This window comes from Phocoena phocoena, chromosome 1 (genome assembly GCF_963924675.1).
Source record: "Phocoena phocoena chromosome 1, mPhoPho1.1, whole genome shotgun sequence".
NCBI classification, from domain to species: Eukaryota; Metazoa; Chordata; class Mammalia; order Artiodactyla; family Phocoenidae; genus Phocoena; species Phocoena phocoena.
This window is the reverse complement of record NC_089219.1, coordinates 47,764,815-47,825,762: the sequence shown is the minus strand read 5'-3', so window position 1 is coordinate 47,825,762 and position 60,948 is coordinate 47,764,815. Positions and strand designations below refer to the sequence as shown.

General features: G+C 37.0%; 1 protein-coding gene across 3 annotated transcripts; it reads right to left on the bottom strand.

Annotated features, from left to right (window-relative positions):
* Nucleotides 1–342: 342 nt before the first annotated feature.
* PRKAA2 (protein kinase AMP-activated catalytic subunit alpha 2) lies at nucleotides 343–57,650 on the bottom strand. Of its 3 annotated transcripts, none has more exons than XR_010656789.1 (9): nucleotides 57,471–57,648; nucleotides 25,280–25,421; nucleotides 15,696–15,789; nucleotides 14,971–15,115; nucleotides 13,647–13,734; nucleotides 12,005–12,229; nucleotides 4,092–4,596; nucleotides 2,166–2,379; nucleotides 343–1,033 (listed from the first exon to the last, which is right to left on the bottom strand). XR_010656789.1 is itself a non-coding variant. In XM_065897646.1 (9 exons), the coding sequence occupies exons 1-9, from the start codon at nucleotides 57,562–57,564 to the stop codon at nucleotides 795–797; spliced, it is 1,659 nt and encodes a 552-aa protein (XP_065753718.1). In that variant the 5' UTR covers nucleotides 57,565–57,650; the 3' UTR covers nucleotides 343–794. The 3 variants fall into 3 exon arrangements, 2 of the variants coding, with proteins under 2 accessions (XP_065753718.1, XP_065753726.1); XM_065897646.1 differs by having other exon boundaries at nucleotides 2,253–2,379; nucleotides 57,471–57,650; XM_065897654.1 differs by having other exon boundaries at nucleotides 2,253–2,379; nucleotides 13,647–13,713; nucleotides 57,471–57,625.
* Nucleotides 57,651–60,948: the final 3,298 nt, after the last annotated feature.

Here is a 60,948-nt window from a genome sequence, read left to right as displayed (position 1 = left end):
AAGAATCTGAGAAACGTAGATGTTGAAGGCATGTTGTAAAATGATATATAAGTTTATGAAAAAGACAAAGGTGGATGTAATTCCATATGTTCCAGTACTGAGTAGAACCTTGAAGGCTCTTAAATATGTTATTCAGGAAAATCTCAAGATAAAACCTCTAGTTGGTTATAGCTGTTTTTAAGGAACCTGGAAATGACCGTTACCTGTTTCAGGCCCACAGCCCTTCTGTTGAACGCTGGGCAATATCTGCAAAAATTGCTAGCAGAACTTGGTTTCTGAAATTTGGGGGGCTGGCTCTTAGGATTTCAACATTTAATTACTATCTTACTAATGTCTGGGCTATTTTTTTAATCTTCTTGTGCATAAACACAGCTTAAAGCCTGCTGAAATTTAGGAAGCAAACTGGATTTACCTACACTAAACAGTAAAGCAAGAAGATGTTGCCCAACCACCCTTTGACTGAGATGGTTTCCCAGTAAAGGGGTATTAATCATCTGTAGTGAATCCACAATTTTAGATTAACAATAACCTTCATCGATGTTCACGTATTAAAGATACTACCTATGTAAATTTATCAGAGGCAAAACAGAATTACAGATATCTACAGTAAATGAAATGTCAGACTTTTACGCTTTCAGTCATTTCAGTGGTGTTGAGCGTCCCCTGGAGATAGTCACAGCTCTCAACCAGTACTGCAGAGTATGTGATATCCATAAGTAAAACAATAATTTAAAGAATATATCTGATTTTCACAGTGCAAAAACAGAAAGATGATAGAAACTCAGGAAAGATCATCAACGGGCTAAAGTAGTGATCAGACTGGCACACATTTCAAAAAAATCCATGGTGTGACTGCCCAGGCGAGGTGGAACTGAAGACGATGTGCTTCCGATCAGGGAGCCAGTGAGGGAACCAGAGAGCAAATGGCTCTCCGCAGTTACAGAATCCAAACTGGATCGCGGTCTGTGTAAGCCAGCAGCAGAGCAGGACCGCTGGGGCGTTGAGGAGCCAGACCTCTGCTCCACCACCTCATCTGAAATGGACCAAAGAAGAGCAATTTATATGAAAGGTATATTTGCCCAAGCCCTTCCTATGAAGATACCTTATTCAGAGTATTAAGTAAACACATCTGAGCAAGGGCAACCTGACAGCAAATGTCACGTTTCAGTGTTTTAGGAGCAGGGGTGGCAAAAGCTCTTCCCTCCCACAATCGTAACAGACATCACTCACCAATCTCAACACTCCCGTACGGTCAAAATGTGACTCCTAAATCCTTCTCAACATGGTATTCGACAGTAACCTTGAAATCAAACTGATATCCCTTTCATTTGAAGAAAGCACACCTTTGGAGGATTATTTTCTTGCGTTGTATCAATAGAAAAAAATCATTAAGATAAAAACAAAAGTTACCATTGCACTGATCCTTCAGCGTACATTGCAACTGCCTAGGGGAAGGGGCAAGGGAAATCTTGTTTAAAAGGCAGATTCCCAGTTTCCCAGGACCCATCTCAAGAGATTCTGATTTGCTAGGTCTGGGAGAGTTCCTAAGAATCCTCTTTTTAATAAGAACTCTGGGTAATTTTGATGAAGGTGGTCTGGGGACCATATAAACACAGCTATAGTTGATGGCAGTTTAAGAATAAAGTTCAAATGCTGTTGAAAACAACTTCCCTAACTATGCACTCCGTTTTCCTCTGGTTCCATCCAGCGGTGGACTCTTGGTTTATTCTGCTTGTATCCCACTTGGGCCCCTGCGTGGAATAAGCACATTTGCTCAGCCAGGTTTGACTCTTGGCACACACGAGGTCCTTGGACATGACCACCTCCGTTGACTCCTCTGCCTCCTGGATGGCCATGGGCACCAAAATCCAGCCCAAATCTCAGGAAAGGCCTATCTGGATACCTTGGCCACCCAAGATGAAAGAAGCTGATGAAGAATGAAGTTTAGATATTATAATGTTTACTGATAAAAGATGAATGGAGAAGTGTGACAAAGAATCTAACAACATCAATTAATTTTAGGTAAAAATTGCTTTCCTGTTGTTCCTTACTTTTCTCCACAGGCAACAGTGCTAGATTAGAGATTTTCCACATCTTCAATCCTTTGTTTCACTTACATTTTTAGTTAAGTCTAGATTACTTAAAAACCAGTATAGAAGACCTACCCACCATGTCTTTGAGATGGTTTAATATCTTGTCAACTAGTGCCAAGTTTTATCTTCTCAGAGCTCATGCCTGCATGGCTTCCTTACCATCAATGCTTTTAAAGTCCAAAAGATAGCTTCTATTGTCAACTAGGTACAGCTGTAAGCTCATTTTCACATAATTGCCAGTCACTGGATTTCTTCTTCTTACACGTAGATGGTATGCATTCACTACCTAAAATGAAAAATCTTTAAGGAAAAACATTCGAAATAACAAACTGCAAAATATCTCCCTTATTCTTATTGCAAAGAATAATATCAAAACAAATAACTGATAGAGGTGGGGTAGAGAGGGAATTCCTGAATGATCTTTTTTTTTTAACATTACATAGTAGTTTAGTATTTATTTAATCCCACTAACAGTACTGTGTACAACAGTTAAAATTCAAAGGGAACTCAGAGACCCTAGAGAGTCCGGCCTTCTTTCCAGATATGCCTCCAGTCTAAACCATCAGTAATATTTTGGTTGCCCAAAGGTATCAACATGGATACCTTTACCTATGAATATAGAATAGACAGAAAAAGGACAAATAACATGTCAATGGTTTGAATCAGGAACTGTTAACAGGTACTGCCACGAATTTAAGTATCGTAGTAATCTCGTAAAGAAGATACTATTTGCCTTTTGAAGATAATAAAACCACAACTCAGATAAAGAAGATTCTGGTTTTCAAAACATCAAATTAGTTCCAAAGATTTCTCATTAAGAATTTTTTGTTTTTGCTTTTTTTTCTTTTACGCGGGCCTCTCACTGTTGTGGCCTCTCCCGTTGCGGAGCACAGGCTCCGGACGCGCAGGCTCAGCGGCCATGGCTCACGGGTCCAGCCGTTCCGAGGCATGTGGGATCTTCCCGGACCGGGGCACGAACCCGTGTCCCCTGCATCGGCAGGTGGACTCTCAGCCACTGCGCCACCAGGGAAGCCCCTCAGTAAGAATTTTAAAGACATTAACATCTCCTTTTAAACTAAATAAAACTGCTTCAGAAAAGGGAGATCTGTTTTTTTTTTAATGGTTTTAAGGAAATATTATTTTGTTTATTCATTCCATGTACAAATAATGAAATAAAAATAGGTCAAATGAATATTTACATGATATGTTTGAAAATTTTTTTCTTCCGTTAAAAGTACATTCACAGTCCTCAAGAAAGGAACAAGAGTAAAAGATACCTGAAAGCAAAAAATTGATTCTTCCCCCACATACACTCAAATAGAACTGAAACGAATTTGAGTACTAATAAAAAAGTAAAATGTGGGCTGAGAATAAGAAAAATAAACTGCAACTAAGGACTAAAAGAACAAGCCAAATAAGACAGATTTTTCTCAACTTACAGAAAAGTATTTGTTTACTGAATAAATATGTCCTGATGGTATAATTTGTGTCAACCACTTGCTGTTACAGCTACTGGCAAAAAGAAAAAAACCCTCCCTTAAAAAGGAGAGAGAAAAGTAAAAACACAGTGTCTTTGAAGACACATGACTTTTTATTGTTACGATGCATGCTGAAACAGGTTTTCAAGAGATTTCTCAAGAGATTCAAGAGATTAAATTCTCTTGAATTCAAGAGATTAATTTCTCAAGAGATTTCAAGTTGATTAAAACTTTGTTTCTCAGCCAAGAATGCTATTCTGTAATTTAAAAAATACATAGGTCCCCAACATTGACAGTTCTTCATCCTTACAGAGATTTGTTTTGTTTTGTTTTGAATGCACATGGTACATTATTGGAAAGAATGGGATTTATCAGCCAGAAGCATCAAGACCACTAAATTCATATCTAAATCAAAAACAACTTTTTTTATTGACCTTAGTACTCAACTCAGCAGCTCAGAGCAGCTTACTACACAAAAAATGGCTTCTACAAATGATCTTCATATACTACAATTTCCTACCTTCCATTCAAAATCCAGCTGCTTCATAGCTCGGTAAACTTCAGCCATAATGTCATATGGTTTGCTTTGACTTCGGATTCCAAGATGCCACTTGGCTTTTTTCACAGCTAAAGATTTGGGCTTAGTTGTATTCAGTGCATCCAACGGACATCTTGCTTTAGGGCTGTCTGCTACAAGAGGTGGCATCCTTTCTGGATGAGGTTTCAGGCCTGGGGGAATATGCATGGCACTATCATCCATAAAAGAACCAGTTGGGGGACTAGAGGCGAGGTAGAACTCACTGGCTTGGTTCATTATTCTCCGATTGTCAATGATAAGATGATAAGCCACTGCAAGCTGGTCTTGAGGGTCACCACTATATAAACTGTTCATTACTTCTGATTCTGTACACTCAAATTTTTCACACACTTCTTTCACAGCCTCATCATCAATGACGTTAGCATCATAGGAGGGGTCTTCAGGAAATAAGTAACTGGGCAAATCTTGTTTAAACCATTCATGCTCTCTAGGAAAAATACCACAATACACTATTGTAAGAACATGCTTTGGCAAGTCCCGAACAATTCAGACATGGGGTAATACAATATAACAGAATCAGAAAGACCTGGTCTCTAGTCACTTACTAGCTATTGGACCCTGGGTAAGTTGATTCATCCCTGCTCTTGAATAACTATGATTATTCAGACTTGGGTATTTGGCTGACATTTTCTCAAAAATAAATGAAATGAGCCTGTCACGTCAAAGGAAACAACTGGCAGTATTTGTTGCCAATCATAAAATTCAAGCTTTCAAGCAAAATGTTAGAATTTTGCATAATTTGTGTCTGTCTCCAAGAGTTTGACAGCTTCTCAATACTTAAAGGCTACTACATGCAGAGGATAAGGACTGTAATTTGATATAATTATATAATAAAATGTGTCACCACTTGGAACATCAGTCTACCTCAATAACCCAGTATTTTCCATATGACCAATGCAAGATGTTACAGAATCATACATGGGCAAAAGATCCACTCAAAATACAGAACAGACCAGTGGATTTTAATGTAATAAAGTACAAAAGTTCACTGATATGTTTTCGTATTTGATATTGCAATTAACATGTTAAGCTTTGGTTTAATATCAAAGAAAAATATCTGTAACTATCTGAAAGGCTATGAAAATGTTCCTCCCTTTTCCCACCACTTATTTGAGATCCGATATTTTTCCTAGACTTCAACTAATACAACATATTGCAACAGATGACTGAAGAAGCAGATAATGAGAACCTAGTTGCTGTCTCTGATTTAGAGGATTTGAAAAACGTAAAATACAGGTACTCTTGTCACCATATTTTCTTGTTTTGGAAAATAAGGTTATTTTTCATAAGAGACATATTATTCAGAATAACATGTAGTAGGTTCATTATTATTAAGTGAAATAAATATTTTTTAAATTTCTCAGTTTTGGTTTCTAATACGGTATTGATAAATACGACCTATATTTAAAAAAGACTCTTTGGAGTCCTCAATTTTAAGACTGTAAAGGGGTACTCAAACCAAACTGTTTGAGAACCAGTCTCCTAGATCTTATTTTCTCACTCTTCTGGGCCTTTGCACATGATGTTACTATTGCCACCCTAGAATATCCCACCCCTTTTCATTTAACTAACATGCACTATGCCTTCAAGATTGTGTAAGCATTGCTACATGGTAAATTGGGCACTCCCTAAGCTAAATTTAGATCAGTATATATTTTACCTGAATGCCTTCTACTGACTAATTCATTTACGAATATTTACTAAGGACATACCGTGGTAAAAAGGCACACTCCTTCTCACAGAAATTATATTCTAGCTGAATACAGATTAAGCAAACACTCTCAAAAATGAATGTATAGTTACAAATACACAAATATAAAAATCCTGTGATAAAGATTATGAGTGAAAAGTACAGGGTAAAATAAGAGTATATAATTCAGAATGGGAGGTAGGTGATTAAGGAAGCCACTCTCAGTAATATTTAAGAAGATACCAGAATGACTAGAAGTCAGCTAGGCAGAGCTGGGGAACAGGTATTCCCAGCAAAACAAACAATACATGCGAAGACTCCGAGATAAGAAAAAATTTTGCTATGTTCAAGGAACTGAACTGAGGCCACACTCATGAAATCATAACGAGTTACAGGTTGGAGTGGCAAAAGGTATTTCTGACGGCTGTAGGCTATAAAAAAGGTTTTTGGATGAAACTATGGGTGATGAAAATAACTGAAAGATTTTAAAGAGACAGGCGTGACATGATCTAATTTGCATTCTGTAAAGATCATTCTGCTTGTGATAAAGAAATTGAATTGAAAAGATAAGAGTAATAATGAGGAGGAGGAGGATGGTGCAACAGCCCAAGTGAGAAATGATGGTGTGCCAGGCCTTGAGTACACACACAGAGATGAAACTTCTACAGCTTCTAGTAGATGACGCTATTGTAACACTCATACTTTCTTATAGTTGTTACAGTTTTTTTTTTCTTAATCCTCCCCACTAAACTGGGAACTCCTTGAAACAGGGACCATGCCTTATTCACCTGCATTCTAGTACCCAGTACAGAGTAAATGCTCAATAAATGCAGAATAAATGATGAATAGCCAATGAAGTCAAAAATGAATTCATAAATGTGTTTAATTGCTATATCATGATAATAATAAGCACTTAAATAAATGTTTAGTAATAAAATGACTGGTGAATACTAATTTTTTCCAAAGAAATAATAGAAAAAAATTAATTGTTACACATCTAACATTTTTAAAATATCAATATCAAATAGGGAAGGTGAACACTTTTGAATGAACTCCAAAAATTCATTCTTCCATAACAGAAATGAGAGTACTAGTGAAAATTGTCAAAATCAACTTTTTCAGAACTCTGGAAATTAACCAAAGGCCTGTAATAATCTGAGGAGTGTTTGTTTAAAAAATTGGCCGAGTCTCAGTAAGAACAGCGAGATCTGTGATACTTTAACACATTTTTGACCAGAGACGTATTACAGCCACAGGTTAGTCTTAGTTTCTGCAAAAATCCCCCAGTCAATAAAGCGTTAAGTTACTCCATATCCATCTCCTTTCCCCATTTCTACGGTAGCCTTGAAAACCAACAGCCTCACAATCATTGTAGCCCAAAAAACCAGCATCTAGCAACCACTGGTGGGGGGATGGGGAGAATAGGTTTAGAGTTCTCCAAGAGTCCTATCCCAAGAGAACTGTCGTTATTTGACATGGCTAGCAGATCTCTGGAAACCTATACACTCAAGCCCTGTCTTCATCTGACCTGACTCAGAGCTCCCTCTACAAAGCCTTCTCCCCAGAACGTTTGTCAAAAACAATCAATGGCAACTGTCTAACATTCCAGCTGCTAAAAGCAGCAATAAGAGTTGGAGCAAACAAGAGGCTCGTCAAAAAACTAAAAAGGAAAAGTTAGGGAAGTAAATTCCATAGGGGTCCTTGAAATACTCTTACATAATCCTGGGACTCACAAATGCAGGGCTGTGTTCATTTCCAAGAAAGGCCCTGATTTCTCATCACTGGTTGACTTTGAGGCTCTGTGCTAGCAGGAATGAAAACAAATGCAGAGTTATGAGCTTTTCATTAAAGCACTGAAGACACACCCCAACATGCACACGAAGTCCCTCAGCAAAGGCTGGGAGACTTATTAGATCAAGGCCTTTAAGGAAAGCTTTGTCTAATCATTAGCTGCCCATTAAGCTAACCAAGCAGAGACCTCAGTGGCCACCTATGACAAAGAATATAGACTTATGGAATTAGTTCAATAAAATCACTTAACAAACAAGAACAACAACAACGTACAACAATTACAAATTCTAGGCATCTATGCAAGAGGAATAAAAACATATGACCATTTAAAAACCTATACATAAATGTTCATGGCAACATTATATAAGAGCCAAAAAGTGGAAACAACTCAAATATCCATTAAGTGACAAATAGATAAACAAAATTTAGTATATCTAAACAATGGAATACTTTTCAAGCAAAAAAGTAACGATGTACTGATACATGCTACACCATGAAAGAACACTGAAAGCATCATGCTAAGTGACAGAAGCCATACTCAAAAGGCCACATGCCGTATGATTCCATTTATATGAAATGTCCAAAAGAGGGAAATCCATAAAGACAGAAAGTAGATTAGTGGTTGCCAGGGGCTGCAAGGAGGAGGAAATGGGTATAGAGTTTCTTTGGGGGATGAGAAAAATGTTCTAGAATTAGACAGTGGTGAAGACTGTTTAACTTTGTGAACATACTAAAAACCACTGAATCATACAATTTAAAGAAGCAAATTTATGGTATGTGAACTATACCGATAAATGTTTAAAAAAATAAATAGAGAAGTAATCTAAATTTTCATTTCCAATTAATTCAGAAAAAGAACCACAGTTCTTCATAATAATAACAGTGCCGATTAAAAAGCCATACTTTGGGGCTGGGGGAGGAATAAATTAGGAGGTTGGGATTAACATATATACACTACTATATATAAAATAGATAAGCAACAAGAACCTACTGTATAGCACAGGGAACTATACTCAGTATTTTGTAAAAACCTATAACAGAGAAGAATCCGAAAAGGAATATATACATACATATATATACATATATGTGTGTGTAACTGAGTCACTGTGCTGTACATCTGAAACTGACATGACCTTGTAAATCAACCATACTTCAATTTAAAAAAATAATTATAATAATAAAGCAACCCTCCACATGTTAAAAAAAAAAAAAAAAAAGCCATACTCCCAGCTTTTAATTTTCAGGAGTCAATTTCTAAATTAACTTGACCAAGGTAAGCAGTAACCAGGATGTTTATGAAGGTTCACCTGAGACAAAATCAATTCATTTCATATGGGTTACTACACAGCCACCAGAAATTAGGTCTTTCTGTCACTATTGCCTAGTACCTGATTTTGATATATGACTTAAGACTAAATGAGTTATGATGACTACCAATCAAATTTTAGAAACTTCACAATGTGCAAACGTCTTTAAGTGCGGCTAAAAGGTCCTTATATGTTCACTTTAAAATAATATTAATAGCTAATATTGTATGCTGGGCATTAGTCCAAAAGCTTTAATTATATTAGGATGAACGTTTGCAGTTTCTAATATTCAACTGTGCTTAGACCTACAGAAATAGTAAATTCATATGGTTCAACCCAAGGCTATCCTCCAAACAAATCCACTATATATGATGTAGCTAAAGCACGAAGAGTTATAAGGAATATGCCAATAGCTAGTAAACAAAGAATCAGAATTTGTAATTAGACAGTTGAACTTCAGACACTCGCTTTTAACCACAATAACATTAACAGTAATACTCAGCTTACAGCACTTAAAGATGCGATTTTCCTGAAGACAATGTCTGTCTTGCCTACCAATATATTCCCAGCACCTAGCATAGGACCTTAAACAGAGTAGATGTTAAATAAATAAAAGCAAAAATGATTAAATGAACGAATAAATACTGAGATATATTTTCTAACCTCCAATAGCTTACCATCTTAAAAGACAAAAAAGATCTGTACAAAAATACAGGCATACCTTAGAGAGATTGCTGGTTTGGTTCCAGATCACTGCAATAAAGCGAATATTGCAATAAAGCAAGTCACCAACATTTTGGTTTCCCAGTGCATATAAAAATTACATTTAGAGTATACTGTAGTCTATTATGTTTGCAACAGCATTATGTCTAAAAAAGCAGTGTGTATACCTTAATTAAAAAACACTTTATTGATAAAAAATGCTAACCATCATCTGACAACACAAGGTTCCCACAAACCTTCAATTTGTAAAAAACACAGTATCTACACAGCACAGTAAAGCGAAGCACAGTAAAACTAGGTGTGCCTGTAACTATAAGACGGAATGTGGTAACATGAGAGAAATATAACGTATCATGGTATTTTGGAGAAAGGCTGGATGCCACAGAACTGGTGTGCCAAGATGGATTAGTGGAAGTAGTACAGGTTCTGAATCAGGCAATTTCTGAGCCCTACTTCTGCCTGCCTCTTATTAGCTGGGTAATTTTCACAAATACACATTTACTCAAAACCTAATTCATATCAAATGCACAATGCCTAGAACATATTAATACTTGTTCCCTAATTTAAAGGACCCTAAAATTTAATAGGGACAAACAGATACATAAATCAAAACATAACCTTTCTAAGCTTCAGTTTCACGGTTTGTAAAATGAGAATAATAATAGTTACCTGTTAAGAATCAATGCAATAAAATATGTCGAGTACCTAGCAAAATACCTGTTATATAATAATCGTTAATAATTAGTAACTCTGTTGAACCATATTTTGTCAAATGAAGAATTCCCAAACGTTAATAAACAGATGAAAACTATAAATTCAAGTTATTATTTTAAGTACAGAGATGGTTGCCACCATTTTATACCACCTACATATGTGTAAATTAACTCATCCTAGTAGACTTTTATTTACATTTTTCTTCTAAAACTTGTAAATATACAGACACCTGTTTAACATAACAGAATCAGTACTTTTACTATTCTCAATGTATGTGCTGATACAAACAGGTGCAAGTGTATATATATATTAGCATACTTTTCTTTTCTAAGGAAAAGCCAATTTTCTTTCTAAGGAAAAGCCAACTAAGTGAACTATTTATTCTAAAGGACTATGAACACAACAGAGTTTTTCCCTGCTAAGTCCATTTCCATAACTAAAGCTGGTTCTAATTTACAATTTTACATTTTTAGGTATGAGGCCTGGAACACTAAGAGAGGCTGGGGGAAGAAAACAGTACACGAATGCAACGGGAGTGCCAAAGAGATCAGCAGCAGTCACAAAAACAACTACCTCAGCCACCGCTGAAATGTTCCCAGAGTCGTATTCTGGCTTATGAAGACAAGGCAAAGTATTCTGGAAAGATGTCAAAAGAATGCGTTTGCAAATAAATACCTGATGAAATGTTAGGTGAGAACAAAAAACCCTCTAAGAAACATAACTGATAAATAAAAAGTAGAAGGCAATGAATCATCCTGACTTGTGTGTGCTATATAAAGGTCATATTCACAGTAACACCAGCAACTGCACTTTCCAAAGTTTCTCACATAACAAGAAATCCTTCTCAGCAAACCCACGAGTGGCTATTTTTGGATTCAAAATCTTAGCAAAAATTTTTACGGTCTATTTCATCAACCGTATGTAAAATATATAACTCTCACCCTGTTTTTCCATTTGAAACTTATTCAAATACTTCCTGAGTGTACACTATATTTCTAGGCCTTCTAGCACTGTATATACAAAGATGATAAGACACTCTCTCTACCCTTTTATAGTTACAAGAGAGGAGAAAGATACACTGAAAACAACTAGATACAGAATGAGAATGAAAGAATGAAAGCATGAACAAAATGTGGAAATCACAGAAGTGGAAGCAACTAAAACTGCTCAGGAGAATCAGAAGCGATTTCACAAGGAAGGTGATAAGTGAGCAGAATTTTAAAGGATGAATGGAAATCGTTCAGGTCCAAAAATGCAGAAAAGGCATCAGAGGCAAAGGGAATAATATAAACAAAGACATGAGACATAAAATATGCATTACGTTTGAGGAACAAGGAAAAGTTCACTGTGGCTGAAGCTCTGGTATAAGGGGTACGGCGTTGAGCCTTAACTATGAAGGGCCTCGTATGCTTTGCTACCTAAACTGAAAAGTTTGGGAAACAATCTGAAATATTTAAAAGCTGAGTGACAGGATCAGCTTTATGTAATAAGGAAAGTAAAATTCGTATACAATCAAGTGTTACAGTGTCTAACATAAAGCAGCCATTCAGGTAGTGGTACTAATATTAATACTAGAATACGTACGTAATAGCAACAAAAAGACTATTCACCTTATGTCTTTGATAGTTGCTCGTTTCAGGGGGTCAACCTGTAGCATATGCATCAGGAGAGTGGCAACAGAACGATTGAGATATTCTGGGATATAAAAAACACCCCCTCGGATCTTCTTAAACAACGTAGGTACATGCTCATCATCAAAGGGGAGGGTGCCACAGAGAAGAGCGTACAAGATAACACCGCAGCTCCAGATATCAACTTCAGGACCTGCATACAATCTAGGGGAAAGGATGACAACACAAACCTGAAATGCAAGTGTCACTTCCCATCTACGTGTACCCTGTTTCTATATGTACCTATATACACAGTACAGACTGTGTATGTATTGCTTTCCAAGGTCTTTAGTGAAGTCCGTGGCCACTCCACAACGCTCAATGGTTGTTCCCCACAAAGAATAAGTGATCTAACCAAATACTATTCAAATTTCCCAAGAGAAAACAGTATTTTTATTTTTTGACACAAACTAAACTGAGCTCACTAATTGACTAATTAAAAAATATAAAACTTTCTATAGTTGATTTTTGATAGAAACATCGAAGTGGACGACCATAAATTTGAAGAAAAGCAATACTATATAGTGTATAGGCTATATCTTCTTACCATAAAGCTATTAAAAGAAAATGCATATATAATAGAATGTTTATGCCTGGCACACCTATTTTAAAGAATATCTGGAATAGTAAAGTACCTAACTAGCCCTACTGCAATCTCTTTCACAGTCTTCATGCTGTATCACATTATCCTGGGTACCTACTACTTTCATTCCAACCACTTGGTAGCCCCTGGGACTAAGATTACCTTTATCCAGAAAACCTATGCCTAGAATGCTATTCCTTTTTCCTCTCACCTTTCTACATTGTTAAGATTCCACTGATAGCACATTACCAAACTCAAACCTAAGTCTGAGGTAACAAAGTAGATCTCTACAATTCCAATTAAAAAAATACACTCCATTTCAATAAAAATTGCTGTCCATTATTTATATTGTTTGCTGTAGAGTCCAAACTGCTATATCTGCAATAATACCTTTTCTTTATTTTCTCTCATAGAATTCTGTAAACTTTTAAAATCAGACATTGGTCACCATAGAAGACTTGAATTTATCACTGCATTCTGTATAAACATTTTAAAAATGTACCAATGAGTAAGTTACATGAATAAATTACACGGTCTTCTCTTGTGCAGTTAACTTCATGAAATGACAATACTGTCCCCCCAGAAAACCTCATTCTTCTAAAGACAAAACATAAAAATAATACTCTGTATGCTTTATAAAAGAGTATATACAGGATTATTAAAGGACTATGTCTGAGAAGTAAATAATGACACTAGCTTACATGCAGCAAATGCTTGCTCTCCTAGCTGCAATTTTCTAAAATGAAAAAAATAAATCAAGTTTTGTTTCAGTTTTTAGTGGAAAAACTCCTTAAATACATTCATAACAAAATCTAAATCAAATGTTTTAAAAAATTGTTTAATATAAGTAATCTCTCTTCAACAATAGAAAAACTAAAGGGACAATATGTTTCTATTATGTTAAAAATCTTATCTTCCAAAGAGAATGTATTATAGTTAAATGTTATCAGAATGAACAAAGCGTTACAAAAAGCTTACTCTTCACTGATATATTATTACCTGCCTGAGATGACTTCAGGTGCTGCATAATTTGGGGAGCCACAACTAGTTCGCAGAAATTCACCATCTGACATCATATTAGATAATCCTAAAAATAAGAGTAATATGTTTACCTGGTGCTACATATGTTTAAAACTAAATACAGATAAATGCATAAGGAAAAACGTCAAGTCTGTAATGCCTCACATATCATAATGTTTATTTTTAAAAGCAGTAGAAAGCATTTGTTGGACTAGAAAGACTCCATTTCAGAGTGCTCATACATGACAAAAAAGCCAAAGCACACCATGCCTAAGATTGAAATGAAACTCCTTTTCTAAATAAGAATGTTGATTCACTTCACAAATATGAGGTTATTCTAAATTATATGAACTTTTCCAAACATAAAAGCATCAAAATATTATTTACCACGTCTGCAAATGAAAGAAAATAGAGACTACGATTACTTTTTTATACTCTGCTTTCAAAGGCATTTTTAAATATCTCTAAGTAGAAATCAGATAGGCTCCAATTTATAAATATTACGTTCCAAAAGTTTTTAATTTGCAAAGCTTTAATTCGACATAGAAAAACATTCCATTGAACCAGAAATCTAGTTGCACTACAGCAGTAAATGAGCTTTGTGATTTAGAGAAGGAAGAGAAATAGGAAAATGACTTCCCTGGCTTTTAGATTAAAGGCAAGGTACAGACAAAAATTTTAAATAAGTAATGCTGAACTCTGATACCTTTTCATCTCTTTCTATAATCTCTCGCTTTCTGATCCTCTCCTCTACTATGGCGCCCTGTCCAGGTATGTTTATCCCAGAAAGTGTTTGGGGCATAAAAATTACATTTTACCCTCTTATTTTACCACCAACAAAAACTCCTATTCTTCTACCAAGTTGTTACCTGTTACCTGTAGTCCACTGACATTCCTCCTCGATCAATTCAGAAGGACTGCAATGCTCCAAACTGCGTGCAAATTTTCATGTACTTCCATTTAAGTGTATTTGTCAGGGCAAATGCCCATACTTTCATTAGATTTTCAAAGGAGTTTGTGGCCCTCACAAAAAAACAGTTAAGTCTCATTTCCTGAGGAAGCAATACAGATTGAGTGGATTTACCTTGACGCAAGCCCTCTGAATGTCTCTAGAAATACTTGCATTTTTTAAAAGTGGTTTAAATGAATAGAGCAAGCTAGTGTGCAGACTGTCCAACTAATCCCTTTTCACGGTATTGGATTTACATCAATGAAGTTGAAAGTTCTTAGTTCATTAAGAGTTGGTACTGACACACCTGCAAAGGCAGGTAGCACACTTCTAAACGACCCTGGAGTTGCATACCAAAATCAGCTATCTTGGCATTCATGTGTGCATCCAATAGCACGTTCTCTGGTTTCAGGTCTCGATGAACGACCATATGCCTGTGACAGTAATCCACGGCAGACAGAATCTGCTGAAAGAGGCGCCTGGCTTCCATCTCTTCAACCTATCAGGTATAAAAGAAACTGCACTAAGAACATTTGGGACATCTACATAGCAAAAGTTTTAGTTTCATAATCAGCCTAAATATAACTGAGTACACTAATTAGAACTGTGCCAGAATTCTCAACAAATGAGACAAACAAGCCAAAAACTTGCATTCAAGCTCAACATGTCAATCAACAGGTTTTTCTTTGCTGCTAGGCAGTTCGTTTTCAATTAATATTACTAAGTGTGCACAGTGTTTCAGGGAATCGACAAGTAAAACATAATCTAAAACAGAACTTACGTGAAATTGCTAAGAAAAGGAAATAACTGAAGCTTCAACATGATGTTATGGAACAGATTTTTCATTTTGAAAAGCACAGGCTTTTCACGTTGGCAATTAAGTGGAATATATTTCCTAAAATCAGTATTTCATAAGGTGTACTTTTTAAGGAAAAATATATCTAATACTCTGTATGTTTAGTTAGACATTATTACAGAAGCAACCCCGACTCTGAAGATACATTTGTGGTTTGCTATTTCTCACTACTTTCTTCTTTTTTAGCTTAAGGGCTTATTGAACTAAACAGCATGTTACTCACCCGTCCATGTTTACAGATGTAGTCAAATAATTCACCACCAGACACATATTCCATTACCATAAAAAAATCTGTTGGAGTGCTGATCACCTGGTATCTTTTTTGTAAATGAAAAAATTTAATAAAAAATGTTACTTTAACCAGAATCAACCTAGTACCTCCATTCTTGCTATAAATTGATATTCCAGTATTCTACAATATTTTAAGATGGCAACAAATTATATAATGTTATCAAAATAATCACAGAGCTATAAACACGGAGCTTCACAAAACTCAATTACTTCCCAGGGATTACAGACTTCCCTCCAGATCCCCCCTTTCATGTTTACAAAATTTAGGAAATCCTTCATTCCTCAACAACTAAATTAAGTATCAATTTTTCCATTTAAACAAAAATTTGTTTGTAGTCTATAGAGATGAGGTAGCTTATATTTAAACATAAGTGAAAAATATTCTTGGAAAGGTAAAATGATACCAAAAGGGATACAAATCAGCAGAATCTATAAAGTAGACAAATGATCCTTTCCTCAAAAAAATTAAATGCAAAAAAAGGGAGGGGAAGGTATAGATTAAAAGCAAATCAAGAGACATATTGACCAATTATACTGTATAGATTTGTTTTCACTCCAGTTCAAACAAACCAACTTTAAAAACCATTTATGAAACAATCAAGAAAATCTGAATACTGACTGGATAGTTCATAATATTCTAACTGTTTAGGTGTGATACTGAACTGTGCTTGTTTTATTAAAATAGAGCCTTTAAATTCCACAGTAGATACTGAAGAATTTACAGACTAAAAACATACTATTTGGGATTTGCTTCAAAATAATTTGGGGTGGGAGAAGCAGGAGGAAGCAGATAAAACAATACACTAATAACTGTTGAAGCTGAAGGACAGATAAATGAGGCTTCATCACTTTACTGTTGTATTCATTATGAAATTTCCATTATAAAAAATTAAATAGATGTATGTATTTACGTATGTGTATGTGTTTATGTGTGTGAAAACATATATGTACATTTTCTAGGCACTCAAAGCTGAGCACATAAAACAATAAAGAACCTTAGCTCTATTTGACAAAATAAAATTTTTCCTAAAAAACTACAACCTCCACATACACACACAATTGTACCAGAGTTCTGAAAACTTTAAATACAAGTTAAATATAACATGAATGTTTTAAATGAAGGTTGCATTTAACACATATAAAAGAAAAATTGTTCTACTCTGCTTTATTTATAAAAAATTATTTATAATCTGGTTAATCATGAGCAGTATCTAATTTACACTGAGTTGCTATTTAAAGCCACTAAGTGTAGCTGGCAGTTCTGCATGCCTTAAAGGCACCCAGTGGAAGGCACAAGCAGGGGCTGAGAAGTGGCCCAGATGCCCCCCTGTAGGCAGTATACCTTGACACAGGATGTGCCAGAAGCAGGGGAACGTTTTGGTAATTAGTCCACCCAGATGGGGCAACTTTTATTATTAATGTGCAAAAAAAGAGAGTATGTTCTAAATGGCGGTTCTGGTTACCAGTCTTCATTAAAGAGGAGGGAAAAAATGACCAGGAAGTTGGTGATATAACTATACACTATATATTTTAAAAGAGGACACATCATGTATAAATTAAACACTTGGAAAAAGTAAGATATTAACACAACATTGTAAATCAACGATGCTTCAATTAAAACAATAGAAAAAAGTAAAAATTAAAGCTGTAGTATTGAAAATGATTACAGACTTTCAGAAGAAATATTTATAATAGCCATCGTCAGTCCTGGGGATGAAAAATGACAAGGTACCCCACTTCACACAGAATAAACTACTATAACTGGAAAATAAGGCTGAGTCTACTTCAAATGAACTATGAAAGGGGAATCTTCCCTGAGAACTCGAGAAAAAAGATGGTTCTGTAAGAGCAATCTTAACAGGCACTCTACTTGAATAAAATGAATACTGAGGGGCCGGACCACCCGCTGTGTCACTTCACTGTAGGCTGATCTCATTTAGTAACAGAATTCTCAGTCACTTTTCTGCTCTGTACATCTTTGGGGTAAAAGAGAAAAGTGATGCAATTCTAATAAATGTAGTTGCTGATACCTCCGAGTATATTAGTCTTCAGTAAATACTGTTGGATCCAGAGGCCTGACCAGATTTCAGTTTGATTTTAATTTTCTTCTTAAAGACTATGTGCTTCCAGCCACAGGTGTAGGATATCTGTCTCTTTTTTGAGATATTAGCAGTCATTACTGATCACAGCCTAGATTTTATTAACTCACAATGAAGTTTTAAATGCTGGCCAATTTCCATAGTCTAGTAATGAACTACGGTCTAAAGGAAATGCTCCCTCAAAAACCCCACTGTCTCTGAAGTGCAGGCCACCAGATCACACTACCCATACCTTTTCTTGTTATAGTCATCAACCGACCTCGTTGTCAGCTCCCTCCCATTTTGACTTAATGTCTCTTTCCCCACTGCTAATGCTGTCATCATTCCGGGTGAACAAAGTATCCATCTAGATGATCTGTCCAATACATGCCCTCTAATTTCCTTCACTCCTCAGTTCTAACTCTCTTTCCCTCTACCACACACAATGACTCATTCCACGGTCATATACTAAGACTAACTCCTCCAATTATGCACTGGATTCCTTTGCCCCACCTACTAAAGGACTTGGTTTCTACAATTAGCTCTTCCTTCTCAGCCTCATTTTACTCAATATTCAGCAGTACAGCAACAGTTAATCTCTCTTTCTTCAAACACATTTTCCCCTTGGCTTCAAGACGCAAAATTCTCTTGATTTTCCTCCAATCATTTTAACTGTTCACTTTCATTCTCCTTTGCTGGTTCCTCCTCATCTCCCAGACATCTTAACATCATACTGCCATAGAGATCAATCCCTAGAATTCTTATTTATTTATATGCACATCCTTGGTGACATCATCTAGTCTTCGTGCCTTAAATACCAACTATACGCTGATGACTTCCAAATTTATCTCTGGTTTATACCTCTCCCCTTAACTTCAGACTCACATATCAAATAACCTACTTGCATCTCTACTTGGATGCCTAATAAACATTTCAACTTCAAAAACACCAAAATCGAATTCTTGATACCTAACATCCCACTTCAAACTTGTTCCTCCTACAATCTTTTCCATTTCAATTAATGGCAACTCCAGTTTTTTATTTGCCCACGCCAGCTAACCTTGGAGTCATCCTTGACTTCTCTCCTTCCACAGCCTACATCTAATCTGTCAGCAAACGCTGTTCTCTATCTTGAAAATATACACAAAATATGCTTATTTCTCAACAACCTCCACACTATCCTCTATTCCAAGCCACCATCTCTTTTGCTCAGAATACTGCAATTGACCCCTAACTGATTTCCCTACTTCAGTGTAAGTCAGGTCACATCACACCTCTGGTCAAAACTTGCCAATGGCTTCTCTTTTACTCAGAGTTAAAAGCCAAAGCTCTTACAGTGGTCTAGTATATCCTACACAATCTGGCTCCCCTTTATGTCTCTGACCACATCTCTTACTCCAATTCCTCCTAGATCACTCTGCTACTATGATCTACCTACTACTGCCTGTAGCAATTTCCACCTCAGAACCTTTGTATGTGCTGTTCTCACCATCTGTTATCTCCCCCCTCCAGATATCTGCATGCATATTCCCTCTCCTCTTCACTGTCTAACATACAACATATTTTACTGACATAGCATTTATTGTCTATCTCTTCAACACCACCCACTACACACACACACACACACACACACACACACACACACACACAATACACACACACAGAAATATGAGCTTCATAATATCAGAAATTTTATTGTTGTCTCTTTTTGTTTGCTGGTGTATCCCCAGTACCTAAACGGTACCATTTGTTGAATGAATGGATCAACAAGCTAACACTCTGGCCTTATTTTCCTCCATCTCCCTATACATACTCTGTACATGAGACAAACCAGACTGTTTGTTCCCAGCACACCATGCTCTTTACACTTTCATTCTTTTGCTTTGCTGTCCTCCTAGAATCATCAGGACCTTGTTCACATGTTACTTCCTTATATATGCAGTAAGTAATCACTGAGCACCTAGTATTATACTAGGTGTTGGAGAGATAAAGATGGTATTGGACATCTCCACTTGGATATCTAATGGGATTCTCAACTTAACACAGCCAAAGCAGACCATAATGTTCACCTGTATCCCAACATGGTTCTCCTCCATTCTTCGTATCTCAGAAAATGGTATCATTATCAACACCTAGTTTTTCAAGCCAAAACCCAAAATCCCAGTTGCTCAGGCAAAAAAAAGTGGGGGGAGGGTTCTCACTCCCTTTCTTTTCTTCAGTAATTTATTAGTTTTACCTCCAAAATATATATTGAATTGACAGATTTACCTCCAGCTAGACCAGTGTTATCAGATACAACTTTCTGCAATGATGGAAATATTTTATATCTTCTCTGTCCAGTACGATAGCCACTAGCCACACGTGGCTATTAAACACTTGAAATGTGGATAGTGTGACCAGAGAACCAAAATTTTTAATTCATTTAATTTAAATTTATGTCACATATGGCTAGTGGCTACTGTATTGGACAGCACAAATCTATACCACAACTTGGCTAAAGCCACCATTAATCTGTCAGCTGGACCACAGCAACAGCTTCCTAACTGGTCTCTCTGCTTGCACTTCTGCCTCTGTACCCATTCCACACTATGGTCATATCATGTCACTCCCCCAGCTCTCTGAAAGCTTCCCATTTTGAACAGAATCCAAAATCAGCAAGGTCTTCAAGATTCTATGATATGTGGTCCATGTCTACTCTCTGACCTCATGAACTACCTCTCTTTCCATCATTCACTCCACTCCAGACATTATAGCAATCTTCTTTTTCCTATAATACTCGAACTTTGTTTCAACCTCAGCAACTCTGAGGTTGCTGGTCCCCTTGCTTTAAAAACACTCTGTCCCCCGATTTTCAAATGGCTAGATCTTTATCATCCTTTAGGTCTTAGCTCAAACCTTACCTCTCAGTGAAGCTTTCTTAACAACCCAATCTAAATTAGCACCTCCTCCTTCCTCGGCACACCCTAGGACCGCACCCTGTTTCACTCTCCTCACAGCACTTATCAGTGCCTAAAATAGTCTGGTTAATTTGTTTACTTACTATCGAGAACTGCTAGATACCCCTAGAACATAAACTCCACAAGGGCAGAGACGCTGTCTTTTACCACTGTACCCCCAATGCCTTACCTATCAGATACTAGGTGCCCAATAAAAATTTGCTGAATAAAAGAAAAAACAAACATAGCTTCTGCTCCTGAGGAATTCAGTCTCGTGGTGATACTAATAAGAAAATGACCAATTACAATATAACGCCCAGGGCTTTGGAAAAGCTGAAATTCTGGGTGCTCCAGGACCGAGAGGATGAAACCTAACCCAGTGTTAGGACTAGGGCAAAGTAGTTTTTCTAGAGGTAGTTGCATTTAAAAGCTGATATTTAAAGGACGTTGGAATTGGAAGCCTAGAGGAAGGGAGATATAGGTAAAGTTTTCCAAGCAGAAGTAACAGTTGAAATATAGCAAGCAAGAGAAGATGGTGACCTGACAATAAGAGCAGAGAGAAATGAACAGATTTAGGGGACACTCAAGATTAAGAGTGGCAGAACTTAATGATCAATTATATGTAAGGGGCGAGGGAAGAGGAGTTAAATATGATGCCCAAGTTTTAGGCTTAGGAAGCTGTGTGAATGGTATTTTCATTCACACACAAAAATATGTATATATGGGATAAAAAGTTCAACTTAGTTTCAGATGACTCTGTGACTCCAGAATGGAAACACCCAATAAATAGTTCGATAAATGTGTTCAGAATTCAGGAGCAATACAGATTTGTAAATTTTTAAGATAGAGATGACTAATGACACCCAAAAAGGGTTCATTAAGATTACTTTAGCTCAGAATGCTGAAATACATCAATATCTAATGGCCAGGCAGATAACAAGGGACCCAGAATAGAAAGTCTCAAGAAGAGGCAAGAATGTAAAAAGAAAATCAGAAGACTGTGGTGCCATGGAAACCTAGAGACTACAACATTTCAAGGTGGTAGCGATGAATAATGTTAAAAGCTGTCCATAGGTTGGATAAGATAAACATTTTTAAGAGTTGGCAGGCAAAACCATCTCTGCCAAATTAGAAAGTATTGATCCTTTGACCAGTTAAAATGAAGTTTCCCTAAGAACCATGGGGGAATGATAAACAAGGACAAAAGTCATTTCAACGAATTCTAGTTCATGGGAAAGTTTGAAGTTTCCTTTCAATCCTGTTTATTCCTTTTAATTTTCTCCCAGTGGGGTTTTTTCAATTGGAATTAATAGAGAAATTGTGCAATATATAACCTTCATTCTTAGTATTTACTTTTCAAACTTTCTTGCTTACTCTAGAAGCCCATTCTGTAGCAAGGAAACTATTCTTGGCAGTTAGTCCAAGACTGCAGAGAACAAACAAAACGACTAAAAGGATCAGGTCTCTCTCCCTGTTTAAATCACTAACGCTGTTAAAGCCTATGTCAGTAAGCTTGTTGTGTAGCAAGAATACATGAGTGCCTTTTTTAAAAAAATTCAGATCCACAATTAAAGAGGAAATGTGGCAGAATGGATAAGCTCAAGGCTGGAGGCCAGAAGCTTTAAACATTAAATTCACCTCTGCCAATTACCTTTGAGTAATATTGAGAACATTCTATAACTCCTTCACAAAACAGCAAATAATTAAATAATTCTAAAACAGAATGATGTAAGTAATCAAACCAAAATCAAACAATTATAAGTAATTACAGAAATGGAAGGAAGAAAACACTAGTAGTTATAACATCAAAAATAAGCTTCTAAATCCTCACGACAACTGCAACTGCTTATTGACAAAATCTGATTTGTGTTTATAGGAACAGAACAGAAACTAGAACTCATACCCTAAATGGACAAAGGTTCCCTGGGATCTTTCAGGGCTGGCATTCTAAAAGTGGTGAAGTCAGGAAACAAGGAAAATACAGAGATCTCTCCCCTCTCCATTCTCACTTTGGCACGTGACATTTTTAGTCTGGTTTCCCAGTTTTCTCCTCTTATAGGAAGTGACCACTCAGTAAGGAAGAGCAAAGAGACTTAGCTTAGAAGTCATTCAGTAACTAGAATAAAGTCATTACTAACATGGAGCTGAAGTCAGACATGAGCTGTTTCAGTTAACTGAAAATCATTTGGAATCATGAGAGGACTGGAATCAGCTTGCAGCCTGCCAATTTCTGCTTCTGGGCCAATGCACAGCTAATAGCAGGCATTGTAACAGTGAGAACACATTTAATCCTCAAATGGCACCATGGGGGTATCCCCATTTTAAAGTTAAGGAAACAAAGAATACGAGAGTGAGTCACTGAACTCATAGGTGATATTTTAATTCCTATGATAATCTTTAAAAGCCTGTATATACATATTCTGGATTATCTAGAATGCAGGTCCTAGAGGACAACCTCATAATCAAGTACTGACATACAATTTCAGGGGCCTCATTTCCTGTTTACGTTTGTGATCAAGTGAACTTCAAATGAAGATCAAATGACACTGAAGCTTACTGTTAGAATGAAGTTTTCATCATAGCGATGTGAGAACAGAGTCATCACAGGTCACCCAATGGCACACCAAACCCAAAGAAAGCCTTCTTTGAACAGTCAGTGACATATTCATGCTGTTGGTAAGGTACACTGAGTGGGACCCTCATTTAACATACCAATTTGCAATGGTTCTCTAGCAATAAATGTATCTAGTTATAGAAATACTATAAATACTAGAAATATATAAATGCATGTTCCAAATGCCAGCAATAACTGGATCAGCCATTTAAGGATTTCAAGAATGCTACTGTATTGGTTTCCTATTGTTGCCATACTTAGTGCTTAAAACAACACAAATGTATTCTGTATTATCTTACGTAGGGGTGAGAAGTCTTATAGGGTAGAAGTCTGACACATGCCTCACTGGGCTAAAAAATCAAGACATAGCAGGGCTGCATTGCCTTCTGGAGGCTCTAAAAGAAATCCATTTCTTCGTATTTTCCAACTTTTAGAGACCATCTGCAATCCTTGGCTCATGGCCCCCTTCCTCCATCTTCAAAGCCAGCCACAGCCAGTTCAGTCCTTCTCATACCCCATCACTCTGACCTTGCTTCCATCCTCAAATCTCTTCCTCTGGCTTATGATTCCCTCTTCCACTTCTAAGGACCATTGTATTACACTCGGACCACCCAGATAACCCAGGAAAATCCCCCTATTTTTGTCAGCTGACTAGCAACCTTAAATCCATCCATAACCTTGGACTTCTCCTTTGCCATGTAATATAACATACTCACTGGGGATTAGGACATCTTGGGACTGGGGGACACTATTCCCTACCACAGCTACTATGCAGCCTTGTTATTAGGTAAACAACATACCTCTAGAGGGTTATCAAGTAGTTCCCCATCAATGCTGACATCTAAAGATTACTCACTAACAAAGTTTAGGCTAAATATAACCTCTGACTATAATGACCTAGCAAACAAAGCCTCAAAGATATTAATACTACTGCTTGTCATCTCAGTTTTCTCAGTACTGGAGTAGAAATTAACAGCATGGCATTTGAAATCAGATATGAACACAACTACTAGCTCTGCAACTTACTAGCTATTTAACCTTGGACAAGCTGCTGATCCTCTTTAGACATGCAATTTTCTTATCCATAAAATGAGGATAATAATACTCCTTATATGCTGATTGTGAGAATGAAGTGAAATTATGTATGTAGAATGCTCAGTACAGTTTCTAGCCATTATCAGGTAGTCAATAAAATTAATATTTATTTTATTAAACTCTATCCAAGCTTTAAGATAAAAGTAAAGACAGTTTTCAGTGTTTAGCATATTACATTTTTGCAATAAATATTAAACATAACTTCAAATGATGTAAAGGAACACTGCTGTATACTTAATGTCTAAATTTTCTATGGGTCTAGCTGATTTTAAATTATTATTTACCTTTCAATTTAATTACTTAGTGTATTTATTAAACTCTTAGTTTACTTATCTTCTAAGTTTGTAACTTGTCTTATCCAAAAAGAAAAAAATTCATTTGCCTTCCTAAGGGCTTTACGATCAGTAATTAAAGTAATGATTGCAGTTTGGCAAATAATATTCAATACTATGGCAGATAATCTTTAATAGTAACTTTCTACCTTTTCCATAAAGAAAATATCTTGGTATGTTAATTAAAAGTGACTACAAAATAATTATAAAAGAAATCTAGAAATAGCAAAGTACTAAATGACCTTCAACACGAATATTAGCGACGAGCCAATTTACAATTAGACTTTTGATTCTAAACCAGAAGTATGCAAAAAAGGATTGATGAGGTTAAATGAATTAACACTTGCTAAATATAAATATGAAAAAATTGTATATTTATAAAAGTTTAACTAAAAATAATTATTAAATATAATAGTTCAAGACAGTTTCTCTTTTATATTATCAAGTGCAAAAATACTTACAGTTTGATAATATGAGGATGACGAAAGAGTTTTAGATTTTGAATTTCTCGTTTTATTTTTCCAACAACATCTAAACTGCGAATCTTCTGTCTATTTAAAATTTTAACTGCCACCTTATGGCCTGTTAATTGATGTTCTCCAACTAGAGAAAAGAAAAAGGAAAATAACCTTGCTGTCATAGCAACATAATTATTTATTCATGCTTCCTTCCACTGTAACTCCAAACTTCTTTACTCATATATGCCTCTTTGATATCAGTTATTGCATAGAACAGAAGATATCTCTTTTCATGTCTGTCTCTTCTATTGGAGTATGCACTCCTTGAGGACAGAAACTATATCTTAGTCTCCTCTGTATCCTCAACACCTAGTACAGAGATGTTAATTAAATCTTTGTGGAAAGGATGACTGAAGTCCAAATTCTTACCTAAAAGTATAATCAAATTTGAAACATCTTTTGTATAGAATAGAATAGAATTTACTATGTTTTGTTAATCTCTTTCTTTCTCCTCTTCTGGTTAATCCAGTCATTGTATTATTGAAGAATAATTGCTATAATAAACTAAAACTCATAACTAGTTTCAAAACTATTTCATCAGAAAATCCACAAGTAACCCTTTTTTTTTTGCCTTTTCTATAAAGCTTTCCCATTTTCACCCTATTTGATGGAATCTCAAATGATGTAATACTGAGGGTTTGAACTTCTTTCAAACCCTCACAGTATATTTATAAAGCTCATGTGTCATTCATCATTTTGAGGCTATTTTATATATTTGTATTTTTGAAAAATCACATGACATGAGCTATTAGCTCTTGCCCTCCTTGAATAAGACAGTCGGTATTCATCTGAATCTCCTAGGAAGTATATAAACACAGTATTTTGTACATACTGGATGCATCACACTTCCTGATTTCAAACTACATTACAAAGTTATAGTAATCAAAACAGCACAGTACTGGCATAAAACCAGACACAGAGATTAATGGAATAAAGAGCCCATAAATAAACTCATGCATATAAGGTCAATTCATTTATGACAAAAGAATCAAGAGTATACAATGGGGAAAAGATACTCTCTCCAATTAATTGGTGTTGGGAAAATTGGATAGCCACATACAAAAGAATGAAAATAGACCCCTATCTCACACAGTACATAAAAATCAATTCAAAATGGATTAAAGACTTAAATTTAAAACCAGAAACCATAAAACTTCTAGAAGGGGGTAAGCTCCTTGATATTAGTCTTAGCAATGATTTTTTGGGACTTGACAACAAAAGCAAAGGCAACAAAAGCAAATATAAATAAGTGGGACTAAATCAAACTAAAAAGCTTCTGCACAGCAAAAGAAAACATCAACAAAATGAAAAGGCAACCTACTGAATGGAAGAAAAAATTTGCAAGATATATACCTGATAAGGGGTTTTAATACCCAAAATATATAAATTACTTAACAACTTAATAGCAAAAAACCAAACAATTTGATTTTAAAAATGGACAGAAAAAACTGAATAAACGTCTTGCCAAAGAAAGTATACAAATGGCCACATACACAAAATCATCAGGTAATCATCACTAACCATCAGGTAGATGCAAATCAAAACCGCCACCACAATGAGCTATCACCTCACACCTGTCAGAATGGCTGTCATTAAAACTGAAAAGATAACAAGTGTTGGTGAAGATGTGGAGAAAGGGGAACTCTTGTGCACTGTTGATGGGAATGTACATTCATGTAACCACTATGTAAAACAGTGTGGAGGTTCCTCAAAAAATAAAAAATAGAACTACCATATGATCCAGCAATCCCACTTCTGGATACCTGAAATAAAAACAGGATATCAAAGAAATATCTACACTCACATGTTCATCGCAGCATTATTCACAAAAGCAAAGATATGGAAACTACCTCAGTGTCCATGGACATATGAATGAATAAGATGTGGTATGCATATTCCCTCTCTCTCTCTCTCTCTCTCTCATGTACACACACACACACACACACACACACACACACACAGTGCAATATATTATTAGGTCATGAGAAAGAAAGAAATCCTATTTTTAACATGGATGGACCTTGAGGGTATTATGCTAAGTGAAATGAGCCAGATAAAGAAATACTACGTGAGATCCTAATATATGTGGGATATCAAAGAAAAAATGTCAAACTCATAGAAACAGAGAGTAGAAGAGTGGTTGCTAGGAGCTGGGGGACGAGGGAAATAAGAAGTGGGTAAAAGGGCACAAACTTTCTGCACTAAGATGAATAAGATATGAGGATCTAATGTAAAACATCACCATGATGAACACTTTAAATATTTTATAATTTTGTCAATTATACCCCAATAAAGCTGAATCTTTAAAGTTTTTTCAAATCATTGCTTTGTCTATGATATCTGAAGAAATAACACACTCATTTATCTTTATACCTGAAGAAAATTTTCCTCGCGAAGCAACGGCAAAGAAATGGCATCGATGGAGTTGGGGGAGGATCAAGATGGCAAAGGAGTAGGACAGGGAGCTCACCTTCTCCCACAAAAACATTAAAAGCACATCTACAAGTGGAATGATTCATACAGAAAATCTACTGAACACTGGCAGAAGACCTCAGACTTCCGCAAGGGCAAGAAAACCTCCATGTAACAATATAGGACAAAGGAAAAAGACAAAGAAAGGAACTGGGACAGGGCCTGAACCCCAGGAAGGGAGCTGTGAAGGAAGAAAGGTTTAGGCACCTTGGGGAGTACCCTCAGCAGTGTGGAGATCAGCCTGCATGGAGGGGGAGCTTTGGAGCCTAGCAGGAGAGTGCAAAAACCAGTTTGTGGAAGACAAAATGGAGAGTAACGAACACAGAAGGTTGTCACTGCCACCCTGTGCTCCCCAGCCTTAGACACTTGCCTGTCAGTGTGGGTGGGGGCTGGGTGCTGAAGCTCAGCCTTCAGAGGTCAGACCCAGGAAGAGGACCGGGGTTGGATGTGCAGAGACAGCCTGAAGAGGCTGGACTGTGGCAACTGAGGGGGTACTCAGAAGAAACCAGAGCTCACTGCAGAGGCAAGGTGCCATTATTTGGGGGTTCACGAGGAGAGACGCAGGAACACCATAAGAGCTTCCTTCCCTGTGGGCTCTCCCAGGCAAGAGGACACCGCCTACAGGAACTCTGGGGGTGGGCACAAGTTGTCACTACCATCCTGGGCTCCAGAGGAGTGCTGTCCCAGGAGTGCCTGGGTAGTAGCCACCCTTAGGAGACTGGTGAGCAGGTACCAAGCTCTGTCCTGGGAGTGTGGGAATGGCAGCTGCCCCTAGCAGACCTGCAAGCAAGCAATGAGCCCTGCCGCTGCTCTCCCCGGAGTGCACAAGGGCCACTGCACCTGCATACGCTGTATCAAGGGGATAATAGCCAACACACGCTGAGGAAAGAGATAGCCACCATCCAGACTAAGAGCAGCCCCTCAATCCCGGAAAAGATGGTGGAGGAGGAGAACTTGAGCTCACTTCCTCTCGTGAAAACACCAACACCACAACTTACTGCTGAATAACCACTGACAAAAGACCAGAACCTACCAGAGAAGATATTTTACATTCAAAGACAAAGAAAGAGCCACAACAAAACTGTAGGAGGGGTGCCTTCATGACATAATCAAATCCCATACCCCTTTGTAGATGACCCACAAACTAGAAAATACCTATATTGAAGAGGTTCTCCCACAAGAGTGAAAATCTTGAGCCCCTGTCAGGCTCCCCAGCCTGAGTGTCTGGCATCAGAAGGAGGAACTCCCAGACCATTTGGCTTTGAAGGCCAGTGGGGCTTGAGTGCAGGAGCTCCACAGGACTGTGGGAAACACAGACTCCACTCCTGGAGGGCTCACACAGGTTTCACATACACAGGGACCCAGCAGAAAGCAGTAACTCAATAGGAATCAGGGCTGGACCTACCTACAAGTCTTGGAGGGTCTCCTGGGGGGTCAGGGGTTGGCTTGGTTCACTGTGGAGGCAAGGACATTGGTGGCATAGGCCCCAGAAAATACTGATCAGTGTGAGTTCTCCCAGAGGTTGCCATTTTGGTATCAAGACCTGGTCCTACCCAACAGCCTACAGGCTTCACTGCTAGAATGCCTCATTGCAAATAACCAGCAGGATAGGAACACAGCCCCACCCATCAGCAGACAGGTTGCTAACACCATACTGAGTTCACAGCCATCTCTAAACACATCCCTTGACAAGGCCCTACCCAGCAGAGGGACAAGATCTAGCTCCACCCACCAGTGGGCAGGAACCAGTCCCTCCCACCAAGAAGACTGCATAAGCCCAAGGACCAACCTCACCCACCAGGGGACAGACAGCAGAAGCAAGAGGAGCTACGGTCCTGCAGCCCGTGGAACAGAAACCACAATCACACAAAGTGAGACAAAATGAGACAGCAGAGAAAAATGTTCCAGACAAAGGAACGAGATAAAAACCCACAAGAACAACTAAATGAAATGGAAATAGGCAACCTACCTGAAAAATAATTTAGAGTAATGATAGTAAAGATGTTCCAAGATCTCAGAAAAATAACGGAGGCACAGATTGAGAAGATACGAGAGATGTTTAACAAAGAGTTAGAAGGTTTAAAGAACAAAGAGACAGAGATGAGCAATACAATAACTTGAATGAAAAATACACTAGAAGAAATCAATAGCAGAATAATCGAGGCAGAAGAACGAATAAGTGAGCTGGAAGACAGAAAGGTAGAAATCACTGCCGCAGAACAGAATAAAGAAAAAATAATGAAAAGAAATGAGGACAGTCTAAGAGACCTCTGGGACAACATTAAATGCACTAACATTCACACTATAGGGGTCCCAGAAGGAGAAGAGAGAGAGAGAAAGGGCCTGAGAAAATATTTGAAGACATTATAGCTGAAAACTACTCTAACATGAGAAAGGAAACACTCACTCAAGTCCAGGAAGTGAAGCGAGTCCCATACAAGATGCTAAGACACATATTAATCAAACTGACAAAAATTAAAGCCCCCCCCCAAAATGTAAAAGCAACAAGGGAAAAGCAACAAACAACACACAAGTGAATCCTCATAAAGTTATCAGCTGAGTTTTCAGAAGAAACCTGGCAGGCCACAAGGGAATGGGCATGATATATTCAGAGTGAAAGGGAAGGACCTACAACCAAGAATACTCTACCAGCAAGGCTCTCATTCAGATTTGACAGAGAAATCAAAATCTTTACAGACAAGTAAATGCTAAGAGAATTCAATACCACCAAACCAGCATTAAACAAATCCTACAAACTTCTCTAGGCAGAAAATAAAAGGCCACAGCCAGAAACAAGAAAATTACAAATCACAAAGCTCACCAGTAAAGGCAAACACAAAGTGAAGGTAGGAAATCACCCACACACAAATATGATTATCAAAACCAGCAACTGTGAGAAGAGTACAAACACAGGATATTGAAAAGGCACTGGAAATTAAGAGACCAGCAACTCAAAACAATCTTGTACATATATAGACTGCTATATCAAAACCTCATGGGAACAACAAACCAAAAATCTACAATAGATACACATACAAAAAAGAAAAAGCAAACCAAACACAGCACAAAAGCTAGACATCAAATCATAAGGGAAGAGAACAAAAAAGGAAGGGAAGAAAAAACACCTTCAGAAACAAAGCCAAATTAATTAACAAAATGGCAATAAGAACATACGTATTGATAATTACCTTAAATTTAAATGGATTAAATCTCAAACCAAAACAGACTGGCTAAATGGACACAAAAATAAGACCCAAATATATGCTGTTTATAAGAGACCAACTTCAGATCTAGGGACACATACAGACTGAAAGTGAGGGGATGGAAAAAGATACTCCATGCAAGTGGAAATAAAAAGAAAGCTGGAGTAGCAATACTCGTATTAGACAAAATAGACTTTAAAATAAAGACAGTTACAAGAGACAAGGAAGGACACTACATAATCATCAAGGGATCAACACAAGAAGATATAACAATTGTGAATATATATGCACCCCACATTGGAGCACCTCAATATATAATGCAAATGCTAACAGCCATAAAAGGAGAAATCAACAGTAACACAATACTAATGGGGGACCCCACTTTCATCAATGGACAGATCATCCAGACAGAAAATCAATAGGAAACACAGGCCTTAAATGATACATTAGACCAGATGAACTTAAGTGATATTTATAGAACATTCCACTCAAAAGCAACAGAACACACACTTTCTTCTCCAGTGCACATGGAACATTCTCCAGGATAGATCACATCTTTGGCCACAAATCAAGCCTTGGTAAATTTAAGAAAATTAAAGTCATATCAAGCATCTTTTCTGACCACAACACTATGAGATTAGAAATCAATTACAGGGGAAAAAAACTGTTAAAAGACAGACACATGGAGGCTAAACAACATGTTACTAAACAACCAATGGATTACTGAAGAAATCAAAGGGAAATTTGAAAAAATACTTAGAAACAAATGACAACAAAAACACCACAATACAAAACCTATGAGACACAGCAAAAGCAGTTCTAAGAGAGAAGTTAGGAAGAATACAATCTTACCTCAGGAAACAAGAAAAATCTCAAATAAACATCCTAACCTTACACCTAAAGCAACTAGAGAAAGAAAAATAAACAAAACCCAAAGTTAGCAGAAGGAAAGAAATCATAAATATCAGAGAAGAAATAAATGAAATAGAGACAAAGAAAAAAACAGAAAAGATCAATGAAATAAACCTGGTTTTTCAAAAAGATGAACAAAACTGACAAACCTTTAGCCAGACTCATCAAGAAAAAAAGATACAGGGCTCAAATCAGTAAAATTAGAAATGAAAAAGGAGAAGTTACAATGGACACCACAGAAATACAAAGGATCATAAGAGACTACTACAAACAACTATAGGCCAGTAAAATGGACAACCTAGAAGAAATGGACAAATTCTTAGAAATACACAACCTTCCAAACTGAACCAGGAAGAAATATAAAATATGAACAGATGAATCACAAATACTGAAATTGAAATTGTGATTTAAAAACTTCAAACACACTAAAGTCCAGGACCAGATGACTTCACAGGTGAATTCTATCAAACATTTAGAAAAGAGTTAACACCTATTCTTGTGAAACTCTTCCAAACAATTGCAGAAGAAGGAACACTCCCAAGCACATGCTATGAGGCCACCATCACCCTGATACCAAAACCAGACAAAGATATCACAAAAAAAGAAAATTACGTGCCAATATCACTAATGAACATACATGCAAAGTCCTCAAAAAACTACTATCAAACCAAATCCAACAATACATTAAAAGGATCATACATGATGATCAAGTGGGTTTTATCCCAAGGATGCAAGAATTCTTCAGTATCTGCAAATCAATCACTGTGATACACCACATTAACAAACTGAAGAACAAAAACCATATGATCATCTCAATAGATGCAGAAAAAGCTTTTGATAAAATTCAACACCCATTCATGATAAAAACTCTCCAGAAAGTGGGCACAGAGAGAAATTACCTCAACAAAATAAAGGCCATATATGACAAACCCACAACTAACATCATTCTCAATGGTGAAAAACTGAAAGCATTCACTCTAAGATCAGGAACAAGACAAGAATGTCCCCTCTCACCACTATTATTTAACATAGTTTTGGAAGTCCTAGCCATGGCAATCAGAGAAGAAAAAGAAATAAAAGGAATACAAATTGGAAAAGAAGAAGTAAAACTGTCACTGTTTGCAGATGACATGATACTATACACAGAAAATCCTAAAAATGCTACCAGAAAACTACTAGAGCTCCTCAAGGAATTCAGCAAAGTTGCAGCATATGAAATTAATACACAGAAATCTGTTGCATTCCTATACCTTAAGAACAAAAGATCAGAAAGAAAAATTAAGGAAACAATTCCATATACCATTGCATCAGAAAGAATAAAATATCTAGGAATAAACCTACCCAAGGAGACAAAAGATGTGTACTCTGGAAACTATAAGATGCTGATGAAAGAAATCGGAGATGACACAAACAGATGGTAAGATATACCATGTTCCTGAATTGGAAGAATCAATATTGTCAAAATGACTACACTACCCAAGGCAATTTACAGATTCAGTGCAATCCCTATTAAATTACCAATGGCAATTTTCACAGAACAAGCCCCCAATATTTTAAAATTTGTATGGAAACACAAAAGGCCCTAAATAGCCAAAGCAATCCTGAGAAAGAAAAAAGGAGCTAGAGGAATCAGGCCCCCTGGCTTCAGACTATACTACAAAGCTATAGTAATCAAAGCAGTATGGTACTGGCACAGAAAAAGAAATATAGATCAATGGAACAGGATAGAAAACCCAGAAATAAACCCATGCACCTATGGTCAATTAATCTATGACAAACAAGGCAAGAATATACAGTGGAGAAAAGCCAGTCTCTTCAATAAGTGGTGCTGGGGAAACTGGACAGCTGCATGTAAAAGAATGAAATTAGAACACTCCCTAACACCATACACAAAAATAAACTCAAAATGGATCAAAGACCTAAATTTAAGGCCAGACACTATAAAACTCTTAAGAGAAAAACATAGGCAGAACACTCATTGATATAGATTGCAGCAAATTCTTCTTTGAACCATGACATACAGTAATGAAAATAAAAACAAAAGTAAGCAAATGGGACCTAATTAAACTTAAAATCTTCTGCACAGTAAAGGAAACCATAAACGAGACAAAAAGACAACCCTCAGAATGGGAGAAAATATTTGCAAATGATGTGATTGACAAGGGATTAATCTCCAAAATACACAAACTGCTCATGCAGATCAAAAATGAAAAAAAAAAAAACCAACATCAAAAAATGGGTGGAAGATCTAAATAGACATTTCTCCAAAGAAGACATACAGATGGACAAAAAGCACATGAAAAGATGATCAACATCACTAATTATCAGAGAAATGCAAATCACAACTACAATGAGGTATCACCTCACAACGGTCAGAATGGCCATCATCAAAAACTACAAACAACAAATGTTGGTGAGGGTGTACAGAAAAGGGAACCCTCTTACACTGTTGGTAGAAATGTAAATTGGTACAACCACTGTGGAGAACAGTATGGAGGTTCCTTAGAAAACAAAAATAGATGGGGCTTCCCTGGTGGCGCAGTGGTTGAGAGTCCGCCTGCCGATGCAGGGGACACGGATTCGTACCCCGGTCCGGGAGGATCCCACATGCCGTGGAGCGGCTGGGCCCGTGAGCCATGGCCGCTGAGCCTGTGTGTCCGGAGCCTGTGCTCCGCAACGGGAGAGGCCACGACAGTGAGAGGCCCGCATACCACAAAAAAAAAAAAAAAAAATAGAACTACCATATGATCCAGCAATCCCCACTCCTAGGCATATATCTGGAGAAAACATAATTCAAAAAGATATGTGCACCCCAATGTTCATTGCAGCACTATTTACAGTAGCCAAGACATGGAAGCAAACTAAATGTCCATTGACAGAGAAATGGATAAAGATGTGGTACATGTATACAATGGAATGTTACTCAGCCACAAAGAAGAACCAAATAATGCCATTTGCAGCAACATCGATGGACCCAGAGATTATCATACAAATTGAAGTAAGTCAGACAGAGAAAGACAAATTTCATATGATATCACTCATCTGTGGAATCTAATTTTTTTAAAAAATGACACAAATGAACTTATGTACAAGACAGAAAAAGACTTACAGATGTCAGAAACAAACTTACGGTTTACGAAGGGGAAACGTTGGGGGGAGTGATAAATCAGGAGCTTGGGATTAACATACACATACACACACTACTATATATAGATAACCAACAAGGACCTACTATATAGCACAGGGAACTCTACTCAATATTCTGTGATAACCTTTATGAGACAGGAATTTGAAAAAGAATGAACATATGTATAACTGAATCACTGTACTGTACACCTGAAACTAACACAACATTGTAAATCAATTATACTCCAATAAAATTTTAAAAAAAAGAAATGGCATCATCCCTTGAAACACTTAAGCACACTGATAAGCTAATTGGTTACCTGAGGTCAAAAGATTCAAATGCATTAAGAACACCTCCTCTTTTTGCTGAAATATACTAGCCTCTATTACCTAATATCTTATTAAGTGAATTAGTACTTAGCTATAATTAATTAAATCCAGATAGTTGTCTCATAATCACATCCTACCTGAAAGCCGAATGAATATTCCTAAAAATCTTGTAATATAAACAGATTTAACACCAAGAATTTCTTTTTGTGTATTACAGCTAAAAATTTTCTATGGAAGTAACAGGGGAAAAAAGGCTTGGATTCATTAATGTTTAACTAACATTCATTTATTCAATCTAAAAACATTTACTGAGCACCATTTACATGCCAGGACTGTGTTGATCAAAGACACGTGTAAAGAGAGATTTAATAGGTCTCCAAGTTTTAGTAGGGAGAAAGACAATCAGCAATAACGGAGCTAAAATCGATTCTGTATGGTAGCAGATCTGTCTGAAAACTGTTAGGGATACCTTATTTGTGAAGGGAGAACATAGATGAGAAACAAAACATTTTTAAAAACCAAGGATGGACAAATTTGCCATAATTTATCATGTATATAAGTAAACATCCAGCTCAATACCTCTTTTGACAGGAGCAATAAAGAACACTCATCCATGGAACGACTATTTAATGAATGCCTACTATGGTGTATTCCATACCAAGTGCAGTTAATAGGCACTTGGGATGTAAGCAGTGAACAAATTAGTTCTGTCACACTGCTAGGTGTACCCCAATATCTATTCCAGCCTTCCTTCCCAGACATGTGATTCCCAAATTACAACTGTGCACGTGTCTACCCAGAGTAGAGACTGCATCCTAATATCTCCTGTAACTAGGTATGGCCATGTGACCTATGTTCTGGCCAATGACATGCGAGCAGAAATGTCTCTAGCAGCAGCTTCTTCATCCCTTCCTTCATCCCTTCCTTCATCCCTCCCTTCCTATATAGGAAGAGAACACTTCTCTTCCTATATATTATTCCATATTAATTCATTTAAAATACTTCATTCAATTTTAATATCATAATTTAGAACAGTAATATAGCTAATAAAGAAACAACTAAATCTAATTAAGATTTATTAAAATATTTTAATAAAATCTAATCTGAAGCCTGGAACTACCTGCTCAGACTGTTACAAGAGAGTAAAATACTATCTTGTTTAAGCTATTCTTAACTTTGAAAATTCTTATCATTCACAGCTGAACCTCAATAATACCCTATTCAGAATACTTTAAAATGCAAAATGTTTGAACTTATTTCAAATTTCCCATTTTGCTGAACTAATGGAAATAAACTATAATTTATAGCCCATACAATTTCTTGGATTAAAGGATTCTACAAAATTATCACTCATTAGTGGTCCATTTTGTTTTTCCCAAACTCTATTCAAATTATACAAAATACTCTCTAAAGCGATTGAAAAATCTATACTTACTCAATCTATCCTTTTAGAATTTTACATTTGATAAGGTGAAGAGTTGTTATACAGAAGAAAGAATAAAACTGTTTTATATTGTTCTAGGAGCAAAACTGGGAATAATCAATACAAATTCTTTCAACAGAGTCCTCTGCTCTACGAAGCCCCTCTCACCTCCTTTTTCACCACTCAAGCCTATACTGAAAATTAAAACATTAAAATTTTTTAATGTTACTACTGTACCCTGAGTATCCTTTTTTTCACAGGATGTGTAACACTAACATTTATTGATTTTTCAGTTCATCTCTCAATACTAGATGGGAGGGGGCTGGAGGTCAGGTCCCCTGTAGTCTTTTTCTATTGCCAGGGTTGGCAATAAGCGGTAAGCCAAGAAAATGAGGCACAGAGAAGTTAAGAATTTGCCCACATTCGTTCAGCTATGAAGTAGCAGGGCTGGAATTAAAACCCAGCAGCATGCACCATCCAATATTCAAACAGAGGAAGCTCAGCCATTTGTCAAGATCACCATAAGATAAATTCCTGCATTAACTAACAGGTTGGACTAGATCAAGCCTAATTCCCCTTCCAATTCTAAGATTTTTGTAATTATATCCCCAGGGATCATTCCACACTACATCTTTTAAGGGTATAAATCTTTTAAGCCACTCTAGCCTCTTGATTTTAGTTGTCATTTTCTGGATGCTTTCCAGCTTTTCTTGATACACAAGACGCAGGACTTCTTATGGCTGTATTATGGAGTTGTAAATACATGATTTTTTGCACAAAGACTATAATTTTTCTAATGTCCAGTATCATTCCCAATGAAGTCTAGCGTTTTTTACCACAAGCATGGACCCTATAATTTTATGAAAAATAACTTGGAACACTTCTCTTCCTATATATTATTCCATATTAATTCATTTAAAATACTTCATTCAATTTTAATATCATAATTTAGAACAGTAATATAGCTAATAAAGAAACAACTAAATCTAATTAAGATTTATTAAAATATTTTAATAAAATCTAATTGAATAGAAATCCTTTATTAAAATCCAATAAAAGAACAATCAAAAAATAAACTATTGTGTATTTTAGGTCTAAATTATAATCTATTTATATTTGAGGCTCAAAGAACTGTCAAAATGTCATTCTTCTATAAAGGCTACAAACTGTATAATATGTATAATTTGAATTGTTATTATTATACAGTATGTATAAATAATGGTATAGTCTTAATGTAATACTATACAGCAATGAGAATGAGTGAATTACAACTACATGCAATGACGTGGGTAAATCTCACAAACATAATCTTAAGTTAAATAAATGAGAGAAATATGATTATACTTCTATGAAGTTCAAAAATAGATGAAACTATTTATAAGCCATGGATAGTGGTGACCTTTGGTGGGGGTGGAAGATGGAAACGTTAACTAAAATGGGACAAAGGTGGGGGGCTTGTGTGATACTGGTCATTTTTTGTGCCTTTAAGTAGTGGTTATATGTCTATGTTCAGTCTGTGAAAATTCATTGAGGATTTATGTAAGAAATCACTTGGAATGTATGTACCGCTTTACATACATGGTACAATTCAATTTAAAACGTTAAGAAAGAATGTTTGGATGACACTATATCCATACCTAGGCTATTACAAGCCAAGGGACACCATGTGTCAGCAAGCAGGGCCTTGTGTGGCATCAGCCACCCTTACTCATTTGTATCAAGAGCCTTCATTCTGGGAGTCAGGAGTGTCATCTGATGCACACATGGCCTGACCCCTACCTTCAGCAGACTCCTGCGAAAATAACACAAGCCTCCTTTCTTCTTTGCTCACGGTGAAACAAAACAGTCTCATTGCTTTTCTCAAAATTTCCTTTCCTTGAAAGTCCTTTAAAATTCTCTAAAGGACAGTTATGAACAGGAAGCAAAAGATTTCCTGTTTTGATATACCACTGATTAAAAAAGTACTATGGGCACCTTATATACAAATCTTAATTTATTCCCCAGAACCCTAAAAGTAAACATTACCCCTAGTTTACAGATGAAGAAACTAGAATTAGAGAACAATGAGGAGCAAGGTTTATCTGCCTCCAACACACAAGCTCAAAACTCACATTACTTTGCCTCCCAATAACCAGGCTCTCTTGATGATAACACGTCAAGAGTGCTTACCTGCATGTTTATCCTTTTATGTCCAGCATTTCAGCTGAGAAATCAGGGCACAGTAAAGGGACGGAGTGAGAAAAATCAAGGAAGAAGAATTGCTATGTTCAGCTCAAATGCAGGCTGGGGTAGGGCTGTGGCCTTTGCTATGGATCATATATATGAAAGTTGTTCTTTAAGAACTGCCTAATGTCAAGAAAATAAATTGCAGACTGAAATAATCCCATAATACAATATGCAACATGCACTAGATTTTTACTGAGAGAACAAACTCACATATCATTGAAGACCTTCTTCTCTTAGTTGTTTTTACTCCCTGTTGGCCTGAACATTCATTTGTTCATTCACTCAATCAACAAATCTCTTCTGAGGGTCTAATGTGTACTAGCCATTGCTCCAGATGCTGAAATGCAGGTATAAATGGAACTTGTATTCTGGAGGAGAATATAAACAATAAACGAACATATAATAATGGTGATAGAATGATAAAAAAATGAAAATCAAGCAGAGTACTGGGAATAACAAGAATGACTGGGGTGAAGGTGGGAAAACTAATCTGAACAGATCAGGAAGGGCCTGAGGATGTGATTTTTCTTTTTTAGCAAAGGCTTGTTCTGAAGCTACCTTCTTTGAGAACTGATTACATGATATGCTGTATTCTGCTTTATTTTTGAAACCTGTGTTTATACTGGCTTGGACTATAATTTTAAAGTACTTCTTTAAAACGTAAGTCAATCAAGAATTCCATAGGAGAATCAACTTACTTTTTACAGAATCATTTAAGATGAATCATTTACATAGAGTCAGGGAAAAAGTTTTCTGGTATAGAAGAGATTATTTAAAACTGCTGGAGAAAGTATTAGCATTCAGGTCAGAGATAACAGATTTGAAAAAATGTTCATAGATGTTTCTCACTCCAGATGAACAACAGAATCTTCCAGAAACACTCCCAAAGCTTCTTAAATCATCCCCTCTCTTCTCTTTCCAACTCTGGTCCTTATGTGTCTATTCTCTTTCTGTGTTTCTCTTATTCTATATGCTTTGTCTCCCTCTTGTTCACTCTCCTTCCTTTTCCTGTCTTCAAACATCTCCCCTTCTATGCCCATCAACTGCCCCTACCTGAATAATTTTTGTTTTTGAATATATTTACTGAATATCATTTTATGTTCCGTAGAATTTCTCCTGAAAGTAGAATTGTGGAATAATTTAAAGGTCTCTCCAAGTGTTCCTTTTAGTGGCTACCCTAGAGATTACAACATTCATCTTGGACATTAATAGAATCTAATATAACGTTTTCACCATTTCCTAGACAATGCACGGACTTTAGAACACTTTAACTCTATGCTTCCTCTCCTACTTTTCTGTTGTTGTATTTTAATCCTACATGTATTTTAAATCCCGCAAGATGTTATTACTTTACATAGTCAATAGCTATTTAGTTACCCACATATTTACCCTTTCCAACGGTCTTCATTTGTTCTTGTACTCTTGCTTCCATCTGGGAAAGCATCACCTATTTTTCTGCCTGAAGAATTTCCCTCTGGTGTTCCCTTTACTGTAGGTCTGCTGGAGACATATTCTCTCAGTTTATGCTTACCTGAAAATGTATTGTGCCTTTAATTTTGAAGAATATTTTTACTGGGTACAAAATTATAGGTTAGCAGTTCATTTCTTTCACCTCTCTGAAGATATCACTCCACCGCTTCCTTGCTTTCATTGTTTTTGTTGAGAAAGTCTGCTTATTTTTGTTCCTTGGAAAACAATATGCCTTTTTTTTATCCTTTGGCTACTTTAACATTTTCTCTGAACATTTTCCCCCATCTCTGCATAGACAGATGAAGTCCACTCCGTTACAGGAGAGTCTCAAGCAAAAACAAAACCAAACAAAAACAAAAAAACAGTTTTGAGCAGTTTTCCAATGATGTGCCTAGGAATGGTTTTCTTATATTTATTCTGCTTAGCGTTCATGTATCTTCTGAATCTGTGGCTTGATGTGTTTATCCATTTTGGAAAACTTTCTCCCATTATCTCTTCAGATATTGCTTCTGCCCCACTCCCTCTCCCTTCCTCTTCTGGAACTGTGGAAGTGCCTACTCTGCAAGATCATCATTGGTCTTGGGTTCAAAATGACATTCATACTCACAGGACACAACAGGTAGTAATCTGAAGACTTAGCTTTTTGGAAGGACTTAGGACTGGAAACAGTCTATCAGCATGGCAAAATCAAACACATCTTTATCAGGAGTCCTTAAAAGATCAGTCGCTGCTTCCTAGACCCTTAATCAATCACACAGGGAGACTAGGTTGTAGATGGATACAATCTACTCCAGCATTCAGAAGTCTCAAACAGTAACCACATCAAATGCATGCAGCTTCTAAGCCCTGCACAAGGGGTGCACTGAGTTTTCCTTGGGTTATTTTTATAGATTCCTGTTCTCTGCTAAAATTCTCCACCTTGAACATATTAATCACAATTATTTTTTAATTGAATAAATTTGACATGCAATATTGTGTAAATTTAAGATGTATAACATGTTACTTTGATACACTTACATGTTGTAATATGTTTTTCTACACAGCAATATTTATCACATTATATAATTAGAGTATCATTGTCTATATTAATTATAATGTGAATTAGATCTCTATGGCTTATTTACTATTCATTACAAGTTTGTATCCTTAAATACCATCACTCTTATCCCCCCTTCCAATCCTCTGGTAACAACCACTTTACTCTGTATTTTACAGGTTTAACATTTTATATTCCACATATAAATGACATGATACAATACTTGTCTTTCTCTGACTTATCTCACTTAGCATAATACGCTCATATTGTCACAAATTGGAGGATATCCTCCTCTCACATGGCTGAATAATATTTCATTGTGTACATGTACCACAATTTTTCAGTCATTCATCTATTGATGAGCATTTGGGCTGTTTCCATATTTTTGCTATGGTGAATAATGCTGTAATAAAAATTGGATTGCATATATCTCATTAAAATCCTGTTCTCTTTTCCTTTGGGAATATACCTAGAAGAGGAATTGCTGGATCATATGGTAGATCCATTTTTAATGTTTTGAGGAACCTCCGTATCATTTTCCACAGTGGTTGGACCAAGTTACATTCCCACTAACAAGTATAAAGGTTCCATTTTCACCACATCTTCACCAGCACCTGTTGTCTCTTGTCTTCTTGATGACAGCCATTATAACAGGTGTGAAGTGATATCTCATTGTGGTTCTGATTTGCATTTCCCTGATGATTAGCAATGTTGAGCATCTTTTCATGTCTGTTGTCCATTTTCAGGTCCTCTTTGGAAAAATGTCTATTTAGTTCTTCTGCCCATTTTTTCACTGAATTGTTTGCTTTCTTATTAAGGAGACTGCATTCTTCATATATTTGGGATATTAACCCCTTATCCCATATGTGGTTTGCAAAAATTTTCTCCCATTCTATAAACCTACAGATGATTTAAGAAGCTTTGGGGGTGTTTCTGGAAGATTCTATTGCTCATCTGGAGTGAGAACATCTATGAACATTTTTTCAAATCTGTTATCTCATTTTGTTAACTGTTTCTTTTGCTCTGCAGAAGCTACTGAGTTTGACGTGGTCCCATTTGCTGATTTTTGCTTTTGTTGCTTGTGCTTTTGGCATCATGTCCAAAAATCATTGCCAAAACCAAAATCAATGAGCTTCTTCCCTACATTTTCTTCTAGGAGTTTTATAATATCAGGTCTTTTGTTTAAGTCTTTGATCTATTTCGGGTTAATTTTTGTGAAAGAGGGTTCCAATTTCATTGTCCTGCATGCGCTTCTTCAGTTTTCTCAGCACCATTTATTGAAGAGACTATCATTTCCCCACTGGGTATTCTTGGCTCCCTTGTTGAAAATTAGTTGACAATACATGCTGGAATTTAATTCTGGGCTCTCTATTTTGTTTCATTGGTCAATGTGCTTATTTTTATGCCAGTAAAATATTGTTTTGATTCAAATTCCTAAGTATGATACCTTCAGCTTTATTTTTTTCCTCAGGATTTCTTTGGCCATTCAGAGTCTTTTGTGGGTCCACATAAACTTTAAGGTTCAGCAAAGGCTCATAGTTTTCACTGTATAGAGCTTTCATTTCCTTGGGTAAGTTTATTCCTAAGCATTTATTGTTTATGATGCTATTGTGACTGGGAGAGTCTCCTTTATTTCTTTATTTCAGATGCTTCATCATTAGTGAAAAGAAATGTAATTGACTTCCGTATGTTGATTTTGTATCCTGCCACTTTACTGAAATTGTTGATTCATTCCAACAGTTTCTTGACTGACTCTAGGATTTTTATGTAAGATCATATCATCGGCAAAAAGTGATAATTTTACTTCTTCCTTCCCAATTTGGATGCCTTTTATTCCTTTGTCTTGCCTAACTGCTCTAGCTAGGATTCCAGTACTGATTCAGTCTTGGTAGGTTCTGTGTTTCTAAAAATGCATCAATTTCTTTACGTAATCTGTTGACATATAACTATTCATAACAGTCTCTTATGATTCCATATTTCTGTAGTCATCTGTAATATCTCCTCTTTCATTTCTAATTTTACTTGAATCTTATTTTTCTTAGTCTAGCTAAAGGTTTGTCAATTTTGTTTATCTTTTCAAAGAACCAGCTATCAGTTCCACTGATCCTTTCTATTGTGTTTCTGGTCTCTATTTCATTGTTTTCCTTTCTGATCTTTATTATTTCCTTCCTTCTACTAACTTTGGGCTTAATTTGATCTTTTTTTTTGAATTCCTTGAGGTATGAAGTTAGGTTGTTTATTTGAGATCTAATTTCTTAGTATATGTGTATATTGCTATAAACTTTCCTCTCAGAACTGCTTTTGCTGCATCCCACAATATTTGATATAATGATTTCCATTTTCATTTGTCTCAAGACTTTTTATTTCCCTTTTTTCTTTGACCCAATGGTTTCTTATAAGTGTGTTGTTTAGTTTTCATATATTTTTAGATCTTTTCACTATCTTCTTCTTGTTGATTTCTAGTTTCATACCATTGTGATCAGAGAAGATGGTATGATTTCAATCTTAGATGTGTTAAGATTTGTTCTGTAGCCTATCATATTATCTATCCTGGAGAATGTTCCATGTGCACTTGAGAAGAATGTGTATTCTGCTGCTGTTGGATAGAATGTTCTGTACATGTCCATTTGTTTTAAAGTATGATTCAATTCCAACATTTCCTTGTTGAATTTGTTTGTATGATCCACTGTTGATAGTAGAATACTGAAGTCCCCTACAATTATTGTATTATTGTTTATTTCTCCCTTAAGATCTGTTATTATTCGCTTAATACATTTTGGTGTTTGCATGTTAGGAGCATATATATTTATGATTGTTATATCTTCTTGATATACTGGCCCCTTTATCATTATACAGTGACCTTGTCTCTCCTTACACTTTTTGACTTGAAGTCTATTTTGTCTGATATAAGTATGGTTACGCCCACCTTCTTTGGGTTGCCATTTACTTGGAATATCATCATCCATCCTTTCACTTTGAGCCTTTGTGTGTCTTCAGAGCTAAAGAGTCTCCTGTATGTCACATATAATTGGGTCTTTTTTTTTTTTTTTTAATCCATCCAGCCACACTGTGCCTTTGGATTGGTGAGTTCAATCCATTTACATTTAGGGTGATTATCTGATATGTAAGAATTTACTACTGCCATTTTATTTTTATCTTCTGTTATTTTTATCTCACCACTGTTTCTTTTGCCTTCTGTTTCTGTCTACCTTTATAAGTTGGTGATTTTTCATGGTGATTTGCTCAGTCTCCCATTTTTAAAAAAATATTTATTTTCCTTGTTTTTTGTGGCTGCATTGGATCTTAGTTGCAGCACACACGATCTCTGTTGAGGCATACAGGATCTTTTTATTACGGTGCATGGTCTGCTCGGGCTTCTCTCTAGTTGCAGCTCCTGGGCTTCTCTCTAGTTGTGGCACACGGGCTCCAGGGCACCTGAGCTCTGTAGTTGTGGCACGTGGGCTCCAGAGAGAGTGGGCTCTGTAGTGTGTGGCATGCAGGCTCTCTTGTTGAGGCGCACGAGCTCAATAGTTGTGGCATGCGGGCTTAGTTGCTCCACGGCATGGATGGATGCTCCATGGATCCCTTAGTTCCCCAACCAGGGATCGAACCTGCGTCCCCTGCATTGGAAGGCGGATTCTTTACCACTGGATTGCCAGGGAAGTCCCTCCCCTTTTTTTTTAATGTTTCAATCTCCATTCTAGATTTTTGCTTTGTGGGTACCATGAAACTTACATGAAACATTTCATAGATAAAATAGTCCTTTTTCTGCTGATAGCAATTTATCTTCATTTGCCTATGAAGGTTCCATTCTTTTACTCTTCCTCTTTTACGTTTTTGACATCACAAATTATCTTTTTATGCGGTGATTACAAGTTGTGGCAGCTACAGTTCTTTTCCTTTAAACTTTATACTCTAATTAAGAGTTTAATATACTATTCTAAAAAAGGTTAGTTTTCTGTCTAACATCTTAATCAGAGCTTTGTGTACTTTCATCTTTCATTTCAGCTTGAAGAGCTCTTTTCAACATTTCCTGTAAGGCAGGTCTAGTGGTGAACTGCCTCAGCTTTCGTTTGTCTGGGAAAGCCTTTATTTCTCCTTCATATATGAAGGATCATTTTGCCAAATTGAATATTCCTGGTTGGCAGCTTTTATCTTTCTGTATTTTGAATATGTCATTCCACTCTCTCCTGGCCTATAAGAGTTTCTCCTAAGAAATCTGCTGATAGCCTAATGAGGGTAATCTTGTAGGCTACTATTTTTCCTTGCCATCTTTTAAAGTTATCAGTGACCTTTGACAACTTTAATATAATCTGTCTTGCAGAATGTCTTGAAATAATTAGTGGTTCTATTAGCTTTGTGGACTTGTATATCTAGTTCCTTCTCCGGGTCTGGGAAGTTCTCAGATATTATTTCTTTAATATACCCTCTGCTCCCTTTTCTCTCTCTTCTCCTTTTGGCTCATCAGATGAAGTCCAAGAGTTCTTGCAGGGTTTCTTCACTTTTAAAAAATCTTATTTCTCTCTCCTCTGCCACCTCAATCATCTCTATATTCCTGTCCTTGAGCTCACTAATTCCTTCTTCCATTTGATCTGCTCTATTTCCACTGCATTCTAATTCTTCATCCCACTTATTGAGTTCTTCAGCTACAGAATTTGTTTGGTTCCTTTTTAGAATTTCAATCTCTTTGGTAAAGTACTCCTTCTGTTTGTTAATTTTATTCCTGAGATCACTGTATTGCCTAAGTTTTCCTGTAGCTCATTGAATTTCCTCATAACAGCTAATTTCAACTCTTTATCAGTTAGATCACAATATTCCATGTCCTTGGGTTTGGTTGCTGGAAAACTGTCACTTTCTTTTTGTGATACCATATTACAATGATTTTTTCCCATGGTGTTTGATGAAAAGAGCCTTTGCTGCCACATTTGAAGTAGCAACACCTTTATTTAGGCAAGGCTTTGTTTACTTTGCTCCTAACAGTTCAGTACATTGGTAATTAGAAGACTTCCTCTTGTTTTCCAGAAGGTGGCGCTATAGCACAGGTTTTTCATTTCTCTTACCAGTGCTAACTCATCCCTAAGGTTGGGAGTTGGGAGTGGTGCAATAAAAACAAAACAAAACAAAAACTGTCGGAGAAAAATGAAAGAGGGGAGGGTGGCTGGCGGCACAGTGAGGGAGCTGTATATTAAGCACTTCAGACTTCGGGTGTGCCCACATCCTAGTAGAGGGATCCCCAAGTTTGGGGCTGGGGGGGGATGGGCAGCCAGCAACCGTGGGCAGTCCTCTTGCCAGAATCCTAGGACCAACAGCGGGAGATGCTTTCCTTCAATTTTCTTTGTCTGCCTAATTCCCTTTCCTTTCGCTCCCCCAGTCACTGAGGTCGCTCCTCAGAGAGAGCAACAAGCTCCTGCAGCTGCAGCATGCAGAGGTGGGCAGACCCCACTGACCACCTTCACCCTCACCTCCTCTGCCAAAATGGTCTGTGCTGGCCCATGGCTAGACCTGCTGCCACCATTCCCTCACTCCACAGCCTCTTCCGCAGTCCAATCTACCCACTTTCAGGTACACAGATGGATGGATCTCTTGAGTGTCCTGGTATGCTATGCAGAAGCGTTTTTTGTTGTTGCTGTTGTTGTTATGCATGTCCAGTTAGATGTAAATTGAAGGGCAGAGAAAAAAGGAACAACTCACACCACCATGATGCTGACATAACTCCAATCACAGTTATTTTAACGTCCATGTCTGATAGTTTTAATATCTGAATCCCTAGGGGGTTTTTTTCTAGTGTCTTGGCCTTGTCTCCTGGAATGTTAAACACTGTGTGTGAAAAACTGTAGAGGGTCCACCTGATTTTATTTCCCTACAGAGAATAAAGATAGGAGGCAGATCATCTTAATACGTCTAGGATTAAGCTGATTCTAAGGATTTCAGTCTTCAGGGGGTTGCAACCAAAAGCCAAATGGTTACCTGGGACTCTCCTCCTTGATAAGTTATGAACTCCAGCTGTTGTTCTCCCCAGGATTCAAACTCTGCAGTGCCTTTTAGCCACTGCTCTCTGCTTGGCTTCTTACAGTTACCATTTTTACAAATTGGCAAATGACTCAAAGAGAAAAGCCAAATAAAATGTCAGACTCCCTCCAATGCATTTTTCTTCTCCCAGGGATAGTGATCACTCAAGTCCTAACTGCCTTCAGATTTTTAATTTTCTCCAGATTTTCTAATTGTTTGTATCTAGAAAATTGATTTGCTGCAAGATAGAAATCATAGCCAGATATGGAAGTCAATCACACTGGAAAAAAACATGTGTATACAATAACAGAATATTAAAGTTAAAAAGAACTTTATAGATTATCTACGCCAACTTTCCATTCAAACTAGAAATTTTATGGCAACGATCTTGGTAGCCATCTGGTACCCAAGCAAGTATGTCAATAACAGAAATAAAACTGACGTGTGGTATAAGTTGTAGCATTCCTAGACAGTCTCCTTGATAGAAAGACCCTCATTATTCTGGATTATAATTTGCCTCCTTAAAACATTCACTCAATAGTCACAGTTCTATCCTCCAAAGCATCACTGAATATGGGGACTCCTTTTTCCAGATGATGGTACTTTAATTGTCTAAAAACAGCTATCACACTTAAAATAGGTTTTCTCATAGTATGAAAAATATTCTTTACCATACCTCATATGGCATACTTTTTGCACTCCCCTAGTTATAATGATCATTCTCTGAAAGAAACATAATTGGCTAAGATTTTTTCCAAATTGTGGAACCAAGAACTAAACCCAATATTCAAAATTTGGCTTAATATGAAGTACAGAACTATACTACCTCTACAACTATCAACTAATATGGCCGCCATATGTCTATTTTCTATCCAATAACAATTTTTACATTTAAGCACTCATAATATATATTTCCAAAACTCATGGTCAGACAGAACTTCCAACATCTTAGGAACTGCTGTCAACTGTTCTACTCTTTCATGCACCTGTTTTTTGTTTCTGTTTTTAACCAAGTGCTAGATTTGACACTTATCCCTATTAAACTCTACCTAGCAATTCAAGCAGTCGATACAAATTTAAATTCTGATTCTTTGTCTATTAATTATCTCATCTAACTTTGTACTACCCCAAATAGGAAATCTTACTATACCTATTAAATAGAATAAACGACAAAGATTTCCCTTTAGAATGACTCCTAAATTCTTTGGGAATAGTTGTTCAGCAGCAATAAGACATTCAGAGCACATTTCTTTATCTTATCCGAAAAGCTACCGTAAGACACAAAGTCAAATTTCTTACTAAAAGCAAATTTACAGCATATAGTATAACTGTTATACTACCCAACTGTGAATTGGTAGAGCACTAAGAGGGCCTGGTATAAATCTGAGTAAAAGCTGGATTCATCATATCATATTTGACTTAGAATTCAAATGTGAGAGAAGAATCGTTTAAGTAAATTCTGTGATGAATATTTTCCTCTTTATTTTAAATTAGTAAATCATCTGTTGTAGTATCATTGCCACATTTTTAACACCGGTAAAAATAGTTTGCTTAAAATCCAATATGACTAAACATGGTAGATGCTTAATATATATTCGTTCTATTATTTCATTAACTAAATCTGGAAGAACTGAAGTCAATTATGGAATACATATGGTACCAAGTTATGCTCTAACACATTAAAAACAAAAATTAAATAACTAATACTTATGGTATTTATCAAGTAAAGTAAGAATTTAGAAAAATTTATGGTATATTTAAAATTTTAATTCCATTATTTTCAATTATGATAGCTAGATAACTTATAATTAATTTATAATTTAGAAATTGAGAGATGTTAAATGAGAACATACTGCTCATTATGTTTTTAATAGCGTGTAAAATGTACAAAATACTATGAAGAAAAAAGATTCTAAAAAAAGTATTTTAATAAATTGATACATAAACATTCAGGATAAGAGACATTACAGCAAGATTTGATGATTATATAAAAGGCTATTTAAAAAAACTAAGGGCAAATTAAAAAAAGAATTATTAACACTTTAAAAACTAAAGCACCACCAAAAGAAATACAGTAAAATTTATCAGAGGCAAACACTGTTAACCATAAGACACCACTTAAGCAAGAATACTGTTCCCTTGAAGGGGTGAAGGTTTCTATTATTAGCAGAGATAAGAGCTGCCTCAAATTCTTTCCTTAATAACACCAAACTAAAAATAAAATGGTTCACCACCTTTCAAAATAAACACATTACTTTGCACATGCATTTCAATGGTTTAAATAAGAGATAAAAATCTATTCAACTTGATTCAAAGTGTTTGCTCTTATATTTGCATCTAATAAATATACTAGGGAGATTGGCTCTCACTTTCATAATCCATTCAGTATTTTAGGGGTCTTGTGCCCCCACTTTCTCATTATCTCTTGAAGGATTTGAGATTAGATCTTCTGTTAGATCCAATTAAATTACCTACCTGGCTTCAAAAAATTAACTGCTTTCTCTATAAAATATTTTCTCTATCAAGGAAACCACAGGAATCTCAGAATAAATGGGGCAGTGTTATCATTACAAAACAGTACGAAATGCTTTAAGGAAGGCTAACATGGACCACGAGGTAAGTGAATATTTTGGCATGTTCTTACAAAAAACAAACAAACAAACAAAACAAAAAACAAAAAAAACCTAGATAAAGCAGTGCTGTGTCAGCATGGGAAAGGGAGAGAGTCCACAGAACTGAAGTAATTTCCTCAGTACATGATCAATTACAAAAATCCTTTCTAATTTACATAAATACGTTAGGAGAAAGTTTGTAGAAAGGCGTTTTTAGTTCAGAGTCTGCATTTTCCATAGTTCTACAAAAAATGAACTGCATGTATTATTTTGGTTCTACTGTAAGTAGAACCTTGACAACAAGCCACACGTAAAAACTGCCAACTGCTGCTCACATCCTCCTCCCTGTTCCAGCTTTGCCTCCTTCTTCCAAGAGTTCTACGATCACAACCATGAGACCTGTTCTACATGTTTGCATATATGCATTGCATGCATACACATGGTGTACAGAAGATGGTGATAAGTGAGCAGTGTCTAGAGAATTAGATTAATGAACATATTCAAATGAAATAGGAAAGAAGACCAGGGAAAAATAAAACAGGAGATAGTAAACTCTTCCTCCTCATCATCAAATAAATTCTGGTCTCAGAACCAGATCACAGATTATTCTCAGAGTTCAGCAAATTACAGGTTTAAGTACATAATAGGACCCAAGTATATATAAAGTACTTAAAAGTTAAGTACTTGAATCTTTTCACCTACATTTTCTCCTGTACTACTCTCAACAGTATAAAAGAACATACAGTCTTATTCCCTTTTTCAGAGATCAAGTGACTTTGGCTTAAGGCCACATAGCTGGCTTATATAACAGCAAACTTCCACACCAGGTCTTCTAAAATCCAGTGTTCTCTCTACTTATATACCATGTTGCCTTTGTGTTCTTCACCTGAAATCTATCCATCATTTATAACATTGTTTCCTATGGAAAAATATCTTTTGAGAGTCAATGGATTACACAAAATGAACAAAATCCATGCAGCACTAAGGACAAAATTACCTATGTTGAAATCATAAAAAACAATATATAGATCAGCAAAAACAAAAAACAAAACCCTAAATAGCACACTGTTCACTTAATTGTTTGAGAGATATGATGAATTGATTTTCATTCTAACACTAATGTTCTAGTATTTCAGAAAATATATAGCTTCATTATTTGGAAGTATTGTTTAACAGTTGTTTAGAATTTGCATATTTTCAAAAGTAAAATCAGTTCAGCTAGCAACTTACATGAACATTCAGTTATTTCCACTTCATTTTTATTTTATTCATTTTCCATATTTGTGAAAAAACAAATTTCATGGCTTAACCAAAAAAGATACTGCATTTTTAATATAAACATTAATAATTATCATATAGCACAAACGAATTAGTCATTGGGAACTTTCCAATGCAGGCAACCAAAAAATAGGGGAAGATTACAAAAGCTCTGTCTCAATGTTGCAATCAGAATTGCAATCAGCAAACACTTATTAACACCTCACACAAGGTGCAGGATTCACTCACAATGGCCGTGTATCTAGTCATCTCCACAACAGTGCCATCTATTTGTACGGCAATTTATTTTTTAAAGCCATTTTAGTGCCTCAACTCATTTAATCCTCAAAAAAATTCTAGAAAGCAGGTAGGCCAAGTGTTGTTATTGCCATTTTACAAAGGAGAAAACAGGCTCAGAGAAGTTTAATGGTTTTCCTAAATTCATATAACTGGCTGTGGTATGGAATTAAAATCCCCAGCTAATGCCTTCCTAAACCAATGTTCTTTCTTCCTACAACATCAAGTTATTTTTTTTACAAATTCTCTTTAGTCTGTTTACTAAAGGTTACTGGTAATCTTTAGTCAAGGTTATTTTCATAATGGGGGGGGAACCCTGAAATACCTGGTATTTTTTAAAATTTGGGTTAAAACTGTCAGAATTCAGTAAATTTATCATGTAAAAAATGGAATGGATTAAGGCACCAGAGTAAAATTTATATGAAAATATAATTTTTAACCATCCACATGGAGTTTCAAAAAAACTGTTATTGGCTGTAAATGTGGATTAAAATAAATACATTTAAATCTCATTTTCTTAATCCTTGATAAATATCTATGGACATGTAAAACTTATATCCTTGTAGGTTTGAAACTCACACGATATCACACTATGCATTTTTACTTTCCATTCCATATACCACAGACTTGCATCAGAGAACCCTGAGTTTGCCATTTCTGCCACTTACTAGCACCATGACCTTGGGCAAATTACTTAAAGTAGCTGATTCTCAATATCTACATTAGTAAAATGGAGATAATATCAAATGAGGGATTACTCTGGGGAATAAATAAAAATCAATTGCATATATAGTAAACATAGTAAGAACTGATTCAAGTTGTAGCTTTTATCACTAAAGTGTTACAAATGTGTTTCCCTTTTCTTTTGCTTTATATTACATCTTTATTTCAGCTCTGGTCTTCGGTAATTCAAATTTCCATTAAGCCAGAAGAAACAATTAAACGTTCCCATTTTTTGAAATTAAATCTTTAAAAAATAAGTTGTAAAAGACCTCACAAATTTCACGTTCTAGTGCTGTGCTTTAGGAGAAGAAGAAAACAAAGCCCAGAGAGGTTAAATGTCTTGTTTAGGGCCTTGATACTACATGAGAGTCAAAAACAATGCCAGTGTGGGCCCCAAATACCATAGGTGTAACTCTGAGGCCCACCAACTGACCAGGTAGTTGTCCAAAATCTGATTTACCATTTAGGACTTGCTACTTACATTTCAAAAAAGTAACACTACTTGTTTAAAAAAATTAATAAAATTTTTTCCATTTGCTTATCTTTCCTGTTATCTAAAAAATAAGTGGGGTATTAATAAAATATTTACTTAATTTCTTGAAAGCCTATTCTGTGAGCCATGCACATAACTATCTGAAAAACAGAAAAAGTAATGCCTTGATGAGACCCTGTTGACTAGAAAAGGCTACTTTGACTACAAAGGATCCTATGTTGTACAATTCCAATGAAGAGTAATTATTTCATAAACCAAATCTATCAGTTCTCACCTCAAAAATACAGGCTTCTTTTTAAACAAATAATTACCATTATATTAAAAACATTTTTTTCTCCAACCAGTGTATAACACAAACACCAGATCTATTCTAGAATTTCTATCACGTTCATTATTTAGATAAGAACCGAGCAAGTCTAATTACAAGAGCTCTTAAACAGAAGTTCTACCTTACCCTGGAAAGAGTAAGAACCAAAACAATCAATATACAGAAAAAAAATTAAGTAGATAAAAAGCATTACTTCTAAACCCTGTCAGCCCACATAATCTGTTTCCATAAGCACTCCCCTTGTACTCTTACACTAGAACAATGGAGAAAAATCAGTTTAAAATATTTTAAATAAGGCTTCAATTATTTATCAACAAATAGAAGGATTTCCATACGCTTTTTAAAAATAGCTTGAAACCAGTACTATTAAATGAAAACTAGTTATTTCCATTTTTGTTTACTGTACCTAACTTTGGTCTGTAAATTGATACATCAACAACTGAAGTTAAACTTTCAATATCTGTAAATAACAACAGTTAAGAGAGAAGGCACATAAAATATTCATCACTCCTCCATTTCCATGTTTTTACAGCCATATAAAACTAAATCATTTACTACTAAGTTTTTTAGTAGAAATTAAATTTACAAAGTCTAACTCTATACCAAATAAAAATGCATGTATTTTCAACAAACGGTGCTGGGACAATTGGATATCCATATTCAAAACGTTGGCCTTAGAATCTCATCTTACACCATATTCAAATTTTAACTCAAAATGGGTCATAGACGTAAATGTAAGAGCTAATAAAACATTTATTTAAAAAAAAAATATGAGCAAATCCTTGAAACCCAAAGCAAAGATTTCTTAAATATAACACCAAAAGCATCATCCATAGAAGGAAAAAAGTCAATAAACTGGACCTCATAAAAATTCAAAACATTTATACTTTAAAAGACACCATTAAGAAAATGAAAAGTCACACAACTGACCTGGAGAAAATATTTGCAGTATGGAACTTGTATCCAGAATTTATAAAAAAAGATTCTTATAAACTCAACTTACAACAAACAACTCAACAAATGAACTAAATATATGAACAGACATTTCACCCAAGGAGGTACCATTTCACTCCTCCTAGAACAGCTATAATAAGACAATAAACAAATCTTAGGATTTGGAGAAATAAGAACCCTCATACATTGTTGGTGGGATTGTAAAATGGTACAACCACTCTGGAAAAGTCTGCAGTTTCCCCCAAAGCTAAAAATAAAACCATGATATGACCCAACAATTCCGCTCTTAGGTATCTACCCAATGTGTCCAAGAACATATGTCCACACAAACATTTGCATGTGAACATTTGTGGTGGCATTATTTGTAATAGCCCCAAATGGAAAACAATGGCCATCAACGGGTGACTGCATAGGCAGAACGTGGCATACTCATGCAATGGAATATTATTTAGCAATAAAAAGGAACAAACTACTGACACATGCCATGTCATGCATGAACCTCAAAAGCATTGTTAAAGAAGTCAGACATGAGAGACTCCATATTGAATGATCTCATTTATAAGAAATGTCCAGAGAAAGCAGATTTATCCAGACAGAAAACAGATTAGCAGTTTCCTAGGGCTTAGGGTTAACTATAAGTGGGCATGAGGAATCTTACTGCGGTGATGAAAATGTTCTAAAATCAATTTATGAAGATGGCTGTACCATTCGGTAGTTACTAAAAATCACTGAATTGTACACTTGAAATGGGTGAATTTTATGATATGTAAAATACACCTGAATAAAGCTGTGTTTAAAATGCATGTGCTTTTGTTTCTAGTCCCTTAAAGGATTACAAGTGACCCTGAACGACACTGGAGTTAGGGGCACTGAACCCCAGGCAGTTGAAAACCTGTATTTAACTTTACAGTCAGCCTGCAGTATCCATGATTCTGCATTCTAGGAGTCAACCAACCTGGGACTGTATAACACTGTAGTATATGTCTTTAGTGAAAAAAGTCTGCTATAGGAGTATACCCGTGCAATTCAAACTCGTGTTTTTCCAGGGTCAACTGTAAATGAGTAATTTTAGACTGCAGCAACTTATATAATTTTTATTAAGCAATTGTACTAATTCTAACCTTGGATGGGAAACCACAGACTAACTTTGGAGAAGTGCTAATATAGTGTTAGGAACACCCCTCCAGTTGGTTGCTCACTGGGAAGGGGTCCTCCAAGAAAAGGATTTCTCACAAATCAAAGTACCTTCTGTTGGTTTATATTTTAAGAAGTGCCTAGAAGCAGCTCAAGAATATATACAAAAGATATTTAAGTTGTCCTATGACAATGGACCGATTGATCCGATGGGTGTTTTAGCCAACATTCAGATTACAGAAGAATTTAAAAGGACAAAATTTTAACACAATTTGAAAGGGCGTAGGGTACATTATGTAACCTGGAGAGTGTACATGTCTAGATGGCAAAGGTTTGAGGGTATAACGTCAAAACACAATAGTCCTTAGTAATGTCACAGGCATTAATCCAATTCCTGGATCCTCCTATATTCATTTTAAATATATTCTCCTAACTGTCCACTTTATGATGTCTTTCAAACCTAAGCCAGGACTTCACAGCCCTCATGGGACTTCAAAGAATTTTACAAACTTGAGGTCTTTACACAAATACCACCCTGTCTGTGAGGCCTTGCCTGACACCCTTATTGAAAATTGCTAACCTCACTAAACTCCCTATCCTCCCTTCTCTGATTCATTTTTCTCAATAGCACTAAGATACTGTATATTGAATATTTTATATACATATTGCAATTATGGTTTGTCTTCCCCTACTAGAAGAGAAGCTTCACAAAAGGAGAGATTTTAATCTGATTTTGTTCCTAGGGTATCCCCATTACCTAGAACAATGCCTGGCACGTTGTAGGCACTCAATAAGTGTTTTCTGAACAAACGAAAGGGTATCAGACACGTGGAAGTAAATAAGAGCTGATCCTTGCCACAGGAATGAACGAGTCTCTTCTATCCATTTAACAGCCTTGATTTAAGGTTAAAATATGATTTTTAAGGAAATAGAGGCCTCAATAAAGTCTCCAAAGTGCCTACCTAATAATTCCCCTGCAAAAAGAAAAAAAAAAAAAGCAAACATTTTACTTATAATATTGGATTTGCAACAATCACAAGAGAAGTATTTTTAATAAGCTCGTTCTAGTTCTGGAGAGAGGACAAATTAATTAAACCCCACGTGATCCTTATTAACAAGAAAAACAGGAAAGTTCAATACTTAACTAGTAAGAAGTAAAGAAATTTCAAAACCAGCCTGTTTTACTACACCCAAAATGGGATCCCATCACCAAGAATACAGACCTCAGCAGAGCATGTCTTAGCAGTTCTGGCCTCAGCCCTACATACTCCAAGATCCCCATCACCGTCCTCCCCATCCCAGAAGCCTTCCTAGAACCATTTTACAAACACCAACCAACCTTCAGACCTCCCAGTTCTGATTAAGCCCTGACCCAAGCCAGCTACATTCCAGCGTTTCACACAGGCATCAGAAAGACCCACCCCGCTCTTGCCCCGGGAGCATCCCCTAAACTGTCATCCCCACCAACCCAGAGTCTGGGAGCACGAAAGAATCGGGATGTCAGGAACCACCCAGCCTGGCCAAAATTAGAGGACATTTTAGACCTTCATCACGGTTCTGCCAATTTCAGTGTGACCTTGAGCACTCCTAGACCCCAGGGGTCCCCGTTTTCTCACGTTTAAGGTGAAGATAACACCTGCACCTGCTATAAGGATTAAAGGAGATCACACGTGAAGCACCTAACTGGGCACCTGGCACGAAATAGAAACTCCACCATCAGGAACGTGGGTCATTCCCCAGTCCTATCCGTACAGCCTCCCAGCTGGAAGGCACCTCGCCCTACAGCACAGTCTCCCGGCTTCACAGAGGAAGGTACTGAGGTCGGCCGGGAGAAGCGCGGTGGGCGCCGGCCCTGGACCCCGCGACGCCCGCGCCCCAGCCCGCGCCCCCTCGCCGGCGCCCACAGCTGCCGCAGGGCGAGGCGCTGCACGCTGCCCTCCCGGGGTCCCCAGGCTCCACGCGGCCCGGGCGGGGCCACTCCACCTGCCGCCAGGCCCCGCCACCCGCTGCCAGCCGCCCGCCCGCGGCCCGGGGCTCCCGGGCTCCGAGGCTCCGGGGCTCCGGGGCTCCGGGGCTTGGCCTCCCGCGAGGTTGGCAGCTCGGCGCGGCGGCCTCGGCGCGTACTCAACTCTTCACTTTGCCGAAGGTGCCGACGCCCAACGTGTCCCCCAGCACGTAGTGTCCGATCTTCACCCGCCCGTCGTGCTTCTGCTTCTCAGCCATGTTCGGGGCGCGCAGCCTCGCGCCGCCGCCCGCGCCGCCGCCGCCGCCGCCGCTAGCTCTTCTGTGCTGCCGCCGCCGCCGCCTACCCACAGTTCAGCGGGCCCGCGGGGGGGCGGGGGCCCGAGACGCCGGGGGCCAGGCGAGGCGGGGGCGGGGGCGGGGGGGGGCCCAAGAGCAGGTGGGCGGGGCGGGGGGCGTGTGCGCGCCCAGACCCCGGGGCGGGCGGCCGGGGTGGGCGCGGGAAACCTAGCGCTGCGGGAGGAGTGGAGGGAGGGCCCGAGCTCCGTGCGGGGAGGGTCGGAGGCAGACAGGTGTGCGCGGGAGGGGTGAGGGGCAGGAAGGCGCCCAGCTACCTGGGGGAGGGGCCCAAGGGCGGGAGCCGGGTTACGGGGCCCGTGAGCAGGAGAACCGGAGGGTGTGGAAAAGAGAGGGTGAGATTTGGGCCGAATCTTAGCGAATGTAGAGATGGAAGTAGAATCTGGAGAAGAAACAGGCCTGAAGTGTGAGGAGAGAGGGACGTGAAAAGCAGCGTGTGGGTCCAAGGGAAGTGGGGCTGGAGACGGTGGGGAAGGACATTGATCGAAGGTCAGTCGGAGGAGAGCCTCAAGGAAGTTTCTTGAGTCACGGGCTGAGTGTTTTGATACAGGTCGCGGCGCAATAGAGAACCCGATTCTGTGCTGGCTTCAGTGGTCCTCCTCCTCGTACTTTCTAATTCTCAATTATTTTGTCCTAGAGATGGAGGAGACCCTCTCCCCCAGAGCTCTCAATTTTAACTAGTTTGCACAAAGTTCTCCGGTCAATCAGTCCCAATATTTGCTCGATTGTATTTTAGCGCATACTTACATAAATATATAGAGTAGGAATAGTTTGTGGTAGAGCTGCACAAGAGGGAAACAGTGAAAGAAATGGAGAGGGAAACTGAATGTGGTGAGCATGGGAAGTAAGATACCTAAGGGACAAAGACTTATGAAAAGCAAGAGCAATATAAGAACACAAATTAAAGGTAAAGATTGAAGGGGGGAGAAAGCCGGTAAGAGGTAACTAGAAGCGTGACATCCAGGCAGACCATTTAAAGACTGCCGAGGTATAGTAAGTGAAGTGATTATCGCTTCCTCCTCCCTCCCTTCCTTCTTTTCTTCTTTCTTTCCTAACTTGCATGCCCCATTCTTCAGTGTTGCCTGTCTTTTAGTGCTTTAGTGATTGGGAATAAATGTTTAAGGATTAGTTGAACATTTTAAACTTAGTGTCTGACAATAGAGTTTCAAGGTCACATTCCCCAAACAGTAAGTCTCATCTCACTATTTATAGGTAAAGAGAAAAATGTATTGATCAGAAAGAATAAGATGCAACAAAAATTTGTTTTCTGAGAAGTGATAAATATACAAATGACAAACGTGCATCCATTCTTGCTTGGACACCAAGACAATCCAATGAGAGATGATCACAGCTTATAAATTATAGACATCACAGCTGTTGAACAGAGGCTATTTTTGTTCATTCTTGGGATCATCTTTCTTGCTGACAAGAAGTATCATTTAAGAATCACTCTACCTAGCCGACAATTCGGGGGAAACAGCCAGTTATTTTTGATACTGAACCTTCATTCGGTTAAGGGTCATTCCTTCAGTATTCATTCAAGTTAGTAAGAAAAAATACCTCTTCTACTTTTGAGGTACAAGAAGTGTCTCTCGTTATAACGTCTTAGTAAAAGGTGTTAAAGAGTGTTAGATTGCTTTCTTGAAGCTATATGAAGACAGCCTATAAATAGGGATTTTAAAGCATTCTGCACTCTCTTAACTATTGGTTGATAATTGCAACTTGAACTATTATACACCTCATAACTGTGATCCTTACCTAGCAACTATGAACTACCTTGTAGCTTTATTATTATGCCAAACAAGTGGGTTGATACTTTGTTGATTAAAAAGTTCATTTAAACACAGTTATCTCACTAATTGTCATAAAAGAAACTTATTATTATCCCCTTTTCATAGATGATAAATCATAGTTTTTCCCTTTCTGATTTGCCCAAGGCTAATCAGCTAAGTGGCAGAGTCAGAACTCATATCCAGTTCTGACTTGTCCGTTTGTCTTTCTACTATACAACAGCTACCTATATAAAAAAGAATATGTGATGCTCTAAGAACGTTTACATTTTTCACAATTAAAATCCAATTCTCATTTTTTTATTATTTTTAGGGCAGACTAACAATATATACTTTAAACTTACATTTTTGGCTGTTTTCCCGACTTTTATTTAGAGGAAAGATCGAATGCTAGGTGGGTGAGGAGGGTGGGAAAGGACAACTCTTGGCAGCACTCAGTCTTATGTTGCCCTGAATATTTCAGATATGGGTCCATATTTGTCTCACCCTACCCTGCAATACAACCTGACAGTTCATCAGACTGAATCTCCTTAAGAGCTGTGCCACTTGGGGGTCTCACCTCCCCGCTCCAAAGAAGTTCTAGTAAATACAATATTCCCCATTTTATTATTTTCCAGTGATGTTTTAGTGTCCCTCTGTCGTTCAGTACCAGTCTCTAAGATTAATGTCCCATGCAGCTATTCAATTCTTAACCCCAGTCCAACTGTTACTGCTTTACCCTCCTACTATTGTGACTTTGGAATTATTTTACTTCAAATATTCTAAATTGGGGGCCTGAGTAATAGAATAATGAAGCACCACTAAACTTATATACTTAACTAGACTCCATTGATATTATCAATTACCAGATCCTTCAATTCTTTGCTTCTCCATGAGGCTTACCTACTCTGACCACCCACCCAATGCTCCCTGCCCTGCACTCTCATCCCCTTAACCCTTCTCCTTTTTCCATGGCACTTACCTTCTGACATACTGTTTAATTTCCTTGTTTATTACATTATTGTTTTGTCTGTCTCTCACAGCTAGAATGTAAGCTTCACAAGAGAGTTTTCTCCCCTCTATTTTTGCTCACTGATGGAGTGCCCTTAGCACTGACATATCCTAGCAAATTACAGAACCTCCAGTGGATTCAGCTGGTGGGGCACCTGAAGTTTATAGGGTGAGGGGGAACCTCTTTAATTAAAAAATACAAAATTGGGCATGAAAGTAAATATTTGAAATGAAAAAAACACAACTATCTACAAAATTTTTGAAGCTAACAAATAATACAAACATCCCTAAATCCAGAAAAATAACAATATTTTTATAAATTAGCTATTCCACATGTCTCTATAATACTTATTTTCTACATTTTTTGGACTATGTTTTCTTTGATTGCCTCTTCATATTTTATATTTTTATAGAGAGAAGAAAGATAATTCCATTCTTCCTCTAACATGATTGATCAAGTTTCACTTCACATCTTCCTCTTTAGGATTCTCATAGCGCTTTTTTCATA

Excerpts from the sequence above, each read along its gene's own strand:
- PRKAA2 (XM_065897646.1), bottom strand. The coding sequence starts at position 57,564 with ATGGCTGAGAAGCAGAAGCACGACGGGCGGGTGAAGATCGGACACTAC. Across the intron at positions 15,790-25,279 it reads CATCCTCATATTATCAAACT|ATACCAGGTGATCAGCACTC; the intron begins GTAAGTATTTTT and ends TTTACAAAAAAG. Across the intron at positions 4,597-12,004 it reads GCAACTATCAAAGACATAAG|AGAGCATGAATGGTTTAAAC; the intron begins GTGAATAGTCTT and ends TATTTTTCCTAG.